Source organism: Nicotiana tomentosiformis, chromosome 5, assembly GCF_000390325.3.
Source record: "Nicotiana tomentosiformis chromosome 5, ASM39032v3, whole genome shotgun sequence".
Classification (NCBI taxonomy): Eukaryota; Viridiplantae; Streptophyta; class Magnoliopsida; order Solanales; family Solanaceae; genus Nicotiana; species Nicotiana tomentosiformis.
In genome coordinates this window covers 115267044-115339132 of record NC_090816.1, presented here as the reverse complement: position 1 = coordinate 115339132, position 72089 = coordinate 115267044, and the positions used below count along the sequence as shown (strand labels likewise).

General features: G+C 37.7%; 4 protein-coding genes and 1 pseudogene across 5 annotated transcripts; 3 read left to right on the top strand and 2 right to left on the bottom strand.

Moving 5' to 3' along the window:
* Positions 1 to 113: 113 nt before the first annotated feature.
* Positions 114 to 18949, bottom strand: LOC104094961 (protein TONSOKU). Of its 2 annotated transcripts, XM_009600984.4 has the most exons (19): positions 18416 to 18949; positions 15426 to 16223; positions 14183 to 14359; positions 13935 to 14026; positions 11947 to 12045; positions 11266 to 11783; positions 11139 to 11179; positions 10788 to 11039; positions 10348 to 10495; positions 9699 to 9818; positions 9118 to 9221; positions 6537 to 6660; positions 6267 to 6379; positions 3071 to 3182; positions 2739 to 2843; positions 2582 to 2648; positions 2354 to 2474; positions 1952 to 2122; positions 114 to 1016 (listed from the first exon to the last, which is right to left on the bottom strand). In XM_009600984.4, the coding sequence occupies exons 1-19, from the start codon at positions 18692 to 18694 to the stop codon at positions 348 to 350; spliced, it is 4110 nt and encodes a 1369-aa protein (XP_009599279.2). In that variant the 5' UTR covers positions 18695 to 18949; the 3' UTR covers positions 114 to 347. The 2 variants fall into 2 exon arrangements, with proteins under 2 accessions (XP_009599279.2, XP_018625878.1); XM_018770362.3 differs by lacking the exon at positions 15426 to 16223 and having other exon boundaries at positions 18416 to 18945.
* Positions 18950 to 40206: 21257 nt separating this feature from the next.
* On the top strand, positions 40207 to 40349 carry LOC117274184 (U1 spliceosomal RNA; annotated as a pseudogene).
* Positions 40350 to 49029: 8680 nt separating this feature from the next.
* LOC138893031 (uncharacterized) lies at positions 49030 to 49428 on the bottom strand. Its single transcript, XM_070176799.1, has one exon. It carries the CDS (start codon positions 49426 to 49428, stop codon positions 49030 to 49032), a length of 399 nt encoding a protein of 132 aa, XP_070032900.1.
* A 5357-nt stretch (positions 49429 to 54785) lies between these two features.
* On the top strand, positions 54786 to 57358 carry LOC104086191 (small ribosomal subunit protein uS13z/uS13y/uS13x-like). Its single transcript, XM_009590389.4, has 4 exons — positions 54786 to 54943; positions 55060 to 55220; positions 56714 to 56902; positions 57008 to 57358. The coding sequence occupies exons 1-4, from the start codon at positions 54827 to 54829 to the stop codon at positions 57111 to 57113; spliced, it is 573 nt and encodes a 190-aa protein (XP_009588684.1). The 5' UTR covers positions 54786 to 54826; the 3' UTR covers positions 57114 to 57358.
* Positions 57359 to 58726: 1368 nt separating this feature from the next.
* LOC138893030 (F-box/LRR-repeat protein At3g58900-like) lies at positions 58727 to 59299 on the top strand. Its single transcript, XM_070176798.1, has one exon. It carries the CDS (start codon positions 58727 to 58729, stop codon positions 59297 to 59299), a length of 573 nt encoding a protein of 190 aa, XP_070032899.1.
* The last annotated feature ends 12790 nt before the right edge of the window (positions 59300 to 72089 follow it).

Genomic DNA, 72089 nt, shown 5'->3' with positions numbered 1-72089 from the left:
AGCCGCAACACACCTCAACAAGAACTAATTTTTTTTTCAAAACAAAGAGAGCACAAAATGCAACCCAAGAAGCTCTTTATCTAATGTTTAGTTATATTTATAAGATGGAAAGCAACGAAACGACTTTATCCACTAGGATTTCATAAAGCAAGGTCAAGACCATGAATATCCTTGGCTTGATAACAACCGAATTTCCAAAAGCTATATACACTTCATATGCTAGATTTACTAATAAGTACAAGTAATAATTAGTACTATATCTGTTAAGAGGCTTCTCTTATATCTAAAGTAATATCACAATTATGTACATTGTAGTGTGGCAAACTTAGTTAAGTCTTGCAAATAACTTAAATTCTTCTGCAGCAAGGCTTCAGATGGCAACACTTTAGTCCCTCCACTGACAAATGAATTGTATTATCCTCAATGTGCCCCTGAGATGAACCACTTCTCGAACTAGATGCCCACGCAGCATAAAAGCTTTCAGCTAGCTCTTTCGTGAACCCATTATTACTAAGATCTAACAGTAGCAAATGCTTTGCCATTTGAATAGCAGCCGAAAGTTCTTGAATGAACTCAGATTCTATGTCACGATGGTTCTTTAAGGAAGTGCCGCTACAACTCTGATTCGTAGCTCGCTCTATCGCATCCACCTCGACTTGCTCATCTTCACTATCTGGAGCTTCGAGCAGATTATCATCTGTATTAATTGTACATAACTCTTCTCGACAACCTTCTTTAGCATTAGCTGCAGATGCCTCAGACAGATTGTCTAAAAGTTTAGCATCTGTTTGGAAGACATTTGAGCATTTATTGAGAGAGCATGGATCATGTGGCAAAACATGAATTTCTTCTCGATTTGCATTGTCGGCCAAGTTAAGCTCTTCCAGATAATAGTTCTCTGATAGTCCCTTAAGTATCAAAAGAATGCCAAAAAGCCCCAGTTGACATTTCTGTAATAGCAAGACTCTTAAACAACACCTGGAATTACTCAATGCTGCTGCCAATGCCCTGCCACCCTGCATTCGTACTTCAGCTTTTAGATTTTCAATTAGAAAAATTCAAAGTATTGAAGTAGAGTATTCAGATAAACTGATCTAAATATATGATGGGGATTATTCCATACTGGGGTAGGGTGAAAGGAGCATAGAGCTTCCAAAACATGCATATTATCAGAAGTCAAGAGAACTAATCCAGCTATATGTTAGAATATTATAGACGTATTCTATGTTTTAAGGTTATTAGTATAGCAATTACTTCTAGTTCTAGCATAATTAGAATATCACTAATTGAGTAATTATAATTCTCCTTATTTTAGGTAATCAAAACTTTCCTTGTTTCTGATAGCATAAACTCTAGTGTAAGGAGCCTCTTGTACATAGGGACCTAAGTAGTTTCTTTCCACTAACAGGCATCCTTATACTGCCTTCGCCACCAATGGTTTTCCTTCTTTTATTATTTACTGATCTCTCTTTTTCGTGACTGTTCTAGAAGTCCCGCTCTTCTTTCAAAGCAAAATTATGGCATCGTTCTTCACTATTCTGATCTTCTCCAGCCACCCTTTTAACAAACCATAATATTTTATTAAAACATTAATAACCATGTGAAAGAACTTTCATCAGTTGCTGTCGTTGTTCTTATAGATTATTGCTTGAAAACTGTGAAAAAGTTTACCACAAGGCACAAAGGTTGTTACACGTACTACTTCCTGGTATTGTCACACCAACAAAAGTTGAATGAGGTATTGACTAATCCTTTATTTGCAATGACCACAATTGTTCAAACAGGTACTATAATCAGAAGGGACATCAACTATGTCTCAACTCAACCATTTTTCTGATAGGTTCCACTCACTGCACTTCTTGTTAGGTAACATTCTCCAAGAACAACAAAGTACACAAGAGAAGCCCACAACAAAGCAAGGATCTTAAGTATGAATAAAAGAGAGACAGACCTCTTGTTTGAGCTGATTACCCCCAAGGTCAAGCTCAACTATGCTATTAAATACAGAAAATTCTGCATTTAATCTGACAATGCAGTCAGGTGTCAAACCACAAGATGATACGTCAAGCTTCAGTTCTTGACTTTCTGTGGACAATGACTGCATCAATTTTAACATTCCATCCTGCAGAGATATCACAGTGTTATCAATTTTAATTAAGGAAAAAAACGGACAGCCCGGTGCACGAGGCATCCAGTGATCACGCAGGGTTCGGGGAATAGCCACATGTTATGTAGGCAGCCTATACTTACACAAGCACAACTTTACTATTGCTCCAAGGCTCCCCTTCATTTTAATTAAAGACCACATAAAAGTTTAAAAAGAAAAAAGGAAGAAAGAAGATGAGCCACTTACAGGTCCTATACTAGTGCTTCCAAGCAGTAACCCAGACAAGCTAGAGCTCTTGACAAGTTGGCAAAGACTCTCTATTACGGGCTTGCTTAACTTTATTCCCTTTAAACTAAGCTCTTGAAATCTACAAAAGTAAATATTAGATCATGCACTTCGCAATACTGAGACCAATCTTGAACTTTTACTATGTAAAATGAGGATAAAGCAATTCAAGGAAGTTCAAGGACTTGCCTCTTTAAGTTGGTAAGTGTAACCAAAAGATTTATCACGGCATTTGCAGCTATTGGGTGGTTGCGTCCTATACAATGAAAGATTGAAACAAATAAATAATGCATCGCAAAGAAAATATTCTTGCAAAACTATCATTCAGATAGTCAACTATAAGTACCTAAAGAAAGATGTGTAAGCGCTGATCCAGAAGTCAGTGAGTCAGCAACCTTTTGAATTGTTCTGGATGTGATTGAACATTGCTCAATGTTTAAACTATAAAGAGCTGCAGAAAAAGAGCTATGTGAGAATAAGTTCAAGAACACTGCAACTGGAAGAGCCTGTAATGAGCCGCTAAATAAGGAGCCTACTTGATATCTTGCCAGTTTTAAGCTAACCAAGCACTACATCCAATTTATGCAGAATGGGAAGCTATAGTGTACTTACTTCATGAAAGCAACTAGATGATAGCTTGAATGTCTTTTAAATATAAAAGAACGAGAAACTTGATACCTTTGCAATTCTGCAAGATAGCTGAAAGATATGATGCACATGCATCAGTTAGACGGTTCCCGGATATGTTGAGTACTTCCAATCGGGCGTATAGAACATGGCATTCACAAATCTGCAAATTAGTACAATCAGATAGGATTTTCTACTGGAGCAATTCACAAGGTTTTGTATTTCATTAGCTAGACTGCAAACAAGAGAAAAGATCACAAAACCGTGATATGTTGATGATCTAAAATCATGAGAGTGACTTTACTGTGTCTCACTTAGGATACTATTAAGTTATCTGGGGTTCATAACCACAAGGCAGAAATGCCCTACCTGGTTCCAAATTTATCGACACAACAAACATTATCAGCATCACATTTTTTTCCTATTCAGGCATAAAAGACCATACCTGAACTACGAGTTTCTCATGAGAGAATTCAGAGTTTGTATCCATATTCTGAAACTTCTATGAATGATTCAGGATTAATTCATGTCTCAAAAACAGATGATGGGGAAGAATATGTCAATTTTAAATCTTAGGAATTATCTTATGGAAAGTGGAATTGTTCATCAAAGTTCGAGTGCAGATACCAGAATGGAATAACTGTGAAAGAAAATAAACATCTTTCTGAGGTAGCTAGATCAATCACGAACTAGTAATGTTCCAAAGCAGATATCGGGGGAGGCTATCGCTATCTTAACAGCAACTTACCAAATCAATAAATCCTTCAAGAAACTAGAGATTAGATTCACAAGGTCAGGTGTGCTCAACAAGTTCTTCCCAAATTCGAGTCATTACTAATAATACTCTAAAAGCACTCAGGTATTTTGCTATTTTTATGATCACTCTCATCAAGTAAGTAAATTCAATCCAACATCATTCAAATGTCTTTTCCTGAAGTAAATTGCTCTCCTTGCGCACAAAATACTTGCAAACCATGGGTTTAACATTCCTTAAGAATGTACTTTTATCTCAAAACTCATTCATGGGGAGAAGTCACGGTACCTAGAAAAATATCAAATTTTGGATTCCCATCACTCTTGTGACCACTCCACCCCAATAATTCTCCACATCTGAGGATCAAATCATGTCTCAAACACAGTAGCCTCTCTTCCTACTCCCGTCCTAAGGAACAGAACAAGGAACCTAAAGTCTTCTCAAGACATCAGAAGGATCCTAAATCGATGCAATACACATTTCCTCAGTCTTGCCATGACAAGATCCAGAGTTCAACTACGAGGGAGGATATCAAAGTAACACATGTCCTTGTTCTGCTACAAATAATTTATTTAATAAATGATCTTCATATTCCTATTGCACAAGGAAAGGGAAGCAAATCCTGTACTTGGGACTATATTTTACACTGTCACCAATAAGATATTGTCTCATCTAAAAGTTCTCACCCCAATCTGCACAATCTAAGAATTTCTAAGCAGCATACAGGATGCTCTACAACAACGTAATAAGTGAGAAATTGTGAATGAAAAATTTCGAGCATTACAAAAGAAAACTACTTGAAAACTCACCCTCCTCAGGGAAAACATCATGTGGGATGTAAGTTTGTCTCACTTTAAATACAGGATTAGATGGCAGTATTGCTTGGCGTAAGTTAACACTAGTAGAAAAATGTTTCACACAATCCTATGGTGACTATCATGAAACATTTGCTCCTGTTGCAAATTGTTCCCTATTCGAGTTTTGCTATCCTTGACAGCTAATCTCGACTAGGGCCTGCAACAACTGGATGTTGAAAATGCATTTCTAAATAGATATTTTCAAGAGAAAGACTACATAGAGATTCCCCCTGGCCCAGAACACCCTAAAGTAATAATCACAATCAGGTGTGCAAACTTCAAAGTCATTGCCCAGGTTCAAACAATCTCCAAGAAATTGTTTAAGAGATTCACTTTGAATATTAATAAGCTGGATATACAGCCAAATCATACTCTACTGCAGTAAGGAATTTGATATCAAGGACGTTGGAGCCTTGAGATACTCTTGGAATTGAGGTAGCAAAGTCGAGCACTGTATTTCGTTGTTACAACGAAAATACGCTCTAGACTCGTTGAAGGAGACAGGCATGCTCTCTTACCTTGTAATACGTTAAAGAGTCCATTAAAAAGGGTTGGATCAAAGGAAAAGCAGTTGTTATGATCAAAGGAAGACACCAGAGGCTAGGGGAAGCTAATCTACTTGTCTCAGACGAGGCCTGACATTTTTTGCATCACTGTGATTAGTCAATTGATGAAGACCTCTAATGAAGAACATCAAGATGCAATGTAAAAATATTGTTACCTGAAGATGACTCCAGAAAGGGAACCAAACAGAAGCACAGAGATTTTCTCAAATGTTGACTGGCAAGATCACTAATAGATAGGAAACTATCTTTTGGATATTACTGTAATAAGTAGGTGAAATCTTGTGACATAAAGAAGAAGCAATCAGTTGTTGCACGAAGCAACGCAGAACCTGAGTTTCAAGCTTCATGGAATATGAGAAGGAATGTGGATAAGAAGACTCCTAGTTGGTACTTGTAAATTAATTTAGTTTCCTTATTTTGTAGGAATCAGTTTAGATTTTGTCGGATTTAGCTTAAATTTATCATTTCCTTCCATCTTATTTTGTCGGCTATGGAGGAGCCAACAAACGGTATGTACTATGCAGTTCATTAAGGAAACAAATTTCAAGAAGTAATAGCATCTTTAGGATATTTGTTATTCCATATGTACACTACAGTACTTTATTTGGATCTGAACCAATATCAGATGAAAGTTGCTGATATGGAACAGCATAAAATAAAACAACATTAAGCAAAATCCTCTTATTGATTGTATGAAAAAGTAGAGAAATAAATGTCATATACCCTCCTTTTATCAGCTTATTACGTAATTAACCCATTATCCTAATCTCTGTAACATGTAAGAGAAATGCTTGTTGGAAGTTTGCCTAGAAGAGGGTGAGCTTTAAAATGTCAAACTCTTCTGATATGTTCATGGAGTTGAAAGTTAGTATTTCAAGCTACAAAAGATGCTATATATTTCTTGACTTGAATAACCAGCAAATGCTACATTAACCACTGCTCTCAAATCTTGATATTTCCAGCATGAACATGGCTGTGCTGTGCACAATTCATGAGTACATTGTTCATCACATTTAAAGAAGAGGCAAAGAAAAGTCATATTTCAAATTTCTAAGAATTATTTAGTAAACCTGGAATAAAGCAGTGGAACCAAGTCGATTGCAGTGCAAATCCAAGGTTAAACCACCATAATTTTGCCCTGATGAGGTGAATACTCGCTTAAGCTTCTCCATCGTTCCATTTCCTGGTGCATTGCCAAGATTAGAAAAAGGACTAGCAAAAGGGTTAAGATACTTTAACGGCGCTAGGAATCAAGCTATTTACACAACATGAAAAGCAAGTTGGAATATGGACATTTCTGGAAGCAATATGAAGAATGATCTTGACCACATGATTGTTACCTAACAGATTGTGAGAAAGGTCCAAGACAGCAAAAGTTTTGTGTACATATAGGGCATTGATTAATGGTGCCACTGATATATCTTGCAGTTCGCAATCAGACACCACGATTTCATCCTCCGACACCTGATATACATATATTAAAAGAAGCAATCAGACTAACAATTAGGGGGTTCTGCAAAAGCATTCTTTTTCTTATTCTGTTTTAAATATGAGTGCTAAAATTGCTTTTACATCTCCTTCCAAAAACAAAACACATGCAATCCCTCAGTTTAAGATATTAACAGATAGTCTGTGAAATTGAAACAACTAAAACATCAATAGTATTTTATCACTTGAATGATATTGTGTAATCCCATTTATTAGCAAAAGAAAAATGCAATGTGTGTCAGTTCCTGTTTGAGTAAGTGGGAGAGAGAAATATGACACCTCAATTTTTTTCCAGCCAAACCAATAAACAAGGTTCCATTCCAACCAAACAAGCTCAAGTACCACCTCAACGAAATTGACCCGCCACCACCTCTCGTTTTAAATACAGTAAAATGATGGAAAACAAAAAATATCTTTTACATACCCCCAAGTTTATCAACTTTTTAGAAAATGATAAAAAGAAGGATACCCCCCCCCCCCTATTGTCACTCCAAATTGTTTTTAAATGAGATTTCTTTTTTTTTTCATTATATTTGTTGGAGACAGATCCTGGAGTCTAAAGGTTTCATGTTGAGCAAGACCAAAACATCTTGGAGTGCAAGTTCAGTGAAGAGACTCGTGAAGCAGAAGCGGACGTGAAGCTTGATAGTCAAATCATCCCCAAGAGAGAGTTTCAAATATCTTGGATATGCAATCCAGGGCACCAGGGAGATTGACGAAAATGTTACAGATTGTATTGGTGCGGGGTGGATGAAATAGAGGCTCGTATGTGATGTTTTGTGTGATAAAAATGTGCCACGAAGACTTAAGGGCAAGTTCTACAGGGTGGTGGTTAAACCGACTATGTTGTATGGGGCTGAGTGTTGGCCAGTTAAGAAACCTCATGGCTAGAAAATGAAAGTAGCAGTAACGAGGATGTAGAGATGGATGTGTGGGCATACTAAGAAAGACAAGGTTAGGAATGAACTTATTCGGGACAAGGTGAGAGTGACATATGTGGAGGACAAGATGCGGGAATCGAGTATCTTACTACCTTGTTGCTATTATTGATTGTTGCTTAGCCGAGGGTCTATAAGAAATGGCATATCTACCTTCACAAGGTAAGGGTAAGGTATGCGTACACATTACCCTCCCCAGACCCTACTTGTGGGATTACACTAGATTTGTTGCTGTATACTTTTTTGTTTCAATATTCAATATTTATATTGGCAACAGTGTATCAAACAAATATAATTCATTGTGATAAATGAAGTGGATCTATTTAGTTTTAAACCCAAAAAGCTTATTGCTTTGCATTTGAGGTGGAGTATACCAGCATTCCAACACCAACAAAAGGAAGATTATACTGCCACCCAATAATTTTGTAGCAGGTCAATAACCAGTAACCGAGAGATGAAAAATTGCAACAATAAATCTATCTTTATTTTACTAACCAGAACTTATTAATCTAAAATGTGTTTGTGTGCATATTTACATGGACATCTACATATATCCAGATACAACCCGATCCGATGCTTGACTGAATTCAATTTTAGACATTTCCTATATTTCCTTTTAAGTCCTCACTTCGTGGCTAATTTTCTGGTCTTTGAAGGTTCATAGCAATGTAAAGGTCACTCTTTCACAGGGGACTACCGATCACTATGGCCGACTTTCATCTGTGTTCAACTAGTCAGTCTCGCAGTCAGACAAGCTTAAACCATTACGCTCACGAGCAGAATCTTAGCTTGAGCCTACCTTTGCACACTCCCTATTAATCTTTAGGAGGTATCCGCCACAGATAAACTACCACCTCGCAGTGCCCCGCCTCCCCTACTTTATATCACTTAATATTGACGTAAAATCTTTATAAAAACTAGCGCGTCTTCTACAAACTCCCAAACCATTTTAGATGCATTCATAAATGATGCATGTGCTTCTTTTTCTAAGTATCAACATTTCTCAGATGAGACCAGATAACTGGTATACATTTTGTGCACAGCACAAATGAAGACCTGACAACGCCAATAGATTTGACAAATAGAAATTCATAGGATTTATGATGCATTCACACGAGTCAACCAGTTACAAGAAAATGAAAGTTGGGCAGCAATATAAATAGCTAGATGGATAAAATCAAGAAAGTTAGATCAATCTAGTCCCTTCTTGCTCGATTTACATTTTTGACCAAGAGTACTACTACATCATGGCTATTAGATAAAATAGAGGATGGGGAAAAGTGAATGGTAGAAGAGAATTAGGTTGTGTTAATTCACAAATTCATGCCATGAGGAAGACCTCAAACTCACAGAACCTTTAGATCCGAGATCTTTATATCAACTTCTGGACAACCTACTAACTTGTTAGTGAATTTGAACACTCCCCGAAAGCTCTGAGGTCATAGAAACAAATGCTAAGATATTGTTGGAAACGTAATGAAATGTTATACCTTACCTCTTGATTGTACAGCATCTTAAGAACCTTCAAGAGTGGTGGCTGAGACAGCTCCTCGCAGCAATCAATATACAGTTTCATGAGATGTTTTGGAACCCATACTGCTGATGACAAAGTTGAAGCCTTATAATATGGGGGATATAATTGTAAATACCATGGCTTTGTATATTTCGAAATCTGAAAATAGTCAACAAGTAGCTTTTGTGTTTTTCTAACCAACTCTCAACCAGGCATCATCAATAAGGGGTGAAATAAAAAATCTTCCTGATAGATCCAGGGTGATCCCCCCCCAAAAAAAATTTCCCATCAACTAGACAAATAAGTCTTCTCAAATAAGATCATCAGTTATTTTCCCCCATTCTTGTTCTGACTAGAAATACCACTTTCCCCAAATTTCACCTGTCACTGATAGAAAATCATTTTTGTATCCTCAAGCACTTTAGGGAATTAGAAACACATTCAGAGTCACCCGTTGGACAAGGATGAAGCTACTAATGATTTGAAAAGTAGCAAATAAGATACACATAAAACCTAAATAAACGACAGGAATACGAGTAAGGAACAAATTGGAAGAAACATACCATCAATTGAAACTTCAATGCATGCCTTTCCAGCCATATTATCATTTAGGATACTAACTGCTTCCAGTGATTCTATAAGTCTTCCATCATGCATCATATGTTGGATGACTGGCACTAGACCTATGGAGGAACTAATGTATCAGCCGATTGACATATGATGCCAAGACAATTAAATAACAAACCTATCTAGAGAATTTCTGCATTTCACGGTATTTTTATATGAATATATTCAAGAAAACATATAAAATATCTTTTTGCGAATGATAACAGAAGAAAAAAGAACAGCTCCTTCTGTAACACAGTATCAACCTTTATCAAGGTTCCTTAAACTCTTTTTGACAACAAAGTATCACAATCGCTCTATTGCATTATGGACAATCATAGTAGTTCTCTTAATGATAACCGGAGCAGCCGCAGCAGTAGTGGTAAGAGCAATAATAAACTTCAACATAATAAAGATTTTTGGGTGCCTTAATGTTGTAATCAAAATGCTCAGATTTGCAAAGAACAACAACATTCATGAGTTGCACTGGCTATCTCTTCTTGTTCTTTAATAAATAGTTGATTAATGGTAAATACCTCGTTAAAAGTAATAAAAACAACAATTAGAGAAGGTGACACTAACTTCAAACTGAAACTTAATGCCTACCTTTAGATCTCTCCTCAGCTGGGAGCTGTAAATAGTACAAGCATGCAACCTCAACCTTCATTTGCTCTAAGTTGAGCAACGTTCCAGCATTACCTGAATCCCATTTTACATGTACAAGATTGTTGCCAATTCTGAAGAGAATATGTTGCTGCAAATAACACATCAAGCAAGAGAGATTGTCAATACTGCAGTGTAATAACAGTATTGCAATGAAGATGACAATGCTTGGCAATGTCTCCTATAATGAACCAAAAAGATCCAATGATGTACACATGATGGATTAATGGCCAAATAATCTTATTGTATAATATGGATAAAAAGTTTGACTTATTACTAATTCTTGATGAAAACAGAAACATATCGATTGACCTTGGATTTAACTTCTTGCATTAACAAAAGTAGCCAGTAACATATTATCTTGAGGCTTAATTTACACTCACACAATGTTCACCACAGGCATGCAGAGTGAGATCGGAAATATTGTCATTGCCAGAAACATCTGCATCCAATTTTCTGCCACAAGCTCCGAAGCTAAACTTTGGAGCAGAGGTTTTTGTGCTTGAATAAGTGAAATCATTGTCATCCCGTGAACCTAACTCAGGAGTCCTAGATTTGTCAGAGCAAGTACTTTCTTCAAGGTTGACAGGGGTACAAGCACTGACAACACATCGTGATCCAACTGGTGAAACATCCTGCCAGACAAGGATAGAGATCTTAGCAATCAACTTTCTTGTTAATAATAGATAATCAAATTTTCCAATTTCTTCAAATCTGTTTGAAAATTCGAATACCTTCAATCCATGAGGACTGCACTGATAGTTTGTGTCTTTAACTGCAAATTAACCCAAATACTGGTCAGTGGTCAGTGTTCTATTTAGTTCATGAAATAAGCTTACTGTTAGGTGCAGACTAACTCACACTGATCAGAAGTAGCAACATTTTCTACAGAACACTTGTGAGAGGTTCTTCTTGAGCAATGACCCATTTCACCCTCAAGAGGAGTAGAAATAATCCTGCTGGAGCTGTATACGTCTTCATTGTCACCTTCATCATCAGAAAGAACAAGACGGACACGCTTACGACCAACTGCTTGACTACCAGCAGGTCTCGACATGCTCGGGGACGAAGAATTGGGTAGCTCAGTAGATGCAATAGTTGTTTCCACATGAGCTGGTTTGAACTTAGCTAGATTTCTTTTGGGACGGACTAGCGATATCAAAGGCATATCCTCGTTGAGTTCATCTTCGCTGCCGTGAGATTTTGATATCTTGAAACCCAATTTAGCTGTCTTTGGTGAAATGCTATCATATGACGTGATTGGTGATTGGTCGCCAACTTCTGTTTCACTTTCAGAACAGCAGTCCCCTGCAATATATTGTGCTTCAAGATCTCCAACTTTTGACTTCTTCAATTTGTCAATTGACGATTGCAACCCCCTGTACTGTTTCATCCTTATTACTGACAAGGCAATATTTATACAAAACCCTGATATTCAACATAAAGACTATACACAAGACAAAAAACATCTACATATTTACTTTCAATAACATATTAAGGATGGACCAAAATCCAAGGACTTCGTAAGTAAAAGCATTTTACCTGGCCTCTTCTACATTATCAAACCTGATCATCTGGCTATAGTGCATATTTTCAAGAGCAGACAACTGAATCGAGGGCTTCTTTGCCTGAATAGCAATCCTGCAAAATGATAACATGGTTGGTAGATATTAAAATTTAAAAGGACCAAGTAATGATGAATTAGGTTGCTAAGCATTGTTTTTCAAGAATCTTTAGCTTTCTTCTTACATCTTTTCATTTTGTCTGTTTCTCAAGTAAAGCTGCTTGTATGCCATTAAGTCGGCACACAGAAATGGAGAACAAGGAAAAAGACATATTGTCCATAGAGATTTTAACATACCCTGCATCCCAAATCACAGTCTTAGTTTGACTAGGGAAATATTAAGAATAGAATTGAAATTTGTCAAGTCTTATATTGGTTGAGGGAAATGGTTGTGGTCTCTTTATATGGACTTGGGTAATTCTCCCATTATGAGCTAGCTTTTGGGGTTGAGTTAGGCTTAAGGGCCATATTTTAGGGAGAAATTCAAAAATAGCCAGATTTACAAGTGGTAATTGAAAAATAGCCATAGTTTCAAAAGTAATCGAAATTTAGCCACTTTTCATGTAAAGATAAATCTGAACGAAAACACTGTTCAAAATCCGAAAAATATTACAGCATAATATACTGGAGTTCCAGTATAATATGCTGGAAGTTCATACACAGGTGCTCCAATCTCCAGTATATTATGTTGGAACTTTCCGCGTGTTGGAGTTACAGCATAATATGCTGGGAATTCATACACAAGTACACCAATCTCCAGTATATTATGCTGGACCGGTCCGTGTTGCAGCAAAATAGTGGCTATTTTTTCAATGACTTTGCAAACGGTGGCTATTTTTGAATTACCAGTCCGAAAACTGGCTAGCCCGTGCTATTTTTACCATATTTTCATATGGCATCAAAGCCATCAATTGTTGGGTTTTGCAATGTTGGGCCCCCATGTTAATGTTATCCACACTCCAGTTCCAGTCTTGGGCATGTGTGCGAGTGTCAAGTCCCACATTGGTTGAGGGAGTGGGTTGTGGTCTCCTTGGACAGTTGGACTTGGAAAATCCTCCCTCATGAGCTAACCTTTGAGGTTGAGTTAGTCCCAAGAGCCATATCTTCATAAAAGTACATGATAGTTAAAGGAAAATGGGCCTAAAGATTTGAGATCTTTTAGGGATGAAAGAAGTGCACGCAACTTTTGAAGAAGTAAAGTATTAACAAAGGAATGTATAGCAGGGGAAAGAGGTTTTCATTTAAGACATTGTTTGCTGACGTGTTGAAAAGGTAAGATATTCTTGTTGAAGACATAATTAAGTAAAGAAAAGTGTGTTCTCTCTGACAACTTAAGCTTTTAGATGAGATGGTTACACACTTCAACAATTCTTATTGGGACAATGGAGTAAGAAATGAAGGACAGAATATAAGAGCTACTTAATGGTTGGAGCATTTTCATTGGGTGTCCATGTTGATACAGGAAAGGAGTGCACGAGAGAGAGAGAGAGAGAGATTACTGAGGAAGTACATTGACAACACGAATTATCAAGCTTTAGACAACGTAGAACCCCACATGAGAGATTTAGTAGGCGTTTGGACATAAGAATTGTAAAATTCGAAAAAATGGTGAAAATGGTATTTGAAATTTAGAGTTGTGTTTGGACATAAATTTCAGTTTGGGTTGTTTTTGAAGTTTTGTGAGTGATTTGAGTGAAAATTTTGAAAAACAGCTTTTTGAAGTTTTTCAAATTTTCGAAAATTTTCAAAATGCATATTCAAGTGAAAATTGAAAATTTTATGAACAAACGCTGATTTCGAAAAAAAACAAAATTTTTTTGGAAAAATCTTCAACCAAATTGTATGTCCAAACGGGCCCTTAGTTCCAGTAGGGCATCTATACTGTTGCAGCCAAGCACATTTGACTTGCCTGCTGGATACCACTCATTTAGAATAAGATTGAGATAGTAACAATAAAGACAAGTACCTGTAACCCTCTTCAAAAGCCGCCAAAGCACCTCCCCAATTACCATTAGAATCCAGTACGTTTCCGATATTGATCTTTGCTAGTGCTTGTCCCTGAAATCAATATAAATGTTGTTAAAGAAGAGATTATGAAATATCCAACAAGTCCTAAGTGCACACATCCCAATTCAGTCATAGTATCTCAGGCGCCTTTCATCAATAACAATGAATGTGAGTGTATGGATATGTTGTTTAGCATAACAAGATTACCTCCAAATTTCCAATTGCTCTGTATGTGTCCAAGCTCTTGTTGTACCATTTAAGAGCTTTGTCAAACTCCCTAAGCTTCTGGTATGATTCTCCAATGGCTAGAAATGAGTCGCTTAATTTCTCTTTGTCACAGAGCTCACTTGCTATCTGCTTCTTCTTTTTGGCATATGTATGATGCTAACCACAATAATCAAGGTACCAAATTACACAACTCCCAATTGTTGGATAAATCAGACAACCAGGTAGAAGGGAAAAAGCTATTGTTGTCACAACTCCATCATAAGAGGCTCCTTTGATTACACCAACCCACTCAAATTTATTTTAGAAAAAACAAAAATAGCACAAGAAAAGAGGTATAACGGTCCGTGCATGTGTAGGAACTCTTCGCTCTGGGCTTTAGAACATGTAGACACCAGTTTATTTTTAACCCATTACAAAAATATTCAGAAATTTTACTCTGAGGTCCATGAAAAAAGTCAGTGGCGTAAATGGTGCTTCCACATCCTGAATACAACCGCAATCTATTGAAAGAGATAAAAAGTTACTGTTCGGGAGTTTGGAATTTAAATCAGCTCCTTTCGGCAAAAGAAACAATTGAAATGCCTGCCACTGCAGTGTTATCAAAGGCAAAAAGTGCAAAAAAACTCTAAGATCTATTAGGGCTTTAAACGCAAAGCACAAATAAAGCGTGAGTTTTAATGAAAAAAGGCGCAAATGGAAAAAACTACAAATATGTATGTGTAGTCAAAGACTAATATCAATAAGCATGAATACCAAATATAAGGACAAAAAAATTGAAGAAAATTTACGATAAAGTTAATATCAATTGCTTAGTGTCGCCTCTTCAGGATTACGCTCATTGAGAAGGAAAAGTATATCTTAGAAACTTGATGCAATACTGAAGTGCCCGCTAAGCGAGGCGAAGCGCTCAACATGTTTTGAGCCTCGCTTTAGGGATTAAGTGAGCTTTAAGCGCGCCTTTAATAACACTGTACCACTAACTAGTCTCTCTTAGAAATTGATTGAGCATCTGGATATGCGTGCAAAAAAAGGGTTAATACAGTAGAGGAGGTACAGATTGACACGAGCTCGTCATGCAAAAGATCCCATATTTGTTGCCGAGACAGAGCCAGGTTTTAAAGCATGATATGGGATGATGAAAACAAATCATGAAAATATGTTAGCAAGTTAACTGATAGTTTTGGAAGAAAAGCAAGAATGCATAAAGAGAAAACATACTTACTTTTAGCCATGCAAAGATTGCACTTGATTTCTCTATTAGATGATCAAGGGATAAATTTTGTTGCAGCAGGCACTTCCTCTCGCCCTCTGTTCCTCTAGCTATTTCCATTTCCCTAGCAAGCTTTTTGAGATTTTGTTCTTCTTTTTTAATCTCATCCATTACCTGGCATGCTTCTTTCACTATTTCAATGTTTTGATTGGCTTGACTAATCAAAGCATCTTCATCTTCCATGGACTTGGCCAGCCTTAGAGCCCATTCATAACATTTCATGGCCTCATCATACTTTTGAACCCTGTAATGCAACTCCCCAAGATTTATATATCCCTTTGCCTCCCCTTGACAGTGGCCTATCCTATGACAAATAAGAATATCTTTCTCAATATGTTCCCGTGCTTTATTCCATTTTCTTAGCTCGGTGTAGACGTTTCCAAGGTTATGATGGAGCCTGCTGCGCCCATCATCATCCTCACCTACTTCTTCTTCATCACAGATTTCTAATCCTTCACTGAGAACTTTTTCAGCTTCCTCCAAGTTATCAAGATCAACTTCAAGCATACCAATGTTGTTATAGGCATCAATGTATTCCTTCACAAAAGAATGTTTGCTGGATCGTAAATTCTTCTTGAGTGTTTTAGCAAGAGCCAGTGCCAATTTGAAATACTTTCTAGCGTTTCGAACTGAGTCATGGTCATCCTCCGACTTCAGAAAAATTTCATGATATGTTCTTCCTAGTTGAGTGCTGGCTCTTTGCTGCTCAATGAGGTCATTTTCATCCTTGGCAAGTTCTAAATGTTTTTTCTGTAAAATACAAGCCATAAGTATTGACAACAAACAAATAAAATACGTACACTGCAAACACCAAAACTGTTGGAAAAGTAATGTTTTATGTCACTGGTAATATGAAACCAAAAATAGAATTCTCTTAAAAGAAAGGGGGGCAAAAGGTCCAGATTAGAAGGAAAAAATTAGACATTTCTTTTTCTGGGAAAGTACATTGAAATAATCATAACGCCAATAGTTTAGTTTGATCACAGCACAAAGAAGTACAGTACTCAATCAAGACAAGCTAATTTCAGTGTAGACTTATCTTTCTTATGAAATGTTTTAGGTCTGGAATTTGCCATCCAAACAACAGATTTATGAGAGTGTGCATGAGAGGTTCACCAAATATGAATATATCAGATAGACGGGAAGAGAAATCAGTCCAGCATCCGAAAAGCACGACCAGAGCACCATATGCATATCATGAGAACAAAGTTGGATGCCTAAGGAGGCGACAATGTTGGCAGATGATAAACTGAAAAAGAATCAAACAATTCCACTAGCATCTTGAAATCCTAAAATATGTCAGGCACAGAGTAACAGGCAATCAGGATTTGTAAATGCTTGAAATTTTAGATTTTAAAACTAAATTTAACCTTTATAAGGCATCGAATCAAACAGGAAAAGAACATGATATAACTAATCAGCACAAATCACACGTCTTTCATATGGTTAACATATTGTTTCCATAGGTTGTTATTCTGAAATTCAAACTCCTTGGTATCACCAATCACTAGTATATCAAAATTCAGGAAATAAGAAAATAATTGTTCGTTCAATAACCAGTGGCGGAGGCAGGATTTTCACTAAGGTGATTCAAAAAATAAAAAATGCAATCATGCAAGTAATCCAAGGGGATTCATCATGTAATATCTGTACATAAATATAAATTTGACTTTATATACACAAGTCTAATTTTCCGGGGAAGGGTGTGACGAACCCTCTTCCGCAATCCGCCCCCTAGGTCCGCCCATATCAATAACCAATTATATAAAATAGAAAAAAATAATCAGATTTGAGCTTAACCCCACTGAAATATCATTAGCAATACAAACTATAGCGTAGCAAATGTACAATCCAGTAAAGCATAATGCACCAACATATAATGCAACTTTTACATTCAAGAGCTAAAGAAGTTCCCATGCACAGTAAAACTAAAGCAAATTTCACAACTCGTTTCTTTTAATAGATATTGACGCGCAAACTGATATGCTCTACCATACTTCTAAAAAATGAATATTAACATAAAAGTTGGACTGGAACACATAGTTTGATAGGATTTAAACCTAAGACCAACTACGCAACCTTCACCTCTAGCTCAGGTCTCCCTATCTATGACCTTTATTCTCTACTTTGAATTGTGTTTATCAACTCATCTAGAGAAATAATCATTTATGTCTTTAACACTTCATCCCCAACAACCTAAAGCTAATACATTTGTTTCTAATTAGTAGGAGGAGTCCCCAAAACAAACAATTAGACATCGATGTAGATAATCAAGCTTGGTACTATTTTTTAATAAAAAATACATTTGTTTCTAATTAGCTTAATCTTTATGCGCCGTTAAAATATATGCACAATCAGTTCATTGCAAATTCAACTACTTGTAATTGTCTATATGGGTCAATTGATTTTGTGGCCCACTGCAAATTCTTTTAGTTTTATATCAAATCTCCCAAGATATGAATTGAGCTTAAATGGAGAAATGAGGATTTATATAGCTGACCCCAACTTGTTTGGGACTAAGGCATAGTTTTTGTTGTTGTTGTATGCTATCAAATTTCCCAGGAGATCTTTAATTTTACACATAATAGATTTGAAAATAAAACTTAAGATATATGCATGGTCATTTGCTTCTATTTCAATTATGCGGAGCTAGTGTGAATTATGAACCCAATAACTTTGGTCCAAACTTGTCTTAAGAAATTCATTGAATATTTAAAAATTATTAACTTATAACCTAGTAACTTAACAAACTAAAATGCCAAACCCATGAGCTTCAAATCCTATCTCTACCTCTGTAAATTCAAACCATTTCCTCAATAAATTAAGTAACCTAAAACATATGCTAGTAAACTTGCTACCACCAGCTAAACCACACTGTTAAAAATTTTATACGGTCAATATATACAATTTAAACGTGTCTTTTAATTAGTCCTTGTTTTTACCTGAAAAGTGAGGGCATGTTTGTAGTCTTGAATGCGGAGATAGACTTCGCCGAGGGATTGACAGGACGGAAGAAGCTGCTTTTCGGGCAAATACTTTAGGGAGATTTCATAGTCGATTCGAAGCCAACGAAGCGCCTCTATATACTCTCCTCGGTTCTTGAGGATATCGCCTATCACATTTGCCCATTTCGCCTCCTCCGAATGGTTCCCTTCTTCTTTCGCACTCTTGTATGCCCTCTTCGCTACTATCAGCTGGTTCTGTGTATCGTTCTTTCCCATTTGATTGATGATCTGTTGATGTGATTTTTTGGGGATTTTAGTTGAAATTGGATTTTGAGGTTTTAGGGCTTTTAGCTTTACTCTATCTTTGAGCTTTTTCACTGTAATGGCGGGTTTTTGAGATTGTTTTTTTTTTTTTTTGGTTTATTTTCAAACGTTAAAGGGGGCTTGGAAATTGGAATTGGTTTTCGCGCCAAAATGTTTCTGTTTTGGGCTTTATTGAGGACCGAGACTATATTCAACTACAAGATTCGACGAATTTATTAGGAAAAAAACTGGCAAGTACAAATTATTTATGCTTCTCTTATTGAGAAATGGAACAGGTTTGATACATTTGTAATAGACACAATTTCTCAAAATAAATGGAAAGAACGAGAATAATACATAAATACTACTCGTATGTGATACATTTAGTTTCAGTTTCGTATTGTATCATTAAGCGCAATAACAATATTTGACTTGAGTATTGGAGCAATCTCTAGTGTGTCGAGATTAAATATTAATACCGTATATTTTTATTTTGCAAATGACACATCAGAATATAGGACAACAACCATCATCCAAAGTAACAAAAATGTTGTTTGATTAAGCCATTAAAGGACACTCGAATCAGGGCATGTCCAAACTATATACCTTATTAGTGTCTCAGTGATTTTAAAGTACCACCAACATGATTAATAAATGGAATTTTTGTGGAGTCCATTTTCATAAAAACAAAAAAAAAAAAATTGTGGGGTTCATCCCCGTAAATGAAAAGAAGATAATGAAGGAAAAGTGTAAGATTCATTATGACTTATTTGATTTGTAAATATGCAAATTATCAAATATGGTAGGCACTCAACACTATAAAAGGATAGTTTCGAATCTCATTTTTACACACCAATAAAGAAAAAGAAAGAGTGAGATTTCACACACAGGGTATAAGAAAATAGTTAGTAGAAAAATAGAGAGTGAGTGATATTGTAGTGAGGTGGAATATCAAAAGAGAATTATTTATTTTGAGTATTGTAGTGGTTTTTGGAGTATTTTACTCGGTACCTACAAAGTGTAAAATTCTTTACTATAGTGATATCAGTTGCTCATCTCGGGACCGTGATTTTTTTCCTTACTCAAAAGGGTTTTTCACGTAAAAATCTTAGTGTTGTTATCACTCTTTTATTTTTGTTGATTACCGTATCTCGGTGCTGCATTATTATTCGCTTTTATTACCATGAATATTATTTTTATGGGGGGGGGGGGGTATTCTCAACAACTGATATCAGAGTACAGGTTCTACTCGCTCACAAAAGTACTATTCAATGTCGGTAGTACTATACTTAGTGAAAAAAATATTTGGAGTAAAGTACGAGGTAGCAAAATTCAACGGAGATAACGATTTCTCAACATGACAAAGAAGGATAAGGGATCTACTCATCCAATAAGGATTACACAAGGTATTAGATATTGATGCCAAAAAGTTTGATATCATGAAAGCTGGGAATTTTGGCTGACTTGGATGAAAGGGTTGCTAATGCAATCAGGTTGCACTTCTCATAAGATGTGGTAAATAGCATCATTGATGAAGACGTTGTATGTGGCATTTGGACAAGGTTGAAAAGTCTATATATGTCCAAAATGCTGACAAATAAATTGTACTTGAAGAAGCAGCTATACGCTCTACATATGGGTGAAGATATGGATTTTTTGTCACATTTAAATATGTTTAACGGACTAACCACACAGCTCGCTAATCTCGGAGTGAAAATCGATGAAGAAGATAAAGTCATCTTGCTATTGAACTCATTTCCATCTTCGTACGATAATTTGGCAAAAATCATCCTGCACTGTAAGACTACCATTTAGTTGAAATATGTCACATCGGCTCTTATACTCAACGAGAAGATGAGAAAGAAGCCTGAAAATCAATGACATGCTCTCGTCGCAGAAGGTAAAGGAGTTCGAGCAACTATGGTAGATCCGGAGCTCGTGAAAGCCTAAGAACCGATCCAAATCAAGAGCCAGAAATTGCTACAATTGTGATCAACCAGGTCACTTCAAAATAGATTGCCCAAATCCAAGGAAGGGCATAGGTGGAAGCAGTGGCCAGAAGAATGACGACAACACAACCGCCATGATGCAAATTAATGATAATATTGTCCTCTTATAAATGAGGAAGAGGAATGCATGCACTTGTCATGTCCAACTTCGGAATGGGTGGTTGATACAGCAGCATCTTACCATGCCACACCGGTAAGACATCTCTTTTGTAGATATGAAGCAGGTGATTTTCGGCACTGTGAGAATGGGTAACACAAGTTAGTCAAAGATTACGGGGATTGGTGACATCTGTATCAAGACAAATGTCGGATGCACATTGGTTCTAAATGACGTGCGACATGTACTTGATTTGCAGATGAACTTGATCTCAGGAATTGCTTTAGACCGAGATGGATACGAGAACTATTTTGCAAATCAAAAGTAGAGACTCACCAAATAATCATTGGTGATTGCAAAGGGAGTTGCTCGTGGCACGTTGTACAGAACAAATGCAGAAATATGCTAAGGTGAATTAAACGCGACACAAGATAAGATTCCTACATATTTGTGGCACAAAATAATGAGTCATATGAGCGATGAGGGACTGCAGATTCTTGCTAGGAAATCACTCATTTCTTATGCCAAAGTTACAACGGTAAAACCTTGTGATTACTGTTTATTCAGTAAGCAGCATAGAGTCTCATTTCATACATCGTCTGAAAGAAAATTGAATATACTTTATTTGGTATATTCTAATGTTTGTGGTCCAATGAAAATTGAATCGATGGGCAGTAACAAATAGTTTGTTACTTTTATTGACGATGCTTCACGAAAATTATGGGTTTATATTTTGAAAATCAAAGATTAGGTGTTTCAAGCTTTTTTCAGAAGTTTCATGCTTTGGTGGAAAAGGGAAACAAGCCAAAAGCTAAAGTGTTTCCGAAGTGACAATGGAGGTGAGTACACTTCAAGGGAATTTGAAGAGTATTGTTCAAACCATGGGATCAAACATGAAAAGACAGTTCCTGGAACCCCACAACACAATGGTGTAACTGAGAGAATGAACCGCACCATTATTGAGAAGGTGAGAAACATGTTTATAATGGCTAAACTGCCTAAGTCATTATGGGGAGAAGAAGTTTAGACAATTTATTACCTGATCAATAGGAGTCCATCAGTTTCATTGGAGTTTGACATCCTAGAGAGAGTTTGGACCAATACGGAAGTGTCCTACTCACATCTAAAGGTGTTCGGTTGCAGAACTTTTGCACATGTACCAAATGAGCATAGAACAGAGTTGGATGATAAATTTATTCCTTGCATATTCATCGAATATGGAGATGAAGAGCTGGGGTGCATATTGTGGGATCCTGTAAAGAAGAAGGTCATTAGAAGTAGAGATGTAATCTTCAGAGAAAGTGAAGTTGGAGTTGTAGATAATTAGTCAAAGAAGACAAAGAATGGTATAATTCATAACCTTATTACCATTCCTTCTTCTTCTAACTATCCCACAAGTGCAGAAAAGTATGACCGGCGAGGTTACCGAGCAAGGAGAGCAACCTCATGATGATGTCGAGCAAGTGGAGCACCCTACTCAGGGAGAAGAACAACTCCAACCTCTTATGAGATCAAAAAGGCCAATGGTAGAGTCATGCAGGTACCATTCTACAAAGTATGTCCCCATCAGTAATTAGGGGGAGTCGAAAAGTCTTAAAGAGGTGTTGTCCCATCCAGAAAAGAACCGGCAAATGAAAGTCATGCAAAAAGATATGGAATCTCTACAGAAAATAGCACGTACAAGCTGGTTGAACTTCCAAAGGGTAAAAGACCACTCAAATGTAAATGGTTCTTTAAACTCAAGAAATATGGAAATGGTAAGATGGTTAGATACAAAGCTCGATAGGTGGTTAAACGCTTCGAATAGAAGAAAGGTATTGATTTTGATGAATTTTTCTCACATGTTGTCAAAATGACTTATATTCGAACAATTTTGAGCTTAGCAGCTAAACTAAATCTCGAAGTAGAGCAGTTGGATGTGAAAACTGTATTTTTTCATGGAGATTTATATGGAGCAGTCAGAAGGATTTGAAATAGATGGAAGAAATACATGGCATGCAAATTGAATAAGAGTCTTTATTAATTGAAGTAGGTACTAAGGCAGTGGTACACGAAGCTTGACTCATTCATGAAAAGTCAAACATACATAAAGACCTATTATGATCTATGTGTACACTTTAAAATATTTTCTAATAACAACTTTATTATATTATTGTTGTATGTGGATGACATATTGATTGTAGGACAAGACAAAAAGGTGACTGCAAAGTTGAAGAGAGATTTGTCCGAGTCATTTGATATGAAGGACTTGGGCCCAACATAACAAATTCTGGGTATGAAGATAGTTCGAGAGCGAACAAGCATAAAGTTGTGATTGTTTAAGGAGAAGTACATTGAATGTGTACTGGAACGCTTTAACATGAAGAATGCTAAGCCAGTCAGTGCACCTCTTGCTAGTTATCTAAAGTTAAGCAAGAAGATGTGTCATATAACAATGGAGGAAAAGGAAAGCATGACCAAAGTTCCTTATTCCTCTGCCGTCGGAAGTTTGATATATTCAATGGTATGAACTAGACCTGATATTGCTCACGCAATTGGTGTTGTCAGCGGGTTTATTAAAAATCCTGGAAGAGAACATTGGGAAGCAATAAAGTGGATACTCAGGTACCTGAGAGGTACCACGAGAGATTGTTTGTGCTTTGGAGGATATTATCCAATTTTGAAGGGCTATACAGATGTTGATATGGAAGGTAACACTGATAACAAAAAATCCACTACTGGATATATTTTTACATTTTTAGGGGGAACTATATCATGACAGTCGAGGTTGCAGAAGTATGCCGCACTCTCTACAATTGAAGATGGCAAGGAGATGATATGGTTGAAACGGTTCCTTCAAGAGCTTGGATTGCATCAGGAAGAGCATGTCGTCTATTGTGATAGTTAAATTGCAATAGACATGTATCATGCAAGGACCAAACACATCGACGTGAGATATCATTGGATTCGAGAAATGATAGAGAATAAATTTCTAAAAGTTTTAAAGATGTCTACAAGTGAGAATCCCGCAGATATGCTGACCAATGTGGTACCAAGAGACATGTTCGAATTGTGCAGAACTTGTCGGCATGCACTAAAGCTAGAAGTCCGGTGTTACCTCCTTCAGGTGAATGGGTGTGGAGTGGTAGATTTGTAGGATTCATCCCTATAAATGAAAGAAAGAAAAAGATTTATGGGGTCCATCCCCATAAATGAAAAGAAGAAAATGAAGGAAAAGTGTAAAATTCATTATGACTTATTTGATTTGCAAATATGCACATTGTCAAATATAGCAGGCACTAAACACTATGAAAGGAGAGCTTCAAGTCTCATTTATACACCCCAACAAAGAGAAAGAAATAGTGAAGTTTTACATACATGGTATAAGAAAATAATCTATGAGAAAATTTGAGAGTGAGCAATGTTGTAGTGAGGTGGGAATATCAAAAGAGGGTTATTTCTTTCGAGTGCTGTAGTGGTCTTTGGAGTATTTTACTCGGACCTACGAAGTGTAAAATTTCTTACTATAGTGATATCAGTTGCTCCTTTCGGGGTCGTGATTTTTTCCCTTATTCAAAAGAGTTTTCCACGTAAAAATGCTGGTGTCGTTGTCACTCTTTTATTCTTGTTGATTATCGTATCTCGGTGTTGCGTTATATCACGTCCCGAACCTGGGGAGGCATGGATGGCACCCGGTGCCGTGCTGGCCCGAGCGAACCACTGTGTAACTCATTTGTTTTTCTTCTGTAACTATCACAGGCCAACATGGCCATAACTCCTTTATAACCTCACGAATGGTCTTAATCCCTTAAAGCTCATATGGATTACTACGACTTATCCTAATATTAAAGTACGGGATGCAACATCTTTCCCCCCTTTAGAACATTCGTCCTCGAATGCTAACTCTTAGAGATTTATAAATTTTTTACTAGGGTCTCATCTGTAAACTAAACTAAAACCCAAACTATATCTGAAATCTCGACTATTCACAACCTTTTGTAGTTGAGTATCTCGTACCTTCTTCACCTTTACTTTACCTTACTTACTTTTCAATCTCGCATCGTATCTTCTGTTTCTTTCATAACCTCCCTTTCACATAGGTGAAAATTACTCCTTAAAGCTCTATTGTGATACCTACACCTCTAGTGCATACAAAATCTGGTGAAAGCTTTATACTGACTTCTTACGACTCAGCTCTATGGAACGATTTGGAAACAAAAGAAGGGTAACATTTCCTAAATTCCCTATAGCCTCTCAATTATAAATGTGGCGCACAATACACCCATAAGTGAGACTCTACTCGTCACGGCTTTGTAGACTTCCTAGGACATGACTTTGTGATACCACTTTGTCACGCCCCGAACCTGGGGAGGCGTGGCTGGCACCCGGTGCCGTGTTGGCCCGAGCGAACCATTGTGTAACTCATTTGTTTTTCTTCTGTAACTATCATGGGCCAACATGGACACAACTCCTTTATAATCTCATGAATGGTCTTAATCCCTTCAAGCTCATATGGATTACTACGATTTATCCTAATATTAAAGTACGGGATGTAACACGTTATTATTCCGCTTTGATTACCGTGAACATTATTTTTGTAGGGGGTTTAGAGAAGAAAGAAGTGGGTGTCGTGATGGTAGCCTAGGGCCCTAAGTCTCCCCTTACATACCAAACACCTCCACCCACATATCAACCCTCACCCACGAAATACCAATACCATCCCACCTACCATACCTACAACTCTCAGCCTGCATATTACCATTCACCTCCGCAGACCTCCTAGACAATATACCCCAATTGCTTAACCCATAGACCAATTGTATGAGAGACTGAAGGCCGCTGGTTATGTTACCCATATTCCTGTTTTATTGTGGAAAATCCCTCCTAGTGGATCAACCCCAACAAAACATGTGCTTATCATTCACGCATAAAAAGTCATACCATTGAGGATTATCGCACGTTAAAAGACAAGATTCAGACGTTGATCGACACTAAGGTAATACAAGCAAAGAAAACTACACCAAATATTTGCAACAACCCTCTCCCAGATCACAAAGGTAAGGGAGTGAATGTGATAGAAACTGACGAGGAATGGGATCAGGAAGGGTCTATTCGACTCATCCGAGAGGGAGACGCTCCTAAAACATCACCAGTCACCCTCACGCCAGTTGTGGTACAAACCCAGGTGCTATTTGAAGTTGAGATAGCTACACTCTTCACTATGATGGTAATTCCCACTCCATCTCACAAGTTTGATGTTGTCCCATGGGATTATGTTGCGGAAGCAAGGAGAAAGGGAAAATCCAAAATAGAAGAAATAAGTGTCGCGCAAGGTATGACTAGAACAGGCAGAGTTTACACACCTGAGAATCTGGGAGGAGCGAGCAAGGAAGCTGCACCTAAGCTGCTTGTTGTCAAGACTGGCATTGCCGATCTTTGGAGAAAGGTACAAGCGAGGGAGTACTCTGTTATTGACCACTTGAACAAAACTCCCGCTCAGATATCCATCTTATCACTGCTACAAAACTCATACCCGCACAGGAATGCTTTGATTAAGGTGTTAAGTGAAGCTTGTGTACCCACCGACATCACTAGTGGAGAGATAGCTAACATGGTCGGATAGGTATTGGAGAGCCACAAAATCACTTTTCACGAAGATGAATTACCGCCAGAAGGACTGAGCCACACAGGGTGTTGCACACCACGGTGCAATTTGAAGATAAGTTCATCGCCAGGGTCTTGATATATAGAGGTTCAAGTCTCAACATATGTCCATTTACCACTCTAAAGAGACTAGGTAAAGGCCTGCACGAGATATGAATGGGAAGCATGAATGTGAAGGCGTTCGATGGATCTTACAGAGCCACCATTGGAGAAATCAACCTCAATCTACAGATGGGTCCGACTTGGTTTGATGTCGAGTTCCAAGTGCTAGATATATCTGCTACTTACAATCTATTGTTGGGACGGCCATGGATACATGCAGCCGGGGCAGTGGCATCAACTTTGTACTAAGTCGTGAAGTTTGAATAGAATCATCAAGAGGTGATCATCCATGGAGATAGAAGCAACCTCAACTACACCAACCAGAACGTTCCGGTCATCGAAAACAGAAGGAAGCCGGGTGGAGAAACATACCATCACATTGAATGGGTTAACGTAATTGAAAAGGACCAATGGTGGAGCAACAAGTTAGAAAGCATATTGTTGTGGACGGGGTATGAACCAGGCAAAGATCTCGACAAAAAGCTTCAAGGGATCACCAAACTCATGCAACCACAGTACCATGGCACGAATTTTGGACTCGGATATGAATACACATGGCAAGAATATCAGGATTGGACACCGCCATGGCGTGCACCTTATTATCCACTAGAACAACCCGTACCACCTCTGCACCACACATTCCATCAGGCTGACATGATGTGGGGATCTGAGGAAGATGAGGTTTTGGCTGGCATGAGGAAGTTGTTTCTAGATGAAGAAGATATGGACTACAATGCAATTGTTGAGGAGGATCAGGAGGAAGACCTTACCATTCAGACCGTGGAATAAGGAGTTGTTCTCAAGAACTGGACCGCTGCACCATCCCGGGCTCGCCAAGTTCTTGGGTAGCCTGGCAAATTAGCATGAATTATTTTCCAATAGCTTTGAGCATTTAAGACATTTTCTAGTATTTTGTTTTGAAATAATTACTCGAGCCATCGAGTAATACTTGTTGACATTTTTAAAGTTTTATTAATGCATTACTGCTTTTCATATTTATTATTATCTTTCTACATTTTTCAGCATAATTATTACATATCCTGATGAACCCACGACTGTAACATGTAATGAGATAACACAATATAAGGACAGTGATTCAGAGGATCTGGAAGAAGATATAATACCTGAGGAAATCGTCAGAGAAGTAGAGAACTTTGAAAACAAATCGAAGTCCAATTTGGAGGAAACTGAGGCCGTTAACTTAGGGGATTCTGAAACGGTAAACGCGCATAAGCATTCATCTATCACCATCGGAGAAGGAAGAGCATATCAGATTCCTAAAGGAATATGAAGACATTTTTGTATGGTCCTACGACGATATGACTGGTTTAAGCACATCCATAGTAGCTCACAAACTACCCACCAATCCTATGTGTCCACCAGAAAGCAGAAGCTCAGGAAGTTCAAGCCAGATATGAGTTTGAAGATAAAAGAGGAGGTCACCAAGCAAATCAAAGCCAATGTTCTCCGAGTGGTCGAATACCCGACTTGGTTGGCCAAAATTATGTCAGTTCCAAAGAAATATGGGAAAGTTAGAGTATGTGTCGATTATCGGGACCTGAACAGAGCAAGTCCTAAGGATGATTTCTCGCTGCCCAACATAAACATATTGATTGACAATTGTGCCAAGCATGAGATCCAATCTTTTGTGGATTGCTTCGCAAGATACCATCAGATCTGGATAGATGAAGAGGATGCCGAAAAGACAGCCTTTATAACACCATGGGGAATATACTGTTACAAAATAATGCCTTTTGGTTTGAAGAATGTTAGGCCACCTACATGAGGGACATGACGACTATCTTCTACGACATTATACACAATAAAATAGAGGTGTACATTTATTACACTATCATCAAATCTAAAAGAAGTTTTGATCACATAGTAGGCCTGAAGAAATTCTTCGATCGCTTCGAAAATACAATTTGAAGTTGAATCCTGCAAAATGTGCCTTCAGAGTCCCTACTAGAAAGTTGTTAGGATTCATCGTCAGTCGCCGAGGTATTGAGTTAGACCAATCAAAAGTCAAAGCAATCCAGGACTTGCCGCCTCCAAAGAATAAGAAAGATGTGATGAGTTTTCTAGGGTGCCTCAATTACATCAGTCGCTTCATAGCACAATCAACTGTGATATGTGAGCCAATATTCATAATGCTAAGGAAAGATGCTGCAATGAGTTGGACTGAAGAATACCAAAAGGCCTTCGACAAAATCAAGGAGTATTTATCTAAACAGCTTGTTCTGGTCCCACTAGAACCAGGAAGACCTCTACTGCTTTATTTGTCCGTGTTAGATGGGGCCTTTGGTTGCGTTCTGGGACAACATTATGAAACTGGAAGGAAGGAGAATGTGATACATTATCTGAGCAAGAAATTTACGCCTTATGAAGCTCGGTACTCTTTGTTGGAACGCGCCTGCTAATCTTTGACATGGATAGTTCAGAAGTTGAGACATTATTTCTATGCATACACCGCATATCTCATATCAAGGATGGATCCGCTAAAATACATCTTTCAGAAACCCATACTTACGGGTAAGTTAGTAAAGTGGCAAATATTGCTGAGTGAGTTCGACAATGTTTACGTAACTCAGAAGGTAGTCAAAGGGCAAGCATTGGTAGATCATTTGGCAGAAAATCTCGTACATGGAGAATACTAACCATTGAAAACATATTTTCCCGACGAGGAGGTATCGTTCGTAGGAGAAGATATCACTGAGGCGTACGATGGTTGGAGGATGTTCTTCGACGGAGCGGCACACTTCAAAGGAGTAGGTATCAGAGTTGTCTTAGTATTAGAAACTGGTCAACACTATCTGGTATCCGCAAAACTCAAGTTTTCATGCACCAACAATATGGAGGAATATGAGGCCTACATCCTGGGACTCAAATTGGCCATTTACATGAATGTTCAGGAACTGCTAGTAATCGGAGATTCAGATCTTTTGGTGCACCAGGTTCTAGGGGAATAGGCTACGAAGAATACCAAAATATTTCCATATTTGCACTGTGTGTAAGAGCTGATCAAGAGGTTCACAAAGATAGAATTCAAAAATGTTCCAAGGATTCAGAATGAGTTTGCAGATGCACTAGCCAATTTGTCTTCCATGATACAACACCCAAATAAGAATTTCATCGATCATATCCCGATAGGAATTCATAAGTAGCCGGCTTATTGTGCTCATGTTGAAGAAGATATTTATGGAAGTCTGTGGTTCCACGACATCAAAAAGTATTTTGAAAAGCGATAATACCCAAAGAGTGTTACCCATACTGAGAAGCGCACGCTTCGCAGATTAGCCAACCACTTCTTTCAAAGTGGAGGAATTCTGTATAGAAGGACTCCTAACTTGGGATTACTGCAATGTGTCATTGCCAAGGAGGCATCCAGATTACTCGAGGAAATACATGCCGGAACCTGCGGACCCCACATAAATGGTTTTATTTTGGCCAAGAAAATACTTAGAGCAGGTTATTTCTGGATGACTATGGAAACGGACTGCATCAAATATGTTCAAAAGTGTCACCAATGCCAGATACATGCTGATATGATACAGGTACCACCCAACAAACTTAATGCAACAAGTTTTCCCTAGCCCTTCTCCGCTTGGGGTATGGACGTCATCTGACCAATAGAACTCGCTGCTTCAAACAGACATAAGTTAATTATGGAGGCTATAGACTACTTCACAAAATGGGTTGAAGCCGCATCTTATAAAGTTATAACTAAGAAGGTTGTAGTGGATTTTTGTTCGGGACCGCATCATTTATCGATTTGGAGTACCAGAGTCGATCATTACTGACAATGCCGCCAATCTCAACAGTGACTTGATGAAAGCCATGTGTGAAACATTCAAGATCAAGCATCAGAACTCTACAACATACATGCCGCAAATGAATGGAGAGGTAGAAGCCGTCAACAAGAACAACAACAAGATATTGAGGAAAATGGTAGACAATTACAAATAATGGGACGAGAAGCTACCGTTTGCTTTTCTCGGGTATCGCACCACAGTTTGTACATCAACTGGGAAAACTCCCTATCTACTAGTTTATGGTACTGAAGTCGTTATTCCCAACGAAGTGGAAATACCTTCTTTAAGAAACATACAAGAAGCTGAGCTCAGTGATGCAGAATGGGTACGAAACTGGTATGAACAACTAGCTTTCATTGATGGAAAAGAATAAACGCGGTATGTCATGGTCAACTATACCATAATAGAATAGCAAGATCTTTCAGCAAAAAGGTCAGGTCGAGGCAATTCACGTAGGGGCAGTTGGTACTAAAGCGAATCTTCCCACACCAGGATGAAGCATAGGGGAAATTCTAACCCAACTGGCAAGGCCATTACATGGTTCACCGGGTATTGACAGGAGGAGCACTTATACTTGAAGAGATGGATGGAGAGATCTGGCCAAAACCCATCAATTCGTATACAGTCAAGAGATACTATATTTAAGATTATGTTTGCACTTTCTATTTGATGTAATTGAACTATGCTTGATCTGATTCCCGTTTAAGAGGGGATACGTAGGCAGCTCTGTGGGTTCGGTCACATCATAATACAATCTTCATTCCCCCTATGGTCATAAAATGGGGAAAAGTCGCAAGTTTGCCCGATCTTGTCATGTTCGGAATCGCCAAAGAATGTATTGCCAGAAGTATGCATTTAAACTAGGGCAGAATTTTGATGAGGATCCTCAAAATCCCGAATCAAGGAGGTTGTAATGTCTCAAAATGTGTCACAATCATCAGTTCATCAAAATTATTTGATCTCGTGCATTATCACATATTTCAAACAACTACATTTCTACAAGTAATTTGTCAAATGTATGCATGTTTTTCAAAAAAAATTGTTTCTATGGAAGCTAGACGTTACCTAGGGCGACTCAAGCTGGGCCTCAAGCAAAGAGTAAAGGAGAAGCAAGGACTCGAGAGCACGAACCAACCTTTTCCCGCAAAATTCACAATTTTTCTTTGGATGCAGGCACAATGAACATAATAGGAGCGTTCGCAAATACATACACACAACAAGATCACTATATTCACAATGACAAAAGTTGCCAAACGCAAACATATCAAGATAAGAAGTGCTTTATCCTCTCGCATTTAGTCATTAATTTTCTTGTATAGGGCTAAGCACTGCCCTCATCATTGCATAAGGCTAAGCATTGCCTTCCTTTACACGAGACTAAACATTGTCTCTACTCCTTGCATAGGGCTAAACATTGCCCTCACCTTGCATGAGGCTAAGCATTGCCTTTCTTGCATGAGATTAAGCATTGTCTTCATTCCTTGCATAAGGATAAGCATTACCTTCATTGTTGCATAAGGCTAAGCATTGCCTTTCTTTGCATGAGACTAAACATTGTCTCTACTCCTTGCATAGGGCTAAACATTTCCCTCACCTTGCATGAAGCTAAGCACTGCCTCCATTATTGCATAAGGCTAAACACTGCCTTTCTTTGCATGAGACTAAGCATTGTCTCCATTCCTTGCATGAGGCTAAGTATTGCCTCTATTGTTGCATACGGCTAAACACTACCTCCCTTACATGAGACTAAACACTGTCTCTGCAACACTGTATAAGACTAAGCATCGTCTCTTTTCTTCGCATGGGGCTAAGCACTGCCTTCATCTCATACAAGACTAAGCCTTGTCTTGTCTTGTCCTCGCATATGACTAAGCATCATCTGTTTCCTCTATCAAACAATTGATATTGCCACATCTTTGCATTTCATGGACTGAAACATCGCCACATTGTCCGAAGGCGTTATGGTCTGAAGGCACCATCCTCATGGCCTTAAGACACCATTTCATGGCCGGAGGATCTCTCGAAACTTCACATCATTATTCAAAGGCGTCATAGTTCAGAGGCACCATCCTCATAGCCCGAAGACACCATTTCATGGCCTACGAATCCCTACCATACGCTTCATGGTCCAGGACGTCATGGTCTAAGGATATCATCCTCATCGTCCGATGACAACCTACATGGTCTGATGGGAATTTGCATCATGTTTAAATTTTCGTAATAACTTATATATATATATATATATATATATATATATATATATATATATATATATATTCACGTGCATCGTGTTTTAAGTTTTGCATGTAACTCGGGAGGTAACCGTTCTACAAACAGGAGTAATTTTTGCTCTGATTTTCGTTCACAACGTTCACATCCTTTACTATCTCAAACGTAACTGACGACTAGTAATTGATTACAATTTTATCCCATAACCGTTCAAATACTTGCCTTATATATCCGTAACGTTCAAAATTCATCTGTAGCTCCACCTGAAATCATCTGTTACATATGACAATATGGCATCCAGAAGATCATTTTCGAAACATACGACCACTCTTATATAACAACTTCTTCGGTTTCATTCGTTGTTGGATCCAGAACTGCACACTGCCTGATATTCATAACACCAGAGATATGTAGAAAACTCAAGAACCAGAGTTCGGCCCCATTTTTCAAAAGTACATCGTTCCTCACTCATTTCGGACAAAATTATTCATTATTTTATATACCCGACAACTCTTTCATCCTTCCCGGGTAAAGAGGGGCATCTGTTGTTACCCAATTTTGTCCTCATATTTTTTCAAATAGTATATATACATTCAAAAATATCATTTTGCATCATTGCTTAATTTATACAAGTATTCTCTATAATTTTCCATAATTTTTAAAGCTTTAAATTAATTTCCTTGCATTTTAATTACTTGATTATTTATTAATTATGCTTTCAAATTATTTAAACTTATTGTTTATATCCACATATAGGTTTCATAGTATTTTTACCTTATTGTTTATAGTTATATTTGTATTTTAGGGTTATTTTGCAATAATAGCCTATGTGCTATACATAATTACATTTTTCACATTATTTGCGCCAAATAGCATTTTTTTATATTTTTTGTAATGTTAAGTTATTATTTCAATAACTTTATTGCCCAAAGATATTTTATTATCTATTAAATATTCTTTATAAATTATTGTATTAACGATTTTCGTGTATTTAATTGATAACCCAATTTTGAGTTAATTTCGGACCAAATCAAGGCCCAAAACATCCCGCCCATCTCCAATAAACGCCCCAGCCCAAACCAGACCCCCCATAATCCTATAACCTGGTCGGGATCCGTTCCCCTAACCCGTCCCATATCCCTTTGATCATGGCCGTTGATCTTAGATGATCAACGACCCATAATAAAACCCAACCTCCCCTTATATCCTATAACCCAAACCCTAGACCCTATTTCCTATCTCGGCCGCCCACAAACACTCCCAATCCTTCTTCCCCATAACAAACCCTAGCCGCCTCATCTCTAATCATTCTCTCATTCCGGCTAGACAATGGAATCTCCTTGTGATTCGCCTTCCTTATTGTGTTACCGCACCAGCATCTATGCAACAATGGTGTTACTTAGTACTTTCCAAACATGGAAAGTATTATCTCTCATAATCGGGCCCGTTCAACTCAATCTTGGAGATTTGGCCAAAATATCGTCCATATACACGAAGAAAAGCTTGATTCATCATACCAGTTGGTCGATTTTGAGTTTTAAACCCTCGCTAGGGTTTGGAGTTTGATTTCTTTCCTTTCTGGTTACTTTACTGCCTTGCATGCGACATTTTACTTATTTTTGTTCATGTTTACTTGATTTCTTTCCTTGTTTATCTGCCTGATTTTACCATTATATAAACCCCTCCCCTAATTCCCTTTGAACAGACCTTAGTCATTGAAATTAACAATTGTTACTCTCTTATTCTCTCATTCTATATACTATTCTGAAATTTGAGACCTTGGCCGGCTGAAAGTCAAGGCCACCAGAATTTAATTGTTGCTCATTTCTTAGTGTGATCACTGCCCGGGGTTCGCTTGAAACCCTTGGGAACTCTTACGCATTGGGAATTTGGGGTTTTGCTGCTATTTTGCTATTGACGATTAAAGTACTGCTAAAAATTGTTCCTCTTACTTACTTGTCCATTCATTTATAACCGGTAAGTGCCTTTGGCCCTTGCAGTTTCAATCTCTGTTTGTTTGTGTTCATGCTATGTATATCTATGTCACTAAAAACTTTGTGAATCAACATGCTACTATGTCATCTCTGTTTGCATATCTATTTGCTCTGAAGTTATTCTCGTGACTCTATGTTTATTCTAGCATCTCAACTGGCCTAAATTCTGGTCCTGATTCTGGCTTTCTTAAGAATGTCTAGCCTAGTGTGTTTGTGTATGTCTGAATGCTTATATTTGTTTCTTATACTGAGTTTATCTTCTATCTTGTTCTGGATTCTTGTGATAAACTAATTCACAAGCAGAATGTGTTCTAGTTCTTGTTGAATTATTCATGTATAATTTCATGCTTTCCTAGAGTTAATTCTTGATCATGGTGTTAGCCAAACATGCTTTCCTTTTACTTAACGTGTGCTCCCTAACTTGTTCAATTTTGTGCTCCTTAATATGACTTAAGACTTCTAGCATGAGGTTTAATATCTAGCATCTTCTCCTATATGTAGTTCATACCTAGTGCTTACACATCCTGTTAATATGGAGTCGATATATTTTCACTTATTATGAGTTCTGGTATTGTTTTGAACCTTTGTACTACAATTGATACTCAAATATGTTTAGTCTCAAGTTCAACTAAGTGACATGATTACCAATTGTTCTTAACTATGCCCACTAGCCTGTTGCTATGTCGTTGGTGGCCATATTCTCTTTAGGCTCTCATGATAAAAACTTTCATGAACTGCCTCTCACTTGTTCTCGTCTATGAATTTGCTAGATTTTCATGTTAATTGTCTAAAGTCTTTTAGGCTAATTCTAGACTATGCAAATTTCCCTTTACACTTCAGTGCATTGTTCAACTCAAAAAGTTCGATCCGCGAGAAATTTCTATAATCTTTGTACTAATTGATTTACTTCGGCACCACCAAAACTTAATTTTCTTAGTAAAATTTCTCCGAGGTCGTTACACATAAGTTAGCATCCGGTCAACCTTTCCAACTTAAATTCTAAACTTTGGAACTAAGCGCTCTAAATCATTTCAAAGCCTCACCGAACCCAAACCAATTACCCCAGCAAGCCAAATAACAACTGTAATTCACAATTTGAGCAGTAAATGGGGGAACGAGATTACAATAGTCAAAACGACCGACCGAGTCGTTGTAATTTCAGTAATCTAGAATTAGATGAGAATTTGTGTTTTTTTTTTACTGAAAGTTTAACGTCCTCCATATCTAGAAAATTATTCTAGTGCTTTAAATGAGTTCCTAATAACTTGAAATAATTTTAGTATTTTTTTTATTTGAAATAGTTTCGAGAGATGGATTGGCTTGGTGCATCCTACTTTAAAAGTTAAGAAATGGTGTCATAAATGTAATTAGTTAAATGTCTCTCTTTTAAAACTTTTACTCATTTTTTGCATTAATTGCTTACAATTGTCACAACTGATTTTTGGCCGAGTTGTTAGTCGCATCTATGCGTCCATTTTAACGATTGGGGGTTATGAGGATTTAGAACTGATTTGGGTCGTTGGGATTATATTGAGTTTAGAAGGATTTACGCTAAAATAAATAGAGTCCATAAGTTTAAAACGTTTCTCTCCTATTTCTATAATGAATATTTCTGAATAATTGAATCATACCACTTCTTCCATAATTCTATATCAATAAATTCAAACTTAGGAAAGAAACAAATCATGAATGCGCTAGAATGCTTTAGGCGCACTCTTAATTAATTGAATCGTCATGATTATGTATACATTCGCGTGACATAATTACGATTCCTAAAACTAAAATCAAGGTATGCGTTCTCGCAACTTTGATCGAAACAACCTTAAAAATAATAATGTGTTATTAATTATTTACACGTACGCGTGACATGACTTGACACACCAAATAAAATAAACACACGTACACGTGATTCGTTTCAAGATAATTCTATAATTATAAATAATCAAGCAATTAAAAACGGATTTAAGGCAAAAGTGCATAGATTTTTCTAGAACATAAATATCCATAATTAGTTAAGCCATATATAATTATTAAAGCGGTCGTGCTAGAACCACGGAACTCGGGAGTAACTCACACCTTCTCCTTTACCCGATTTCACGTGTTTCGCAGACTTAAACAGAGTCAATTTCCTTGAAATGAGATTTTAAAATAAATAGTGACTTGAGACACCGTAAACATTTATTCCAAGTGGCAACTCTTTAAAATAAAATAAATTAATCCCTTTTCAAATAATGTCAATTAAATTAGAAAAACTCCTTTGGCCCTTTCGGAGGTGTGACAATAATAATATAATTTGATACTTTGACATAAAAGAAATAAGTTTAATGAACAGATTTCAAATAATCAAATTAACAATAGAATGTTGTTTTGGCTATCAGAAAGGAAGAAAAAGTTTTCAAATACTCTTTTTTCTTTTACTGCTTGATAAGCAGCAAACATACGCACTACCCGGAGGCCTTCTGGTGAGCTGCTCTCCCCTCCTTCGATCTGTAGCACCCGGAGCCTCATTCTTGTTATATTTATCATTTCTGTCTATTTTTTTCAGACAATAGTTATAGTGATTTGTATATTCTACTAGATTACTCGTGCATTTGTGATATCAGATAGAAAAGTTTTTCATAACCAAATTAGATATATTTTCCTTCTGAAGGAATTAAAATTGACTACAAACTCCTAACCAGTAGTTTAGTCTAAGATACGGTATTCGGGTAAAAAGGTGTAGAAAAAGTCAAAGTTATATAATTATAGTAAACTTTAAAAGTCCTAAATATATTAGGATATCTTAAAATAATTCAAATAAAAAAATATTTAATAATCAAAATTTTAAATAACTATTTTGTCTTATGTGATTATGTTTTAAGAGGATAAAAAAAGATGAACGATTGTTTTCGTGATATCCAAAACAAAAGAAAACAATATACAAATAAATTAGAACAGCAAACAAAAACACACTCGACAAAAACGAAAAGCAAGGCAAAGAGAGAGACCAAAAATTACCTATGTGATTGTGGTTGATTTATATATATAGAGTGTGCATCCAAAGAAAGGCGCAAGAAAAACCAAAAATGAAGGCTGCAGCTTTTGTACTACTCTCCCTCCTCCTCCTCCTCCTCCTCCTCCTCCTCCTTCCTCCTCTTCTAATTTCTTCTACTTTTTTGAAGAGCTTTGTTTCTTCATTGGTGTTAAGTATACTGGTTCTTGGTTTTGGAGGTTTTTATATATTTAGTATTCTGTGGTTAAAGTCAGCTCAAAGACTTCGATGGAAGCTTCAGAAACAAGGAATCAATGGAATTGAAGACATCTTAGTTCCTCCTCTAAAATGTACTTTTCTCATTTATTTATATTAGGTATTTTAGGAATGTATATCCTAAATAGGAAAGTAATTAAATGAGTATTTCTAAATATTAGGAAAGTAAATTGAATGATTAATACTATATATTAGAAGATAATTAAATGACTATTTTGTTCGGTGTGAACTCTATTTTAAATGGGTAAAAAAGACGAACGACATCGTTAAGGACTTTCGTGCTTTTAATATTATATAGATATAGAAAAATACTAAAGTCAAGGCACTATGAGAAAGAGGAGAGGAGGTAAAAAGAAATGCTTTAGATGAATCTCCTAATTTAATACACTAATAATGGATTATAGATGGAGAGAGGCAGTAGAAAATAGGGAAAGAGGGGAGGAGAGAAAAAAGAAAAAATGTGTAACTAAATCCCCTAATTTAAGGAATTAATAATGAATTGCATATGATTTGTAAGTAATTCTTATTTCGAGCGAGTAATATACAAAACTAGGACAATTTTGATAAATAAATTTTAAATATTGTATATAAAAGAAAAAGTCCTTTAATAAATGGTTAAACTACCATAACCATAGCAATGCACTATTAAACGTTGTTTATTTATTCTTTGTTGATCTTCTAAGCATTCATGATTTGAAGAAATGTAATGGATTAGCACATAGGTCTAGTAGCTCCGTACGGAGTAGCACACCAAACTTCTAAGGGCTAGTTTGGCCATAAAAAAATTACTTTTTATTTTTCTGAAAATTTTTACTTTTTTTTTTCGGAATTAGTATTTGATCATGAAATTTTTAAATTTTTTCAAGTGCTGATTTGAATTTCTTAGTTGTTGAATTAGAAATTTTTTAAAATTTTAAAAAACTCCATAAAGTTGTTTTTCAAAATTTTCACTTCAAATCCCTCACAAAATTCAAAAACTGCTCCAAATTCATGTCTAAACACAACTTTATTTTTTAAATATATCATTTTTACTTGATTTTTTTTTAATTCGAAATTTCACAATTCTTATGTCCAAAAGCCCACTAAATATGGATTCCGATAACTTTAATTTAATTTTAAACGAAATGGACAAGTGTGACACCAAATTTTTCAATTTAAAACTATCAAGAATCTATTAAAGTCGTCCAAATATAATAAAGCGAATGGCTAGTTCCGTTGTCTTTGTTTGGAAAACTAGGTTAACGTCATTACTTGATCTGGACATTTTTTATAAGTTAATAGATTTTAAGTACTGCAATAGTATTAGAAAGAAAAAGCAAACCACTCATTGATTTTATTTTAAAAACATTTCAAGCATTGAAATTCCAATTTTTATAAAGACCACGTCACAATAACGAGTAAATACTTGTTAACTTTGTTTCTTTCTTAAATTTAAGCAGCGAAGTCTACTAAACAATGCCCTTTTTAAACCATCTTTTTTTATTTAAGAATCGTATAATTTTCACTATGTAGTTTAACACGGGTGTCGCTATTCTTATCATGTTCTTGAACACTTTGCAGCCCAAAAAAAAATATCACTATAACATATACATGTCTAATCACGACTTTATAAGTAATAAGTATTTTTCGGAAATAATATGATACAACCTAGGGAGAACCACACCCCAAGAGCTAGTTATTAAGGTGGGAGAACTCAAAACTATATAAACCTCACATCAGCACGCTGCAGTAACGATGTGGACTCAAGTCTCATACCTTGCAATGAACCATAACAAACCACCACGCTTCGCATCTGCCGTCTCTGACGGACGTGCGCTAGACTTTTTTAGCCCCGGGCGAACACTGCAATATTGGCGTCACCATCCATGGCACGATGGACATGAAGGGCGGTGGGCGGCTCTGATACCATTTATACAACCTAGGGATAACCACACCCCAAAAGCTAGCTATTAAGGTGGGAGAGCCAAAGCTATATAAACCTCACATCAGCACATTGCAATATCGATGTGGGACCCAAGTCCTATACCTTGCAATAAACCATAACACAATAGCACTCCTAAAAATAACTACTACCACTATTCTATATATACCACTTAGATGTGAAAATGTTAAAGTGTAGGGAGTATTAAATCATGCATTGTTTGTAGTTTTAATCTGAAATGTAAGAAATAACTCTACTTAGTTCACAGTTTAGAGTCAATTAAATCATAAGTATGTGGCCAATGAGAGCAACCTCTAAAATATTTACGGAAAGTATAATAATGGACGACCAATTTTGTCCTAAATTGCAAGTGACGGAGATAGATGAAGAACTAAGTGGATATAAAAATGGGCCAAGGAGGAAGAAGAAACATATTTACCTGGACCGAGTCGATGGGCGATCAACCATGCTCATGGCCTAGGCTTGTGGCTTCCATTGCACTTTGGAAGAGTGCTAGCCTAAGGTCGGCCCAAGTGGAAAGTCTGCGTCATAATTTGTGACAGAGGGGGCCGTGCGAGAATTACTATGTAAATATACCATAAATAAATGCATAAACACAGACATAATATACATTATACAATTCTTATTTGTATAATTAAATATGTAACATGCTAGAATTATCCCATAAATATTTAATAAGATTATCCATTATTATACCTTTTATATAGTTAAATATTAATTATGTATGCAATGTACTAAGAATCAATTCTCGTGGAAATCATATTGTTGCGACAAATTCAGAATAATTGAAATATAAATGCATTGAAGTACAATTCCACATATATTTTTTTTTATAATTATACCATTATTATGCCAATTATATAATTAATTAGGGATAAGTAAATATGTAATATAACAGAATTATTCCACACACACACACACACACACACACACACACACATATATATATATATATATATATACCAATTAATACATTATACCATTGTTATTATACATGCTAAATTCCAAATTTGTTGGTGTTATATTGATCTTATTTCCAACGGCTTGGATACACTTAAGATATTAATGTATATTTCAAAGTATTTTTTGGTAATATTTTTTTATCTTATTGTTCTTACTTTCCAATTTTTAGTGGTAGTATATATCAATATACCTATTATATTCAATATATATTATTTCAATATTATATTATTTTCTAAACTGTTGATTGCTTTATACATGCTTTATCCTATGAATGGAAAGGAATCATTGAGATCCCAATTTATTAGTGAAATGTAATTAGAAATCGAACCGTTTGCGATAAGTTAGGAACTGAAAACGTGATTCTCGGTCCAATATTATAGGTTTCTGGCTTTCTGTTATGAATGTAATTAATTAGTTGTCATATTTGTTAATTATTGCTGGAATTCTATAAAATTTTCTTAAATATTACCTGATTATGTTTTCTTTCCTAGTAAAAATTCAACTTACTCATATTCAGCCTTGCATTTTGATAGTATTTGTTGAATAAATTTGTGATATAGTAGCACAGTGAATATGTCTGAGTTTGAAAAAAGATTCAAAATCTTACTGTTATGTCATTTTATTTTCTAGCTTTCATTCTACTAATAATATGCAATCTTTCTTCATTGAAAAGTACTACGTAGTCACAATGGTCATGTTGCTAGGTTAAATAATTTCACATATACTAAAAATATGTTATGACTGCTACCCTTTTTTTTTCTTATTTTCTAGACGAACTTTAACTTCAAAAAACTGTAAAAGCAATCGTAGTTTATTTTCAAAAAAAATAAAAATAAAATTACAGCAGATTTCTTTTTTAAGAAAATAAATTTATAACTTTAAGATATACTGCAATATTTGAAATCGGAATTGGTGGTGAAGTTCATTGTTCCAATGATTATAATCCGAGTGTTCGGTTCAGCTGTTTATTTGAAAATTTCCATATTATACCAATTTTTTAATTACTTTTATATGTATAACAAAAAATAAACTTTTAAAAGTCGTCACAACTTTTTGTATCGTTAGAAGAAGGTTTTTGACTAAACTATAATGTAAATTTGGTAGAAGAAGGTTTTTGACAACTAAGCCATAATGTTTACTGCCAAAGTCAATAAGGCAAATAAGTATTTTGAATGATTGCAACCAGTATTAAGTACCGCCTTAGTTTATAGTATATCTTTTGTCTTTATAAATAATAGTAATACATTGTTACTGTATTTAATATTCAATTCTCAGTTAAAGACATTTTCATGTCTAGTATTTCATTACAGGGTGAACATAATTTAGATTTTTTGAGACAGTCTAAACGATCCTCCAAATTTATAAACCTTTTATTATATGCATTATTCGACTTAGCACATTTAGCCTTCAATTACGACAGCTGGGCGATTTTAATACCTAAAGCTAATTGACCGTAACTTTCTATTTTGCAATTACAAAAATATTCCAGGTTTAAATTGTTCAAGAATAAAAAATTAAAAAATAAAACGGGAAGAGCCACAACTCCAAAGCTATGAAGTCTGCTGCTAGTTGCATTTTTCAAATTCAACTCCTACACTAGCGAAATAAGCTCTGCACTTCAATAATGTACCAATTTAGTTTGTTAGTTGCTATTGTTTTGTGGCGATTGCCGACGGGAAAGATAAAGATGTTTGGGAATTATATACGATCGGACGCGTATTCAGGATTTAAAATTAATGACTTTTAGTTTTAAGATTCTCAACATTGAACCTATTGTATTGTTAAAATTATGGGGTCGAGTATGATATTTGTTGACATTTTAATTGGTTTTTACGTTCCTAGGGAGGTTATTTGGAGATGCTTGGAGGCTAGAAGTGTACATGTCGGATACATTAGGGTGATTAAGTACATATACGACGGAGGCAAAAAACGAGCGAGAACAATGGAAAGGAACTTGGGGCACTTTCTAGTAGAGGTGGGATTGCATCAGGGATCATCACTTAGCCAGTTCCTCTTTGCCTTGGTGATGGATGAGTTGACATTGCACATTCAAGGGGAGGTACATTGGTACATGTTATTTGTAGATGACATAATACTGATTGACGAGACACGAGGGTGTGTTAACGCTAGACTGAAGCAGACCCAGGAGTCTGAATGTTTCAAGTTAAGCGGGACTAAAACATAATATTTGGAGTGCAATTTTAGTGACGTGACTCGGGAGGCTAACATTAAAGTGAGGTTGGCCATACAAGCCATACCTAAAAGAGAAAGTTTTAAGTATATTGGGTCTATAATCTAAAAAAATGGGGAGATTGAAGAGAATGTCACGCATCGTATTAGAGCGGGTGGATGTGGAGGCTCATATCCGGCTTCTTTTGCGACAATAATGTGCCGCCAATACTTAACGGTAAGTTTTACAAATTATTGGTTAGACCGCCCATGTTGTACGTGGCAGAGTATTGGCCAATCAAGACCTCTCATATTCAAAAGCTAAAGTTGCGGATATGAGGATGCTGAGATAAATGTGTGGTCATACTAGGAGGGATATGATTATGAATGAAGATATTCAAGATAATGTGGGAGTGACTTGTTGTCACGACCCAAAATCCCAACCTGTCGTAATGGCGCATATCTTGATACTAGGCGAGCCGATAATCGTAATAAACCAAAACTTCTCTTTAAGGTTGAAAATATAATATTTAAATACAATATAAACATTTCCCAAAATCAAGTGTCACTAACTATATGAGCATCTAATATGAATACAAGTCTGGAAAATATAGTCTATAATAGTCTGAGACCAAATACAATGAACAAAGAGATAGAGAAGGAGAGACAAGGTCTACAGAACACGGCAGCTACCTCAAAATCTCCTGAAAATCAACTGCGCAAAAGGATCAACACCCGTTATATCCGAAAATACCTGGATATGCACACGAAGTGCAGGGTATAGTTTAGAGTACAACCAACTCATCAAGTAACAATAATAAATAAGAAACTAAAGATAGTAACGAGCTACACAGCTATGGTTCATTTCCAGTAATTCCAACAAAGAATAAACATGCTATCAAATATGACAGTTTAATGTCAAATCAATTTTTATACAATTCTTGTTCATGTAATTCGTATATCAACAATCTTTTAGAGATTTCACAACAATGACAAATAGAAACTAAGTGCAACAACAAATGAAAATCAAGTACAACCTCTTAGGACAACAATCACTAACTGGGCTCCAAACCCTCATCACTATCTGGGCTCCCATCCCTCATCACTCACTCTCAATGGGTACCCGCGCTCATTGGGGGTGTATAGATTCCGGAGGGGCTCCTACATCCCAAGCGCTAAAATCTGCATGGACAACTCACGTGTTGCACGTACAACTCACGTACCATAATATAAATATATGGATCCACACGGCCAACTCACGTGCTATAGTATAATATAAGGATCCGCACAACCAACTCACGTGCTATGGTATCAATATCTCACAATCAGGCACTTGGCCTCACTCAGTCATAAATCTCTCCAGTCTCTCAGGCTCTTAATAATCATGAAATCAACCCAAACATCAATGATATGATGTATCAATAATAATAGGGACTGAGATCAAATATGCAAGTAAAAACTAAGACTGAGTACATGTAGCATTTAGCAGGCAATTCAACATGTACGCAACCTCGTTGGGTCTCCCAACAGTCTATCACATAGCCTAAGCATGATTTGTAACATGATTTACAGTCAAGTTTTATCAACACACATAGAGCATATAGCTAACAATAAATTATTCAAATTTACAGTTTCCCGGGACGGACCAAGTCACAATCCCTTCGGTGCACGCCCACACGCCCGTCACCTAGCATGTGCGTCACCTCTAAAATAATCACATTATACCAAAATTCGGGGTTTTATACCCTCAGAACCAGATTTAAAATTGTTACTTACCTCATAGCATGAAATTCATTACTCTGTTGTTCCTTTGCCTCGCAAATCGGCCTCCGAATGCCTCGAATCTAGTAACAAATAATTTATTTCAGTCAATAAAATTTACTAGAATTAACTTCATAAGAAAATGTTAATTTCCATAAAAATCGAATTTTAGCTCAAAAATCGCATATGGGGCTCACATCTCGGAACTCGAAAAAAGTTATAAAATCTGAAAGCCCATTCAACCACGAGTCTAACCATACCAATTTTATCAAAATGCGACCCAAACTCGACCCTCAAATCTTCAATTTAAACTAAGAGTTTTTTCAAAAAAATACAACTTAATTCGCCAATTAAATGATAAAAATAACCATGGATTCGGGTAATTTAACCAATATTGAGTTAAGAACACTTACCCCGTTGTTTTCTCTTGGAAAACTCCCGAAAAATGCCTCTTCCCGAGCTCAAATCCGTCAAAAACTGATTTCAGAACTTAAACTCCTTGTCTAGATATCTCTTCTTCGCGAACGCGACATGTCCCTCGCGTTCGCGAAGCACAACTCGACTGCCCACAAATTTAACCCTTCGCGAACGCGAAGCTTTGAAAATCTTACCCTTCGCGAACGCGACCACGGCTTTGTGAACGCGACCGCCACCTCGCGAACGCGTAAAACAAGGATCGAGGGTCCCCAATAACCTCACTCCTCATCGCGAACGCGACATCTCTCACGCGTTAGCGATGCACACACATACCATACCTTCGCGTTCACGTCCTCCCCTTCGCAGACGCGAAGAACAAAATGTCACACTCATAAAACACTCTTCGCGAACGCGAGGGCCCACTCGCGAACGCGAAAGAGAAAATTAGAAAAATGCAACAACATATATAAGCAATCTCACCAATGCCAAAAATGATCCGTTAACCATCCAAAACTTACCCGAGCCCATCGGGACCTCAACCAAATAAACCAACAAGTCCTAAAACATCATACGGACTTAGTCGAACCCTCAAATCACCTCAAACAACGCTAAAACCATGAATTACATCCCAATTCAATACTAATGAACTTTAAAGTTTCTAATTTATACAAACGACTCCGGAACCTACCAAATCACGTCCGATTTACCTCAAATTTTGCGCACAAGTCATAAATGACATAACGGAGGTACTCAAATTTTCACAATCGGATTTCGACCCCGTTATCAAAAAGTCAACCCCCGGTCAAACTTCCCAAAAATTCAACTTTCGACATTTCAAGCCTAATTCCACCACGGACCTCCAAATAATATTTCGGAAACGCTCCTAAGCCCCAAATCACCATACGGAGCTATTGGAATCATCAAAATTAAAATCCGAGGTCGTTTACATATAGGTCCATATCCGTTTCACTTTTCTAACTTAAATTTTTAATTATAAGATTAAGTGTCTCATAACACTCTGAATTCCTTCCAGACCCGAACCCACTAACCGGGTAAGTCATAAAATAACTATAAAGCATAAATTGAGTAGTAAATGGGGGAACGAGGTTATAATACTCAAAACGATCAACCGGGTCGTTACATTCTCCCCCTCTTAAACAAACATTCGTCCTCGAACAGGTTTAGAACAATACTTGGGGTCTCAAATAAGTGTGGATATTTGCTTCGCATCTCCTGTTCAATCTCCCAAGTAGCTTCTATGACCGACTCGTCTCTCCACTGCACCTTCATTGATGTTATGTTCTTTGACCTCAGCTTTCGAACCTGCCGGTCTAAAATAGCCACCGGCTCTACATCATAAGTCAAATTACCGTCCAACTGTATTGTACTGAAATCCAGAATGTGAGACGGATCCCCGACATACTTTCGGAGCATGGATATATGGAACATTGGATGAACACGTGATAGACTAGGTGGCAAAGCAAGTTCATAAGACACCTCCCAAATTTTCTTAAGCATCTCAAAAGGCCCAATATATCGAGGGCTAAACCTGCCCTTTTTCTCGAACCTCAACACACCCTTCATGGGTGAAATCTTGAGCAGAACCTTCTCCCCAACCATGTGAACAACATCACGAACCTTCCTATCGGCATAACTCTTCTGTCTAGACTGTGCCATGCGAAGCCGTTCCTGAATTACTTTGACCTTCTCTAAAGCATCCTGAACCAAGTCAGTACCCAATAGTCTAACCTCACCAGGCTCAAACCAACCCACCGGAGACCGGCACCGTCTCCCATATAACGCTTCATACGGAGCCATCTGAATGCTTAACTGGTAGCTATTATTGTAAGCAAACTCTGCGAGTGGCAGAAATTGATCCCAAGAACCCCCAAAATCAATGACACAAGCGCATAACATATCCTCCAATACCTGATTAGTGCGCTCGGACTGTCCGTCCGTCTGAGGGTGAAATGATGTACTCAACTGAACCTGTGTGCCCAATTCTCGATGCACTGCCCTCCAAAACTGTGAGGTAAACTGCGTACCCCGGTCTGAAATAATGGATATCGACACACCGTCTAGGCGAACAATCTCGCGAATATAAATCCCAGCCAACCGCTACGAACAATAATTAGTACTGACTGGAATAAAATGCGCAGATTTCGTCAACCGATCTACTATCACCCAAACAACATCAAACTTTCTCAAAGTTCGTGGGAGTCCAACTACAAAGTCCATGGTAATACGCTCCCACTTCCACTCTGGAAATTTCAAGTCTTTGTAGCAATCCGCCCGGTCTCTGGTACTCGTACTTTACCTATTGACAATTTAAACACCGAGATACAAACCAAACTATATCTTTCTTCATCCGCCTTCACGAATAGTGTTGTCTCAAATCCTTATACATCTTCACGACGCCTGGATGAATAGAGTACCGCGAATTGTGAGCTTCCTGGAGAATCAGCTCACGTAAACCATCTACATTAGGTACACATAGTCTGCCCTGCATCCGAAATACATCGTCATATCCAATAGTGACTTCCTTGGCATCACCGTGCTGAATTGTGTCCTTAAGGACAAGCAAATGTGGATCATCATACTGACACTCTCAGATGCGATCATATAAAAAACACCGAGAAACCATACATGCCAAAACTCGATTCGGCTCTGAAACATCCAAACTAACAAACTGATTAGCCAAGGCCTGAACCTCCAAGACTAAAGGCCTCTCTTCTACTGGTAAGTATGCTAAGCTGCCCAAACTTTTTGCCTTACGACTCAAGGCATCGGCCACCACATTGGCCTTTCCGGGATGATAGAGAATGGTGATATCATAATCCTTAAGCAACTCCAACCACCTTCGCTGTCGTAGGTTAAGATCCTTCTGTTTAAACAAATGTTGTAGACTCCGACGATCGGTATACACCTCACACTGGACACCATACAAGTAATGCCGCCAAATTTTCAAAGCATGAACAATAGATGCTAACTCAAGATCGTGGACTAGATAATTCTTCTCATGTACCTTTAGCTGTCTGGACGCATAGGCAATCACCCTACTGTCTTGCATCAGCACTCCACCGAGACTAATACGCGACGCGTCACAATACACAATATAAGACTCTGAACCTGTAAGCAACACCAATACTGGAGTTGTAGTCAAAGCTGTCTTGAGCTTTTGAAAGCTCTCTTCACATTCATCCGTCCATCTGAACGGAACACCTTTCTGGGTCAATTTAGCCATAGGCAATGCAATAGACGGGAAACCCTTCACGAGAAATGACGATAATAATCGGCCAAGCCGAGAAAACTTCGAATCTCAGTAACTGAAGATGGTCCGGGCCAGTTTTGAACTGCCTCTATCTTATTCGGATCCACCTTAATACCTTCAGTGGACACTATATGTCCCAAGAATGCCACCGAACTAAGCCAGAACTCACACTTAGAGAATCTGGCATAAAGTTTCTCCTCTCTCGGCCTTTGTAATATAATACCCAGGTGTTGTGCATGCTCCTCCTGGCTACGTGAGTACACCAGAATATCATCAATGAATACCACGACAAATAAATCAAGATATGATTGGAATACACTATTTATCAAATGTATAAATGTTGCTGGGGCATTGGTTAGCCCAAAAAACATCACAAAAAATTCATAGTGGCCATAACGAGTCCTGAAGGTCGTCTTTAGAATATCCGAATCCCGAATTTTTAATTGGTGATACCCAGACTTCAAATCAATTTTAGAGAACACCCTCGCTCCCTGAAACTGGTCAAATAAATCATCAATATGCGGCAATGGATATTTATTCTTGATTGCAACTTTGTTCAACTGCCAATGTACTATCTTTCTTTTTCACAAACAGAATCGGTGCACCCCAAGGTGACACACTAGGCCTAATAAACCCCCTTTTCAAGGAGTTCCTAAAGTTGCTCTTTCAATTCTTTTAACTCAGTTGGTGCAATACGATACGGCGGAATAGAAATGGGCTGAGTGCCCTGGACCAAGTCAATACCGAAATCACTATCCCTGTCGGATGGCATACCCGACAGGTCTGCAGGAAATACATTCGGAAAGTCTCGCACAGCCGGTACTGAATCAATAATAGGAGCATATGCATCAACGTCTCTCACAAAGGCCAAATATGACAAGCATCCTTTTCCAACCATACGTTGGGCTTTCAAATTAGAAATTACCCTGCTAGGAACAAGATATAGAGAACCCCTCCATTCAACCTTTGGCAACCCTGACATCGTCAATGTCACGGTTTTTGCGTGAAAGTCCAGAATAGCATAACATGGAGACAACCAATCCATACCCATGATTACATCGAAATCAACCATACCGAGTAATAAGAGATCAACTCTAGTCTCCAGTTCCCCAATAGTTACCACACACGACCGATACACACGATCCACAATAATAATATCGCCCACTGGTGTAGATACACAAACAAGTGAAACTAAGGACTTACAGGGCATATCCAGATAATGAGCAAAATATGATGATACATATGAATAAGTGGAACTAGGGTCAAATAATATAGAAGCCTCTATGTGGCACACTAAAACAATACATGTGATCACTGCGTCTGAGGCAACAACATCTGGCTTGGCAGAAAAAACATAGAATCGAGCCTGCCCGCCTCCTGATCGGTCACCCCCTCTTGGGCGACCCCTAGCTACCTGGTCCCACCCCGAGATGGCAGGGCGGGTGGTGTAACTGCTAGTGCTGATGCCGTCGGTCGAGAAATTTGCTGTGAAACCCCACTCAACAGCCTAGGACACTCTCTCTTGAAATGACCAAATTCTCCGCACTCGAAACAACCCCTCCTCTGACGGAACTGCTGCTCCTGGTAACCCGAGGAATGACCTGTAGAAGCCTATGCGGACGAGGCATGATGAGAACTTTATGCTGGTAGTGCACTAAATGAAGACTAGCCTGAGTGGGCACTGTAAGAACCATGGCTAGATGATGCACCACAATGAGCTGGACAACCCGTCTAAGCGTGTTTGTAAGAACGACCCTTACCACGGTGAAACTGGCCCCCTAAAGGAACACCGCTGTAATCACCCGGACCACGAGGCCTCTTAGCCTCTCTCTCTCTCTACGTTTCTGGCTACGAACCATCTCTATCTCTCGAGCAATGTCCACTACCTCATCAAAAGTAGCACCGGATATTATCTCCATAGTCATAAGTAACTGCAGCTGATATGCAAGGCCATTAATGAACCTCATAATCCTCTCCCTATCAGCGGGGGACCAACCAGACTGCATGATGAGCCAACTCAGAAAATCTCATCTGGTACCGTGTCACAGTTATATCACCTTGGCGAAGCTGCTCAAACTATCTGCGCAGCTCTTCTCTGCGGGACTGAGGTACGAACTTCTCCAAAAGACCATGGAGAATTGATGCCAAGTAAGGGGTGTTGCGCCAACAGGACTACGTTTCTCGTAAGTCTCCCACCATCTGAGTGCAGACCTAGAAAATTGAAAAGTAGTGAATGAGACCCCACTGGTCTCCAGAATACCCGTTGTCCGAAGCATCCGTTGACACCTATCCAAAAAATCCTGAGCATCTTCTGACTCAGTACCGCTAAATGGTGGAGGTCGAAGCCTCTCAAATCTCTCAAGTCTCTTCTGCTCATCATCTGCCATAACAGGAATTACCGGAGCCTAGGCAACTACAACCGACTAGGCTAGTAGTGCCCCCGGAATATGAAGTCCCTGTACTACCTGGTCTGGAGTACGGGCAACGGGGGTATGAGTACCTCCCCCAGCCTGAGAAGTGGCAGGTGCGGCCTGAGTCGAAACCATCTGAGCAAGACCAGTGCAAACTGCCAATATGTGGGCCAAAGTTTCCTGAATGCATGCAATCTCAATGGGAACAGCTGGTGCCTGAGCTGATCATGTCGGCTCAACTATATCTGAAATCTGCTTCTGAGCTGGAACAATTGATGGTACTACAGGTGCTATTCCAACTGTGATACGAGCTACACCTCGACCTCTATCCCCGACCTGGCCTCTACCACGACCCTGGTCTCTCGCGGCCCTAACTAATGGCTGACCATCCGATCCGGTAGTACGTGTCCTCACCATATATGAGAGAATAGAATAACAAAAATTTAGTTTCCAGAATCAACAAATTCGCACGACATAATACAAGAAAGTGAAATTTTCCTATTGGTTCTACAACCTCTGGAATATAAGTACAGACATCTCCGTACCGATCCACAAGACATTACTAAACCTGCTCATGACTCATGAGATTTATGTAATCTAAGCTCTGATACCAACTTGTCACGACCCAAAATCCCAACATGTCGTGATGGCGCCTATCTCGATACTAGGCAAGCTGATAATCTCAATAAACCGAAACTTCTCTTTAAGGGTTAAAATATAATATTTAAATACAATACAAACACTCCCCAAAATCAAGTGTAATTAAGTACATGAGCATCTAATATGAATACAAGTCTGGAAAATATAGTCTATAATAGTCTGAGACCAAATACAGTGAACAAAGAAATAGAGAAGGAGAGACAAGGTCTGCGGAACACGACAGCTACCTCAAAATGTCCTGAAAATCAACTGCGCGAAAGGATCAACACCCGCTATATCCGAAAATACCTGGATCTACACACGAAGTGCAGGGTATAGTTTAGAGTACAACCAACTCAGCAAGTAACAATAATAAATAAGGAGCTGAAGAAAGTAACGAGCTACACAATTGTGGTTCATTTTCAGTAATTCCAGCAAAGAATAGACATGCTATCAAATCTAGTAGTTTAATGTCAAATTAATTTTTATACAGTTCCTGTTAATGTAATCCGTATATCAACAATCTTTTATAGATTTCACAACAATGACAGATAGCAACTAAGTGCAACAACAAATGAAAATCAAGTACAACCTCTTAGGACAATAATCACTCAGTGGGCTCTCAACCCTCATCACTCCCTGAGCTCCCAACCCTCATCACTCACTCTCAATAGGTATCCGCGCTCATTGGGGGTGTACAAACTCCGGAGGGTCTCCTACAGCCCAAGCGCTATAATCTGCATGGACAACTCACGTGCCATAATATAAATATCTGGATCCATACGGCCAACTCACGTGTTGCGCGGCCAACTCACGTGCTATAGTATAATATAAGGATCTGAACGGCCAACTCACGTGCTATAGTATAATATAAAGATCTGCACGACCAACTCATGTGCTATGGTATCAATATTTCACAATCAGGTACTCGACTTCACTCAATCATAAATCTCTCCAGTCTCTTGGGCTCTCAATAATCATGAAATTAGCCCAAACAACAATGATATGATGTATCAATAATAACAGAGACTAAGATAAAATGTGCAAGAAAAAACTGAGACTAAGTACATATAGCATTTAGCATGCAATTCAATAACCACACAACCTCTGTGTGTCCTAACAGTACTATCATATAGCCTAAGCATGATTTGTAACATGATTTACAATCAAATTTTATCAACACATATAGAGCATATAACTAACAATAAATTATTCAACTTTACAGTTTCCCGGGACGGACCAAGTCACAATCCCTTCGGTGCACGCGCACACGCCCGTCACCTAGCATGTGCGTCACCTCCATAATAATCACATGATACCAAAATCCGGGGTTTCATACCCTCCTGGCCAGATTTTAAACTAATACTTACCTCATAGCGTGAAATTCTTTACTCTGTTATGCCTTTGCCTCGTAAATCGGCATCCGAATGCCTCGAATCTAGTCACAAATAATTCGTTTCAGTCAATAAAATTTATTGGAATTAACTTCATAAGAAAATGCTAATTTTCCATAAAAACCAAAATCTTAGCTCAAACATCGCCTGTAGGGCCCACGACTCGGCACTCGACAAAAGTTACAAAATCTGAAAGCCCATTTAACCACGAGTCTAACCATACCAAATTTATCAAAATCCGACCCCAACTCGACCCTCAAATCTTCAATTTAAACTAAGAGGGTTTTCAAACTTTTCCAACTTAATTCGCCAATTAAATGATAAAAATAATCATGAATTCGAGTAATTTAACCAATATTTCAGTTAAGAACACTTACCTTGTTGTTTTCCTTGAAAACCTCTTGAAAACCGTCTCTTCCCGAGCTCAAATCCGTCAAAAAATTCCCATTTTCATAACTTAAACTCTCTGTCCAGACCTCTCTTATTCGCGAACGCGATAGGTCCCTCGCGTTCGCGAAGCACAACTCGACTGCCCACAAATTTAACCCTTCGCGAACGTGAAGCTTTGCAAATCTTACCCTTCGCGAATGCGACCGCCACCTCGCGAACACGTAGAATAAGGACCCGAGGGTCCCCAATAGCCCTACTCCTTCGCGAACGCGACACCTCACACACGTTCGCGATGCACATACAGACCATACCTTCGCGTTCGCGTCCTCCCCTTCGCGGACGCGAAGAACAAAACTTCACACTTAGAAAACACTTTTCGCGAACGCGAAGTCCCACTCGCGAACGCGAAAGAGAAAATCAGAAAAATGCAGCAACAAATATTAGCAATCTCACTAAGGCCAAAAATGATCCGTTAACCATCCAAAACTTACCCGAGCCCCTCGGAACCTCAACCAAACATACAAACAAGTCCTAAAACATCATACGGCTTAGTCGAACCCTCAAATCACCTCAAACAACGCTAAAACCATAAATTACACCCCAATTCAATCTCAATGAACTTTGAAATTTCTAATTTATACAAACGACTCCGGAACCTACCAAATCACGTCCGATTTACCTCAAATTTTGCGCACAAGTCATAAATGACATAACGGAGGTACTCAAATTTTCACAATCAGATTTCGACCCCGTTATCAAAAAGTCAACCCCCGGTCAAACTTCCAAAAAATTCAACTTTTGGCATTTGAAGCCTAATTCCACCACGGACCTCCAAATAATATTTCGAAAATGCTCCTAAGCCCCAAATCACCATACAGAGCTATTGGAATCATCAAAATTCAAATCCGAGATCGTTTACACATAGGTTCATATCCGGTCCACTTTTCTAACTTAAATTTTTAATTATAAGACTAAGGGTCTCATTTCACTCCGAATTCCTTCCGTACCCGAACCCACTAACCCCGGTAAGTCATAAAACAACTATAAAATATAAATTGAGCAGTAAATGAGGGAACGAGGTTATAATACTCAAAACGATCGGCCGGGTCGTTACACTTGTATGGTAGACAAGATGCGGGAAGGTAGACTGAGATGATTCGGGCACGTGAAAATGAGAAGCACAAATGCTTGTGCGAGGTGTGAGAGATTGACTATGGCTCGCAAGTTTAAGGAGAGGGCGTAGTAGTCAGAAATTTTAGGCAGAGGTGATCAAACATGACACGGTATGAAAAGACTTATGAGCAACAATTATTGTTTGGCTAACCTTTTAAAAAATTTTCTAAGTATATTTTTTTCAAAAATATTTTTGGAGAAAAATAACTTTTTTCTGTTTCTTCAAAAATGCTTTGCTCCTACTCAAAATCACCTTTTTTTCTTCTTATAAAAGCGTGTCAAATATTTCAACTTTGAAAAATAATGTAATATTTTTTAAAAAGTCTTTTGGCATGGGAGAAGTTTGGCCAAGTATTAGACATCATTTTAGTGTTAATTAAGAGAGTTTCTAATTAACAGGAGAATGTCTAATTACAAAATTACCCTTATCCTTTAAATATATATGTATCGTATCAAAGCAATTTTTTTTCTTCCGTATCTAGGGTTTTCTTTGGAGCTTGGCATCTCTTTCAAACTAAAGCAGCCGCACTGTGCCCAAAGCAGTGAAACCCTAGCCATGGTATGATCTAACAAAACAATTCCTACTCTCTCTAGTGAAGTGCACTGTTGATTTCTTTGCTTACTGATTCTGTTTTAATTTTGTTTGTTTTGGTGGTTCAATAATAACAAAAATAGTCGCTGGTTGCAAACGAAGAGTTTCAGCACATTCTTCGTGTGCAAAACACGAACGTTGATGGAAAGCAGAAGATCATGTTCGCTATGACCTCTATCAAAGGTATCGGTCGCCGTTTTGCTAACATTGCTTGCAAAAAAGCCGATATCGACATGAACAAGAGGTTAGTTTTTCCATTTTCCCTTTTTTCTTTATCATAGTTATTATTATTATTATTATTATTATCTAGATCCGAATAGATGTTTTCATTATTGCACATTTTTATTACGTAGCTGTTCTGTAGTTTATTATACTATATTTTTTACTTAGATGTAGCATTTGCTGTCAAACTTTGTTGCGTTTTAATTTTTCAGCTGGAAGACGTGGAAACAGTGGTAGCACATTGAAGGAAAAAATTAAAATTGCTAATTAAGAGGTAGTCAATTAAAATTGATATAGCTAAAAGTGTTTAATTCATTTATAAAGTTAACTCCAGCTAGTTTAGGATTGTGGCTTAGTAGGAGAGACAAAGAAATTGTAGAGGGACCAATGGTTGTTAGTATAGAGCTTTGGTGTTTGTTATTTTTTCTAATATAGACTGTTATTTATTTAAGTATCAATTGAAATGAAAAATAGATTGAAGAAAATACTTTGGAAATGTAAACAATTGTGACTGACTGAGCTTGGTCTATGGGGGGTGATTGTTTTTGTATATTCAAGCTGGAGTTTAGGAGGGAGACTGTTCTGGGTAGGGTCTTGTGCACTTCTGCGTAGGAATACTTGGCTACTGGAAGCTGCTTGCTGCTAAGCTTTTCGAAGAGAAAGCTATCCTCAAAGTAGTGACATTCTCCAATTTTCAGGGGAATGGACCCACCGACTGCATTTTTGAAGTAATGCAGGTTGGGGGTTTCACTCTCCTTGCTTAAGAAAACTCATATAATCTGGATAAGAGTATGGCATAATGACATCTGAATGAAATATTTAAAGTGGTTCGTTAAACTTGACTGACATCATTTTACCTGGTATAGTCTGCTGTTTTTACTTGTTCTATTTTGCTTAATTATAGTTTCTTCAGTTTCTTGTTTCAGGTAAATGGTATTTGTGTTCATTGGTTTTTCCTTGCGTTACATGTATGATCCTTTTCTTTGTGCCATCTCTCCTCAATAGGTGTCCACTTTAATTGTGCTTTTATTTAAAGTCTCAACATATACTTGGTTCTTGGATTTTCACCTTTGACAACACGTCTTGCTGAGCAACATCTTCCATGCATTGTTGTGTGCTGAGTAAGAGGAAAAACAGTGTTAGTTCTTTCTTGGAAGATTTTTGTGGAGTCTTTTATCATCTTTCTTGCTGACAAACAGTTTTATATTTACAATGAATGGATCCGCAGATTGCCAAAATTACTATCAAATAATTTTTTTCTTTTCCCTGTACTGAAATCTTGGTGTCGGTGTACCGTGCATGATATTGCCTTGCTCTGTACCATGGAAATTTCCAGGCTTACATAATTAAAAGCATCTCTGTTTATAGTGTTCTGACAAGAAAGAACTTAAGCCACCAAGTGATTATGTAGCAGTAGGTGTTGTGTTAAGAGCTTAGTGTTCCATATGATCTTTTCGAGCCATATATAGCTTGTTGCAAGGTTATCTGAATTTCTGTCTGCTCTATCTCCTGTAGGGCCGGAGAACTCTCTTCTGCAGAGCTTGACAGCTTGATGGTGGTTGTGGCTAATCCTCGCCAATTCAAAATCCCAGATTGGTTTTTGAACAGGCAGAAGGATTACAAGGATGGCAAGTTTTCTCAAGTTACATCTAATGCACTTGACATGAAACTCAGGGATGATCTGGAACGGCTGAAGAAGATCAGGTGTCTTATCAGGCCATGCTTTTGCTATTAACTCCTTAGCTATACAAGTAGTCGCTCTGTGAGTTGTGTTTTATGTCTTATATTTATTATGTCTCTTGCTCACAGGAATCACCGTGGGTTGCGTCACTACTGGGGCCTTCGTGTACGTGGTCAGCACACAAAGACCACTGGCCGCAGGGGGAAGACTGTTGGTGTCTCCAAGAAGAGATAAATTATCTACTTGCCAGTTCCTATATGTTTTATGCTTCTCTTTAGTATGCGGAGTTGAACACTTGCAAAGAAGTCTTTTAGGTATTTTGTAATGTTTGCACTGAAATTTACTCGTCTTGCCATTTGGAGGGTTATAGTAGTTACTATAAATCCTCTGATGGCGTTGCAAGCATTTTGTTTACTGCAGGATCAAAGTTATGCCAGTTGCGCTTGAATTAATACATTGAATTGAGTACTTTTTATTGAGATGCATCCCGTTTTCCTAAATAAATATCAAGTAAGAAGTAGCTCGAGACATGGAATGGCTCATTCTGATCCTTAAACCCATGCCTTTTGGGCGCATTGATTTGTTTGATGAACTGGGCAATACGGCGACTGTTTGCAGAAATAGCTTAGCTTGTTTAACTTTTGGATTTGTTTTGGAAACTTGTTTTAGACAAGTTGGGAAATAAGTTTTTGAATAATCCTGCTATTATTAGTTTTTGACTAATATTTCTGTTAGTGCTTGTCCAAATCGAGTTTGGGTTGTCTTTTTGTTCTGAATAGATTGTTGGCCTGTTGGTATGAGTTTTCGGAATTAACTCTATTTTCTGTCTGAGCTGATTATTTTGATTTTTGAAATATTCTATACATGTTCCATTGTTTTGAACCGATCTAGTTGGTAAGGGTGGTGTTCATGGTTTAATTTGGTTTTATTTTTACTTTCAAATTTTTTTCTAAATATTTAACTCCAACAACATAAAGCAGTAATAGAAAGTTGTACATTTCGGATTCTGTTGCTTAAAAATATTGTCTGAATGTGGCATCGACAAGTCAGAATCATTGACATTTACATAAAAGTTTATGCGTTGTGATACACGAATTGGAGTTTCTCAAGGTAAATATGGCTGACTGCACATTTTTCGATCACCACTGCTAGTTTAGTTGCTTTTTCACGATGCAGTTATGTAGAAGACCAACAGCATTTGGATCATCTTTGCTCCAAATGTCATCATATGCTGTGGCAAGCTAGGATTTTTAATAAATAGAGTTAAAATATAAAAATTAAACGCACGAAAAAGTCAAGAAAATTTAATATATAAAGTATATACAATAAAATTTATATCAATTGATACCGTTGATTATTTATTTATTTATTTATTTCTTGTAGTTTCATTTGGTTGACTGGAAAGGAAAATGCCTGAAAACTTTCCTTCATTTGTTTTAACTTGAAAGAGAAAGTGTTCCCAAAATTTCCACAAAAAAAGTTTTTCACAAGATTTCTTTCCCCACAATTTAATTAAGTAAATGGTACTCGATCTCTTAAGGAAACTGGCCACTTTCTATTTTGTAATTTTCATTTTATTAGACCAGTTCTTTCCTTTTCAAGCAAATAAAGTTATTTAAATATTAATTAAGTCTTTGGTTTTCCATTTCGTTAAATGTTGTTTTTAAGAGTTGTACTCATCTGTTCCGCTAAATTGTGGCGTAAATAGAATTCGTCAAAAGACTCCGTCATTCGACACTAGAGAGAACCTATAATTATGGACTAGACTCCATTTGGTTCAGATATTCTCTTCTTTGGATACTAACTGGAACCTTGAACATGACATAGAGGAACAAAACCTCAGTGCCATGGATAGAACTTCAGAGTTACCAATAGAAATCCTCCACCAAATACTCTCTCGTCTCTCCACAAAAACTGCGGCTCAAACCAGTGTGTTGTCAAAGCCTTGGCTTAAAGCATGTTCTACGAACCCCCATCTTAGTTTTGATGAATCTTACTTTCAAAACTTTCAAGGTAACTTCTTGAGAATTGTAGACAATACTTTGGAAAGGTATCGTCATGAAAATCTACCTATTTCAACTTTTAAGCTTTGCATCTCTTTCTCTAATCAAACTGACTATGATGGTCTGGTGGATAAATGGTTAGATATAGTTGTAGAGAAAGGGGTTTCACAGGTTGCACTTTTGGCGAAAAGCAGATCAAGATCAGTTTCAGAAAGATATACTTTGCCAGCTTATACCATATTTGCTATGGAATCATTGCAGGAGTTGGAGCTAAATCATTGCAAAGTACTGAAACTAAAACCAATACTATTTGAAGATAGTAAAATTAAATGTCGTAACCTAAAAAGTCTAAGCTTGCATTATGTTACTCTTTCTGAATCAACACTTGATACCCTAATTTCATGTTGCAGCCCTTAGATCATGATGATATCGTTGCACTACTGTTTTGGGTTTAGTCGCATTCGTGCTTCACATCTTCCTAACCTTTTGTCTCTTAATATATTATGCTGCCCAATTGAGGAAGTTCATATTGTTGATGCACCGAAATTGTTGTCTTTTGAATGTGTGAACAAAGATAAGTTGGAGCCAGCTTATTATTCATCTGGCGTTGACATATTCTTGCGTTCGTTCAATATTGATACTTGCCAGAATCTCAGAAGGGTAGAATTTGTGAAGGCTACAATGGATGATACGATTCTCTTCCAACTTATACAAAAATTACCCTTCATTAAGGAATTGAGCTTAAGCTACTGTAAGTACTTGAAAATAATGAAAATCTCAAGTTCAACCCTTGAGGTTTGTAGCATAAGCAATTGTGAATGCTTATTGCAAGCCATTTTTGATGTGCCCAACTCACTCTCCTTAGTTATCTCCGGTCAATATAGACTGCCATCTCTATCTTTTGAATGTGTTTCAAGCCAATGCAGGATTTTCATAGATTATCACTATCTATGGGATGCTGAGAGCTTCATTAACTTGAGGAGATCTCTATTTGAGTTGAATGATTATAGGGTAGACTTGACAACGTCTAATATACTTTTCAGTAGCTTTAGCTCTAAAAGCTTGAGAGCAAGTGGAATAAGTGATCATCATCCCACACCTCAAGTTGAGAACTTGACATCTATTTCTAGAAATTTAACTCAGTCATATTCCACTTACTTTGATGCCATCTTCTTGACTTGTTGGCCCAAGAGTTTAACAGTACAATGTGACGAAGAATTTAAAAAGTTTCTACGTCAACAATTGTTGAAGAAGTACCAGTGGAGACTTAGCAAATGTACTTGGAAATAGTATCTCATAAATGCTCAGATAGAGTATAAGAAGACGATAGGAGGCGATTGGCTTCCTCTTGATAGGAAAATGTTTGCAGCTAACCCTTGTATTATTGAAGAGATTCGCTTCAAGTAGGCTTAAAGGAAAAGAGAAACAAAGAATTGTCTATTTCAAGGTAGCTATTTGTTATGTAAAATATATGAATACATGCCATCCCTAATCCTAATCCTAACAATTACTATATGTTATTTTGTGCAGATGCATTCCCAGATGGAGGGCTCATCAATTGGAGTGAACAATATAGTTTGGGATTAGATTTTATAACAATTTTTGTTTTCTTTTCCTTTTTTATTTCCTTAACCCACCCCCACCCCACGAAAAAAATAAAAAGTAAATTATAGCGTGGCTTTATTTAAGCTTTCCTCTCGTTCTAGACTTGCATTGAGGCTCGTGGTTTATGTTAATTTAAGCTTATTTCATTTTTCTCCAATGGATCTAGAACGTTATGCTGGTGATACGGTCTAAAATTGATTAGGTTTGTTATCTTCGCCATCTTATCAAATGGTATCAATTAGAGGCGAATCCGAAATTTGAAAATAGCGGTGTCACCACTATGGAATGAAATTTGAGCAAATGTCATAGTGGGAATTGAGCCCAGGCACTAAAAGTTATGTTGTGTCCCCTAAAAATCGGCCAATATAGCTAGTTAAGCTTTGAGTCTTAGCATTCCAACAAAAATATATACATGGTATTTAAGATATATGCATATATTTTTTTTAAATTACTGCAGGCCGGTGACCCCCTTACCCTAAGGGTAGGCCCGCGTCGGGTCACATGGCCAATGGATCGTTGCATAAACCGCGATAAGATTGTGAATTAGTGGTCAATGCAATGAGATAAAAATCATAAAAATCAAGGTTTAATTTTACAAACTCTTTTCTTCAACTTAACTTCAAATTTCCTTTTATACAACTTTGACTGAAAAATTACTCAAACAACTATTAAGTCTCAACAAATGCCGTTTCTATGCATTCTCTAAATGACACACTGCAACAAATTTAGCCTAAAACCACATCAATTTTAGATAACGCCTAAAAAGAGTGACCAAATATGTATGTGACAACGCTTTCTAAGGAGTGGTCTTTACTAAGAGCTTTTAGCTGCGACTGTTAGGCAATACTTAAAAAGCGTTCCTTTTGATAGTATAGACTACGCTTTTTAAGTATTACCAAATCATAAAATAAATAGCAACACTTATTCATACGTAATGCAACGCGTTGCGAGCGTGATTGTTAATATTTGCAGAAGCAACTCTTTATAAGAAAATCTCTGTTTTTTGTTAATATAAACTATGTATATATATTATAGTATATATATATACATCTTATATATATATATATATATATATATATATATATATATATACACACACACACTATACTATATATACATAGTATATAAGTCATATTCGATAGTATACATCTTAAGATATATATAATATATATAGTAAGATGTATATATATTATAGTATAGTATAGTATATACTATATATACAACTTAAGATATATAAGCTATATTTGATATACATATATATATATATATATAAGCTTATATATATAGCTTATATATCTTATGAGATGTATATATAGTATAGACTATAATATAGTATAAATATAAGCTTATATATATATATATATATATATATATATATACTATACTATACTATACTATATTACACTATATGTATAGCTTAAGATATATAAAAAGACAAAAATATTATAAAAAGATATTCAAATCAATGCGTTATATTTTTATTATAGCATTAAAAATTATGGTAATATATTTCTTAGTCTTCCTCCCCCCTATGGAATGATCACAACAAGGTGTTAATACCACTATTGAGAAGAAAAAGAAACTAATCAAGATGTGCCAAAATACAAGTTACATATTAATTTACATGGTATCTCTTACAAATTTCATAAATCCTTCAAGGTCCGGAGGAATTTCCGTTGGTGGTGGCGGAAATGAAGCTTGGTCATCACCGCTTCCAGGCGAAGCATCATCCTCCGCAAGTTCAGCTAGCATTTCTTCGTAAGCTAAACTTCAAGCTCATTTAGTTGTGAAAAATTACTAGTACTAGAACCTTGAGAACCCCTGAACCCTGCCCAAGCACTAAGTGCTCTTACTCCCGCAGTTCTTTTAGATGATTGAGAACTAGAAGAAGAAGACGTTGGAATATTTGGTCTAGCATGATCTAATGCAACTTGATAAGCATTATAAATAGTTTAAACATTTATTTTAATTGAGGTTATTGCGTTCGGAAGTTTAGACAACTCCTCATCTTCAAGTGCTAAACCATTATAAACAGTTTCATACCAAAATTGAGGACCTCCTAATTTCATAGTAGGATTTAACAATGCAGCAATACCATAAATAGGGCAATAGGAAAAAAATATTTTTAAAACTTTTTTCTCTTGGAATCAATAGCAAGTTGATAAATTTCCCCACCCTCTGAAAAATGATAAAATAAATTTGTAAGTTCTGCAATATAAACTAAACAGTTAGAAATAGTAGGATAATATTGCCCAGAAAATTCATTTGTAGAAATATGGAATTTTTCTAATAAATCTACAAGCATTTTAACATTAGCCCAATCCACATTTGTAAGGTGCTCATCATCATCATCATCATCATCATTTACATGAGCATTAAACGTTGAGTTTATGGAGTTTCTATATTCATATGCAACAACTAAACTTTCATACATGTAATTCCATCTAGTTGGACAAGGTTTAGGAACCTTTCTTTCTCTTAGGCCAAATTCATCGCATCTTTTAAAATATTCTCTAAGTCTACTCTACGGTTTGAATAAAAAAGCCAATTAAGAGTCATTTTAACCTTTTCAATTTCAACATTTAAAATTCGCATACCATCACCCACAATTAAATGGTAAATATGACAAATACATCTAATATGAAAAATGTTACTAAATACAGGACTTAGTATAGTGGTAAACAAGGCTACAACATTTGTGTTACTAGTAACATTATCCATTGAAACTGACATTATTTTATCACTAATGCAAAAAATATCTACAAATATTCGTAATCGTGCTAAAAATAAACTGCCCTGTGTGACGTGAATTAATTATTCTATAAGCAATAATGTGCTTTTGCATTATCCAATGCTCATCAATCCAATGACTGGTAACAATAAGGTAATCACAGTCATTACCACTTCTACCAATATCAGTTGTAATAGCAAGACGATAATTTATATGAGTAAATAAATAGCGCAAATATTGTTCATATTCATGTTTATATTTATAAATATCGCTCTTTACGGTTGTACGAGGAAAACCTTTATAAGTAGGATTATAAGTTTTTCTAATATAATGCACAAAGTGGGGGTTAGAAGGAAAACTATAGGGTAAGCACATAACAATGACCATTTTTGCCAATTCTTTCCGATCGTTTTTTGGATCATAATATAAAATACCCCTGGTAACAGTGTTAATTTTCAGTTGAAATTGATTTGACCCGGTACTAAGGTCAGCCTGACTAGGTGCACTTGTCCCCTCAGCCAAAGCTTTCATACGAAAATATCTAGCTTTATCTTGAGGGTGTAGCAATATGTGTCTAGTCAAACTTCCCGTCCCCCCCGACTTCCAACATATTAAAAAACTAATTCTTTGCCACAAATTTTACACTTAGCCCTATTTTTTTCTCTTAGTTGAGTAAAACATTGCCAAACAAAAGATGTTTCTGCCCGTTTAGAAGGCTGTCTAGAAAAAGTAGGGGCACTAATAAGAGGGTCAGACGAGGAATCATCTAGATTTTTATTAGTTGGGTTAACTTCAGGAGTAAGACTAGTGAGTGTATCATCATCAGATTGCGTTTCATCAAAATCTATTTCTTCATCATCATTTTCATCAATAGTTGGATTACCATAAAATATTCATGGTTTAATTGTTCACTGGGTGCAATATTATGGCAAAATTGACTCTCGGTAAATTGTAATAAACTATTATCGCTATCAAGAATAGGAGGTGTAGGACGGGTAACATGTTTGGGTCGGGGAGCCGGGGGAAGTGGAGGAGGAACATATTAGCCACTAGATTCACCACTCTTCGATTTTTCCTTATTTTTACTAAACATATTTTTTAAGGAATAATCCATCTTAATTAATCAAGCAAAGTAAATAAAACGAACAAAATTATAATATTAAAACTTAAGAGTTGGAACGAGTTTACCGAATTGACGAACAACTTGTTGAAAATTGATTATCGTTGAAGACTTCAATTCACCAACTTCATAATTGTTTCACAAATTGTTACAATAAAGTAAGCAATAGCAGCAATTATAGAAGTAAATTAGAGAGAGATTGTGATAGATTGATGATTTTGTAAGAAAAAATAAAATAATGATGGAGTATTTATAGTTGAAAATAGGAAAAAAGTGTAATTATAAAAAGTTTGGGATTAAAACAAAGTTGGGGGGTTAAATGGCTATTTCATAAATAGCCAACGACTATTTTTGACAGGCCAATGTTTTTTTTAAAAACAAAATAGCCGCTGGGCCCGCTAAACTGGCGGGTCAAACGGCCTCTGGCCCGACGGGCCCAAATCATAGGACCGGCCCACGAGACCGGACCAGGCCCGCTAAAATCGGACTAAACGGTCTTGGCTCGTTTAGCCGTTTGGCTCGCGGTCCCGGGCCTGGACCAGCCCACTTGCCAACCTTAGTCTGTACAGACTCCTGAGGGGCTCCTTCAGCCCCATCGCTATAACAAGCCAATTATGGCATAAATCAATGAAACATGCTACGGCATGCAGGACGATCCCATAAATATCCTCACAATCAGGCCTTCGGCCTCACCCTGTCATCAACCTCTCCAGCCTCTTGGGCTCTCAAAAATCATGAAAAGCAGCCCAAACAGTAATGATATGATGCATCGATAATGAACAATAGAGATTGAGATGTAATGTGCAAGTAAAACTGTGTTTGAGTGCAAAACAACTATTTAGCAGATAATTCAATATGTACACGATCTCTGTGGGTCCCTACATCGTCAACACATGTTCTAAACATGATTTATAGTTTGATTTCTCTAATAAATAAAAAATGTACGGATATCAATAGATTATTCAACCACACAACTCCATGGAATTTATCAAGTCACAATTTCTACGGTGCACGCCCACACGCCCGTCACCTAGCATGTGCTTCACCTCAAAACCAATCATATATCACATAATTTAGGGTTTTATACCCCCAAGACCAAATTTAGAACTGTTACTTAATTCAAACCGTATAATTCTTTATTCTGCTATGCCTTTGCCTCGCGAATCGACCTCCGAATGCCTCGAACCTAGTCATAATTTATTTGATTCAGTCAATACAAATTACAGGAATAAATTCCATAAGAAAATACTAATTTTCCAACAAAATTCGAAATTGTACTAAAACATAGCCCGTGGGGCCCATGTATCGGAAGCCGATAAAAGTTACAAAATATGAACGCTCTTTCAGCCACGAGTTCAACCATACAAAAATTACTAAATTCTGATAACAATTCGGTCCTCAAATCCTCAAATTTATCCAAGAGGGTTTTCAAAAAATTTCAATTTAAATCACCAATTAAATGCTAAAAGTAGCAATAGATTCGAGTAATTTGACCAAAATTGAGTTAAGAATACTTACCCCATTATTTTTCTTGAAAATCTCTTGAAAATCGCCTCTCCTCGAGCTCCAAAGCGTTAAAAATGGTTCATTTTCAGAACTTAAACTCTCTGCCTAGTCGTTTGCTCTACACGATCGCGGTTAATCTCACGCGATCACGAAACACAGTTTGCCCCTGACTAATTTTAACCTTACGCGATTGCAGACCTGTCCACGTGATCGCGAAGCTTAACTTCACAGACCTATGGGATCGTGGACTCGTCCACGCGATCGCGAAACACAAGTGGGTGACCTCCACTTCTGCTCCATTTCCTCTACGCGAATGCGACCTTAGCCACACGTTCGCGAATCACAAAATCCCAGAGCTATGCGATCGTATCCCTCTTCATGTGATCGCGAAGAACAATTTCTCCACTGGCCACCTAAGCCTATGCAGTCGCGGACAAGTTCATGCGATCGCGTATAAGGAGACCCGATACAAACATTAGAAATTCCAGCAAATTCCAAGTCCAAGAATTGATTCGTTAACCGTCCGAAACTCACCCGAGACGCCCCTGGATCTCAACCAAATACACCAACAAGTCTTACAAAATATCATACGAACTTAGTTGAAACTCAAATCACATCAAACAACACTAAAAACACTAATCATACCCCAACTCAAGCCTAATGAAACTAAGACATTCCAACTTTTACATTCGATGCCGAAACCTATCAAATCAAGTGTGATTGACCTCAAATTTTGCACACAAGTCATAAATGACATAACAAACCTCTTTCAATTTCGAGAATCCGATTCCGACCCCGATATCAAAAAGTCAACTCCCCGGTCAAACTTCTAAACTTAAATTTCTATTTTAGCCATTTCAAGCATATTTTAACTACGGTCTTCCAAATAATTTTTCGGACACACTTCTAAGTCAAAAATTACCATACAGAGTTATTGAAATCATCAAAACTCTATTTCGGGGTCGTTTACACGTAAGTCAACATCCGATCAACTGTTTCAACTTAAACTTTAAACCTTTGAACTAAGTGTTCCAATTCAGTCCAAAACCTCACCGGACCCGAACCAATTACCTCGAAAAGTCACATAATAACTGTAAAGTAAAAATTGAGCACTAAATGGGAGAACAAGATTGTAATACCTAATACGACCGGCCGAGTCGTCCCATCTATGCACTTTCGTAGAGGTAATCTCTACTGATAAATCCTATAAACTTTTCCTTCTCTATGTTCTGGTGACTTCTTATTGTCCATAGGTTCTGTTACTTGAATGATTCCTACATAAGATCACATTTTGATCTCGTAACATTTATATATTTTTCTCTATTATAATAATTTGTTTTGGGTCTTTTGTATGTATATCTTATACATATTGAACAATTTTGGCATCTTATGAATGCGCTCTTTATTGTTTGGAAGTACGGAGTTCATCCTTCATACTAACTCACATTGCAGGTCAATTTTGCATAGTGCAGGAGAAAATTTGACTCTTCTTCCTACTTGAGTGAAGGGTTAGACACCATTTGTTTAAAATTATATAGAGACGTGACTAGAATATAATCATAAATCATGAAAAAATTAGTAGCTAGAGAAAATCTGTCAAATAACATGTAGTAGTATTATTATCAGCTAACGTTGAGATTGAAAAATGATCCAAGTAGAATTGGGAGAAATGAAGATGTAAGTCAACTAGTAATGTAAGAATGACTAATATTTTTATTTTATGATAAGTGATCAAAGTTATTTAACAAATAAAGAAAACTAATCAGGTTGAACTAAAAAGGAAGTTGAATTGAATGTAGACGATTAACTAATTGACAATGCAAAAATACAAAGGAATGTTGATGATAAAGCAAAAATATAACTGATGGGAATAATGATGAATATTGTAACGATTTGGCCGGTCATTTTTAGAGTTAGAGCCCCGAACCCCTATTAATTGTTTTCCCCATATCTATTTCTGTTATTGTGACATGCCAGGATGATTGGTTTTGAGTTTCGGAGTATTTTAGGACACTTAGTCCCTAAATGAGAACTTAAGTCTTAAAATTTGGACCGTAGTCGGAACTGTGTGACGACGGTCCCGGAATAAAATTTTCGTCGGTTCCGTTAGCTCCGTTAGGTGATTTTGGACCAAGCGGATCTGACGAACAGACACCCGCGCCCCCTGCTAGAGCCGCGAGAGGCTGAGGCCTGGGGTAGAGGCCGAGGACGTCCACGTGGTGCAATCAGAGTACCCGCTCGAGCTGCTAAGAGGAGCCCCAAGTAGCTTTAGCTGGAGGGTAAACACCAGAGGTACCTGCTTCTGCACCAGCCCTCCAGGAGACTCTAGCCCAGTTTCTGAGCATGTTCAGTACCTTAGCTCAGGCTGGATTGATTCCACTTGATCCTGCCACATATCAGGCCGGGGGAGGGGCACAGACTCCCGTCGCCGGTATTTCAGAGCAGCGGGTTCAGGTCGATTTGGTTCCAAAGATTGTACCAATGTAGCCGGTAGTTCCAGCTCAGCCTGAGGTTATGGCAGCAGCTTCTGAGGCGGAGCAGCTCAGACTTGAGAGGTTCAAGATGTACCACCCACCTACTTTCAGCGGATTGGCTACATATGATGCTCAGAGTTTTCTGGAGGAGTGTCATCGTATTCTCCGTACTATGGGCGTAGCAGAGACGAGTATTTTTTTTAACTACATTCCAGCTTAGAGGAGCAGCCCATCAGTGGTGGCGTACTTATGAGTTGAGTAGTCCGGCTAAGGCAACTTCACTTACATGAACTCAGTTCTCGGACATGTTTTCGAGAGAGTATAACCCCTCAGAGCCTCAGGGACTCATGGCGCGCAGAGTTTTAGCAGCTGCGCTAGGGATCTTTGACTATGTCAGAGTATGCAGTCCGTTTCAATGATTTGGCCCGACATGCACCGGCCTTGGTTGCCACAGTTCGAGAGTGAGTTCGACGGTTTATTGAGGGACTCCATCCCATCATCCAGATTAGTATGGCAGGGAGTTGGAGATGGATATTTCTTATCAGCAAATTGTGAGTATTGCCAGGAGATTGGAGGGCATGCTTGCCCGGGATAGAGAGGAGAGGGAGACCAAGAGGTATCGAGAGACTGGTTATTATTCTGGAGCTCGTGTCCCAGCAGCTCGCCATGGTAGGGGTTATGTGAGTCGCTCTGTTCATTCAACTCTTCCAGCCGCCAACGGTGTTCCAGTTCCTTCTAGGCCCAAGAGCCTTATTATGCACCGCTAGTATCTAGTGTGCCTCCTGCACGGGGTGTTCCTAGTGGGCAGTCCAGCAGACCTGGTCCGAGCCAGTCGCTACAGCCATACCCTCCCAGAGCTTGTTTTGAGTGTGGTGATACTCGCAATGTGGTGAGGGATTGCCCCAGGATTAGGAGGGGTGCAACTCCACAGACTTCTCAGCCACAACGTGCTCTACTGGGTCCTCAGGCTATGATTACAACTCTATATGCCACCCCACCTGCTCAACCAGCTCGAGGTGGAGGTCAGAGAGGTAGAGGTCGCCCTAGAGGGGGAGGCCAGGCCAGATATTATGCACTTCCTGCTTGTACAGAGGCAGTTGCTTCTGATTCCGTCATTACAGGTATTGTTCCAGTTTGTCATAGAGATGCGTCAGTATTATTTAACCCAAACTCTACATATTCTTATGTGTCCTCTTCTTTGAGTTCCCCTATTTATGTGTCTACTCCCGTAAGAGATTATCTTGTTGTGGACCGCGTGTATTAGTCGTGTTTGATTGCTCTTAGTGATTTTGAGACAAGATCCAATTTATTATTGCTCAACATGGTGGACTTTGATATTATTTTGGGCATGGATTGGTTGTCGCCCCATTATGCTATTATTGATTGTCACGCTAAGACCGTAACGCTGGCTATGCCAAGTTTACCGCGATTAGAGTGGAGAAGTACCTTAGAGTATACTCCCAACAAAGTTATTTCTTTTCTTCAAGCTCAATGAATGGTTGAGAAGGGGTGTGACACGTATCTAGCTTATGTGAGAGATGTCAGTATTGATACCCGTAAAGTTGAGTCAGTTCCAATAGCGAAGGACTTTCCAGATGTGTTTTCAGCTGATCTTCCGGGCATGTATCCCGACAAAGATATTGATTTTGGCATCGATCTGATGCCGGTCACTCAACCCATATCTTTTCCTTCATATCTTATGGATCCTCCTGAGTTAAAGGAGTTGAAGGAGCAGTTGCAAGAATTGCTTAATAAGGGCTTCATTCAGCCTAGTGTGTCACTTTGGGGTGCTCCTGTCTTATTTGTGAAGAAGAAGGATGGTTCTATGCAGATGTGTATTGATTACTGCCACTTGAACAAAGTCACAGTGAAGAACATGTATCCATTGCCTCGTATTGATGACTTATTTGATCAATTACAGGGTGTTAGAGTATTTTCCAAGATTGACTTATGTTCAGGTTATCATCAGTTGAAGATTCGGGATCTAGATATCCAGAAAACTGCTTTCAGGACCAGATATGGTCACTATGAGTTTCTTGTTATGCCTTTTGGGCTGACCAACGCCCCAACAACTTTTAAACACTTGATGCAAATTGTGTTCCATCCTTATCTTGACTAATTTGTCATCGTGTTTATTGACTACATTCTGGTATACTCCCGAAGTAGGGAAGATTATGAGCAGCACCTGAGGACTGCAATTCAGACTTTGAGAGAAAAGAAGTTATATGCAAAGTTTTCAAAGTGTGAGTTTTGGCTAGACTCAGTGGCATTCTTGGGTCATCTAGTATCGAGTGAGGGGATCCCAGACCATCCTCAGCTACAGAGATCCGGAGTTTTCTTGGTTTGGCGGGGTATTACCTCTGATTTGTAGAGGGTTTATCATCTATTGCAGCACTTATGACCAGGTTGACCCAGATGGGTGCTCCGTTCAGGTGGACAGAGGAGTGTGAGGAGAGCTTTCAGAAGCTCAAGACATCTTTGACTACAACCCAGTATTGGTATTGCCTTTAGGTTTAGGGTCTTATACAGTTTATTCTGATGCGTCGCGAGTTGGCCTTGACGCGGTGTTAATGCAGGACCGTAGGGTGATTGCCTACGCTTCCAGACAACTGAAGGTGCATGAAAAGAACTATCCTGTCCATGACTTGAGCTAGCAGCTATTGTTTATGCCTTGAAGATTTGAAGGCATTATTTGTACGGAGTTCCTTGTGAGATTTACACTGATCACCGGAGTTTGCAACACTTGTTCAGGCAGAGGGACCTTAATTTGCGTCAGTGGAGGTGGTTGGAGCTACTTAAATACTATGATATCACTATATTGTACCACTCGGGGAAGGCCAATATAGTGGCTGACGCCTTGAGTCGTCGGGCAGAGAGTTTGGAGAGTTTGGCATATCTTTCGGCAACCGAGAGGCCCTTAACCTTGGATGTTCAGGCCTTAGCCAGCCAGTTCGTGAGATTGGATATTTCAGAGCCTAGCTGGGTATTAGCTTGTGTGGTTGCTCGGTCTTCTCTTTATGACCGTATCAAGGAGCGCCAGTATGATGATCCTCATCTTCTAGTTCTTTAGGATAGGGTTCGGTGAGGTGATGCGAGAGATGTGACTATTGGTGATGACAGTGTGATGAGGATGTAGGGCCGGATCTGTTTGCCTAATGTTGATGGGCTTCGGGAGTTGATTCTCGAGGAGGCCCACAACTCGCGGTACTCCATTCATCCCGGTGCCGCGAAGATGTACCAGGATTTGAGACAACACTATTGGTGGAGAAGAATGAAAATGGATATAGTTGGGTTTGTGGCCAAGTGTCTCAACTGTGAGCAAGTTAAATATGAGCATCAGAGACCGGGAAGATTGCTTCAGAGGTTAGAGATCCAGAATGGAAGTGGGAGCGGATCACTATGGAATTTGTAGTTGGACTTCCAAGAACTTTGATAAAGTTCGATGCTATTTGGGTGATCGTGGATCGACTGACCAAATCAGCTCATTTTATTCCAGTGCAGACCACATATTCTTCTGAGAGGTTGGATGAGATTTATATCAGCGAGATTGTCCGTCTCCATGGTATTCCAGTATCCATCATTTCATACAGAGGTACATAGTTCACATCACGATTTTGGAGACCAGTACAGCAGGAGTTGGGTACTAGGGTGGAGTTAAGCACAACCTTTCACCCTCAGACGGACGGGTAGTCCGAGCGCACAATTTCGATTCTTGAGGATATGCTCCGTGCCTGTGTGATGGAGTTCGGAGGGTCACATGACCAATACTTT

What these genes read in the sequence shown, in the direction of transcription:
- LOC104094961 (XM_009600984.4), bottom strand. Translation starts at nt 18,694, where the DNA reads ATGGGAAAGAACGATACACAGAACCAGCTGATAGTAGCGAAGAGGGCA. An exon ending in GAGCAATTGGAAATTTGGAG is followed by an intron (nt 14,027 to 14,182) that starts GTAATCTTGTTA and finishes TATTGATTTCAG; the next exon opens with GGACAAGCACTAGCAAAGAT. An exon ending in TATCTTGCAGAATTGCAAAG is followed by an intron (nt 2,844 to 3,070) that starts GTATCAAGTTTC and finishes CTTTTTCTGCAG; the next exon opens with CTCTTTATAGTTTAAACATT.
- LOC138893031 (XM_070176799.1), bottom strand. Translation starts at nt 49,428, where the DNA reads ATGGGTATGGATTGGTTGTCTCCATGTTATGCTATTCTGGACTTTCAC.
- LOC104086191 (XM_009590389.4), top strand. Translation starts at nt 54,827, where the DNA reads ATGTATCGTATCAAAGCAATTTTTTTTCTTCCGTATCTAGGGTTTTCT. An exon ending in GCAGTGAAACCCTAGCCATG is followed by an intron (nt 54,944 to 55,059) that starts GTATGATCTAAC and finishes TAACAAAAATAG; the next exon opens with TCGCTGGTTGCAAACGAAGA. An exon ending in GATATCGACATGAACAAGAG is followed by an intron (nt 55,221 to 56,713) that starts GTTAGTTTTTCC and finishes TATCTCCTGTAG; the next exon opens with GGCCGGAGAACTCTCTTCTG.
- LOC138893030 (XM_070176798.1), top strand. Translation starts at nt 58,727, where the DNA reads ATGGATAGAACTTCAGAGTTACCAATAGAAATCCTCCACCAAATACTC.